Below are 72,089 nucleotides of genomic sequence, written 5' to 3' on the forward strand. Positions count from 1 at the left end.
GAGTTTGATGCCCTAACTTACACTTAGCAAATTCATCCTTCAGGCCAGTTTTGGCCCCCGGGCCACAAGTTTGACACCTGTGGGTTAAAGACCGAATGCTTTAAATGACCTGCAGAAACCCTGAGCTTTAACAGTGGCCTCAGCTGCTGTTCTGAACAGCTTATATCTGCCTTTGGTATTGCATGCGCTCAGTGCATTTTCTGATGTTGTAACAGTTTATGTAAATGAGGAAGCAGTGATTGTTTTTATTCTTTTTATTTTTGTAACAAAAATGTCATTTTGTTTTCACACAATTGAAATAAAGTCGTGTAAGAAAAATCTACACAAGAAGTCCCAACATTATCCCCTCGTCCTGGACAAAACACGGTCCCGACCCACAAAGATCATCAATTCACTGATTTAAAAAGAGAAAAAATATTTTTAGTCACGTCAGGTTGGGTGATGAAGTGTTACTTTGACAAGTCCACATCTTAAAATAGGTGCTTGAGGGTGGATGAAAAAAGGGAGAGGTAACAATGTTTAAAAAGACTTAACAACTGAGATGCCACATTTAGAAACTCCTCCCTCCTCTCCTCAGCTGGCAGCGATCGTATAAATACGCAGCTTTGAACATTCAGCAGGTAAGTGAGGCAGAGTTCACTTCAGGGACACGACGCGCGCCCCCTCCCAATCCTGTGTGACTGACGAAGATGGTGTGAGAAACTACAGGGGTCTCTCTCTGTCGCGTGTCTTTTTTTTTTTCTGGAGTATTTCAGTAACTGCGCGACCCGGCCTTCCCGTTCGTCCACAGGAGAGGGGAGGCGTGTCGTGCAGGACCAGACCGGAGCAGACCTGCGTCGAGCCGGTCTGTGTCGGATCCCGTCCCGTTTGTGCTCATAACTCGTCCCGGTCAAAGTCGACATCCAGGTCTACGTCGCTGAGGTCGTAGTCCTCCTCCACAGGAAGCTGAAGATGACGAGGAGGAGAGTTTTAAAAGATGGAGATGAACACAAGTTTCACTGCAAACCATCTGTCATGTTTAATGTTTAAAACAGGGGTGTCAAACAAGCGGCCCGGGGGCCAAATTCAGCCCATTAACGGGTCCAGTCCGGCCCTTGGGATGAATTTGTGAAATGCAAAAATTACACTAAGATATGAACAATCCTTTTAGTTCAGGTTCCACATTCAGACCAATTCCGTCTCAAGTGGGTCATAGTAACCTACAAATACTCACAACTTCAAATTTTTCCTCTTTGTAAATGTAAATGTTTTCATGTATTTACACTAAAACAAAGTATAATATTGCAAAAATATCTGAATAACCTGAACAAATATGAACAACCTGAAATGTCTTTAAATTACACATTTTTTTCAGTTTGTTCATGTTATTCACATCGTTTAGAAGGATAGTTTGTAGATGTAAACATTTTCATAATGTAATTTTACTTTTTTCACTCTAAAACACAGTGAAAACTTTGGAGTTGACATTATTTATATATTATTACAGGGTGGAGAAGCAAACTTTACAATATTTTGAGGCAGGGATTGAAAGACAGTGTATGACCAATTAGTTTATTGAAAGTCATCAGAATTTATATGCCACAAGAAAATTGACATATTAGAAAATGTTTTTATTCTATGTGTCCTCCTTCTTTCTCAATAACTGCCTTCACACGCTTCCTGAAACTTGCGCAAGTGTTCCTCAAATATTCGGGTGACATCTTCTCCCATTCTTCTTTAATAGTATCTTTAAGAAAGTCGACATTGCTGTGTGATGTTCTATTGGTAGCATGTTCTAAAACGCCCCAAACAGCAGAATCCAGAGGGTTTAGATCTGGGCTAGAAGGCGGCCATAAACATGATTCCCAAAAATTGCTAAAGTTGGATTTGTTGCTGTTGTCAACAAGTGTTTTGGTGTTCTTGTGTAAGATTTTAACTTCAAATCATATTTTACTGCATTTCTAACGGTCTTGTTGTCTACCTCAAGTTCAATTGCCATTTTTCTCATGGATTTGGTTGGATCCTTTAGGATTTTGGATTTGAGAGCTTTAATAAAAACTTTGGTACGTTTTTTGTTGCTTCCTCCACTTCCAGACTTTCTCGTAATAGTTTTGCTTATAGTCATTCTCTTCTTTCCGTTATAAACAGTCTTTATGGACACTCCAACTATTTTTGAAATCTCCTTTGGTTTGACGAGTGCATTCAGCAAATCACACACTCTTTGACGTTTGCTTTCCTGATTACTCATATGGGCAAAAGTTTCTGAAAGGTATGGATAATAGTGTTAGGTATGATTATGACATCAATATATGTTTGGTTTCAAAACAATTGACGTAGTGCCTGCTGAGAAAAAAAACAACTAAATGTTCATTGTAAATTTTGCTTCCCCACCCTGTATATTATAATTTTTCTGGTCCGGCCCACTTCAGATCAAATGTAGCTGAATGTGGCCCCGGAACTAAAATGAGTTTGACACCCCTGCTTTAACCACTGCCTAAATTAATTACACTTTTCTTTCTTTTGTTCAGACAAGGAACAGTTTTTAGATGTTACCTAACTATACTTAAAACTATGTTACCTAAAACTATACCTTGTCTGAACAAAAGAAAGAAAAGAAAAGTATAATTACATAAACAGAAGACAAAAAGAACGTCATTAGCCGCTGCCTAAATTCTTTGTGTGTGCGTGGAAGCAGATCCTAAAACCTGTCTGTGTGAAATAGGAAAATCTCTCCCGTAGAGCCGACTCACCTGGCCATCTTTGCCGTCCCATGCGTCCACAGAGTGAATCTTGGGCATGGTTCCACTTCCCAGCGTGGAGGTGGAGCCGCGGCCCACAGACAGCTCCCTAAAACAGCAGACGCACCGTCATGTTTCAGCTAGGGATGTAACGATTACAGGTATAACAATAAACCGCGGTAAAATCACAGACGGTTAGTATTACCGTTTAAATTCTAGTTATCATTATAACCGTGTTTGATTACCGCACTTTTAGGAGAAAAAATACCTATGTAAAGATCTGCTTTTATGTCAAATATTTGAGTATAGTTTTAATTTATTACAGTTTTAATTGTATATACCTAATATTTGGAACCAATATTCACTTTTAAAGTCTTTGAAAAGGTTCGTTAAGCATCTTTGTGTTATTTATGCAATAAATTACAGACATTTTTCAGATTGGATTTTATGTATTTTTTGTGTTTTTTTGTCCTTCTGTGTTGATATAGTAGGTTAAAGTGAAAAAATAATAGACAGATGATATAGATCAGGGCTGTCAAACTCATTTTAGTTCAGTTCCATATTCAGCTAAATTTGATCTGCAGTGGGCTGGACCAGAAAAATAATAACATAATAACCTATAAATAATGACAACTCCAAATTTTTGTCTTTGTTTTAGTGTAAAAAAACCCCAAAACATTAAATTATGAAAATATTTACTTTTATGAACTATGCCCAAAAAAAAAAAAAAACCCTGAAAAAACTGAAATTTAAATTAAAAAAACATAAGAAAACTTAGTGCAATTTTAACATTATTCCTCAACTTATCATTTCGACATGTGCATTATGGATCAGATCTGCAAAGACACTAAACACTGAGGAACAGGCAGAAAAGATTTCAAATTTGGGCTGAATTTTCTTTAGCCATTTCAGGTTGTTCATATTTGTTCAGGTTATTCACATTTTAGTGTTACAGGATAGTTTGTAAATGTAAATATTTTCATAATTTAATGTTATTTTTTGCAATAAAACAAAGGAAAAAAAATCAAGTTGTTAATTCTAGATTTTTTGGGGCTTAATGCAAGATTTTTTTTAAGTTATTTGAAGATTTTTTTTTACTTAATTGAAGATTTTTTTTTTTTGGCTTAATTCAAGATTTTTTCCTTAATTCAAGCAAATTTTTTTTTGCTTTATTCAATTCAAGACTGTGGAATTTTTGCACTTGGCAAAAACATCCCAGGGGCCGAACTGGACCCTTTGGCGGGCCGCATTTGGCCCCCGGGACGCATGTTTGACACCCCTGACATAGATGAAGCTGTGCTGAAAAAAAAGATCCCAAACATGGGTATAATAAACATTTGTTTATATAGTATATAAAGGCAAAATCAAATGGACTGAAAAACGGCCAAAATAGGCTCAGACCACTAAGGGTTAATACTTGAATGTTTCTGCAACAGAAGGTACATTATGCCTGTTATTTAATTTTTTTTTTTTTTTTTTTTTTCAAAATACAAGTTGGTTAAATTATTTCAGTGTGTGTATTAGTACTTTTTGAACATGTTGAGCGCAATTTCAACAATACCGCGATAGTAATAACTGTGATAATTTTGGTCACAGTAACCGTGATATGAAATGTTCATATTGTTACATTCCTAGTTTCAGCTCAATCTCAGACTTAATATTTTTATTCGATTCGCACACTTAAAATCGCTTCTTGCCTGAGAAACTCGTGGATTCCCGTCTCGCTGAAGGAGCCCCTGAGCAGAGCGAACTTCATCTTGCGCGTGTTGATGGCGGCCATGGCGGGGTAACCGAATCCGCCGATACCCAGAGACGCCTCCAGGTCCATCTGAGCTCCGGCCTCGGTCCACAGCCATCTGACGGGAAGAGAACGGCCCATCATTCCCAGAACACCATCGGCCTCGTCCCCATCATTCAAACCCATAAAGAACAGTGTGTCATTTTTACCCCCACATCTTCTTCTTGTACTTCTCAGCCATGTTCATCATCACCTCCAGATAACTGTTTCTACCAGACGCTCCTATGGAGACACCAGGACAGAGGATGTGAGTGATGACAGTCTGATAACTCTATTTTTAATGTGAAAACAAACCAGACTTTACACTAACTATACACATGTATTACACTTTTCAACACATGCTAGTAAGTTCTCTAGAAGGAATTAATAAGAGAAGATATAAATAGATGAAGTTCAACAGTGATGGCAGGTACATTTACTGTGAGAACGTTTATATTAAACAAACGTGCAAATTCACACTTCTACTCAACCTCTTTAATGTGATACTACTAGGGATGGGTACCGGATTCAGTACTTTTATTGTAGATCACAGGTGTCAAACATGCGGGCCGGGGGTCAAATCCGGCCCGCTAAGGGGTCCAATCCGGCCCACGGGATGAATTTGTGAAATGCAAAAATTACACTTTAGATATTAACAATAAATGGTGTCAAAATCATTTTAATTCAGGTTCCACATACACTTCAATTAGATTTAAAGTGGGTCAGAACCAGTAAAATATTATCATAATAACCTATAAATAATGACAACCCCAAATTCTGTTTTTTTTTTTTTTTGGTGTAAAAAAAGTAAAATTACATGAATATATTTACATTACCAAACCATACTTTTACAAAAAATGTGAATAACCTGAACAAACGGAAATGTCTTAAGAAAAGTAAATGCAGTTTTACCAATATTCTGCCTGTTACGAAATCTTTTGTGCGACTGTAATGCACATGTGTAAATGATAAAGTGATAAATCGAGGCAGAATATTGTTAAAATTGCACTTGTTTTTCTTAAGACAATTCAAGTTGTTCATGTTATTCAGATTTTTAAGGAAACTTTGTAGATGTAAACCTGATCAGAATATAATTTTACTTTCTTCACAGTTATCATTTTACTGGTGCGGCCCACTTGAAATCAAATTGGGCTGAATGTGGAACTGAACTAAACTGAGTTTGACACCCCTGTTGTAGATGAAAAATTGAGTTGGAAATACCATATTGATCTTGTTTGTGAAAAAAAAAAAAAAAAAAATCATGAAGTCAATTGGCATTTTGAGCCGAGTCTGTTTATTGATAAATCATTCCTGTTTCTCGACTTTTTATTATTGCTTAATTTATCCTTACATTATTTATTGCAGTACTGTTTGGGTGGCAACCTGTCCCACGTATCTCAATAAGATTCTCCGAATTCAAAAGAAATTTTTAAGAATGATCAGCTTTTCCAAGAGACTCGACTCATCTGCTCCTCTTGTCAAAAAATTCTAACTTCTCTCAGTTTTTGATGTGAACGTTTACCAGACCTGTATCTTCATGTACAGATATGTTCACTTAACTCTTAAGTTTTCTAGAAATTCATGCACGGAAACGGTGCTGTGATGGCAAGGAGAGGCAGCGGGGGCAATGGTGTTAACACTGATGGCATCATATTTAGATAAATTGTACTTGTTTTCTCTTGTTTTTTGGTTATTTTATTTATTTCTTTACTTGTTTTTTTATTACTTCCCCCCCCCCCCCCCCCATTTTCCTCCGTTCTTTTCCTCCCTCTCCTATTCCTTTCTCTTCTTCTCACTTACTTTCAGTTACCTAATGATTACCTTTGGTCATATCCCTGTTTTTTTTGAGAAGCCCACATCGCAACATTCACATCTTCCACACTTCACACATAAAATATTTACACAACCAAGACAGGATATTGTTTTATACTACCTGGTCAATCATGCATTTTGTTTCTTTTGTACACTACATACCATATATCCTAACCCCCAACCCCCTCCCTACCCCTACAGGGTGGGGAAGCAAAATTTACAATATTTTGAGGCAGGGACTGAAAGACAGTGTATGACCAATTAGTTTATTGAAAGTCACGAGAATTTAAATCTTCAAATCATATTTTACTGCATTTCTAACGGTCTCGTTGTCTACCTCAAGTTCAATTGCCATTTTTCTCATGGATTTGGTTGGATCCTTTAGGATTTTGGATTTGAGAGCTTTAATAAAAGCTTTGGTACGTTTTTTTGTTGCTTCCTCCACTTCCAGACTTTCTCGTAATAGTTTTGCTCATAGTCATTCTCTTCTTTCCATTATAAACAGTCTTTATGGACACTCCAACTATTTTTGAAATCTCCTTTGGTGTGACGAGTGCATTCAGCAAATCACACACTCTTTGACGTTTGCTTTCCTGATTACTCATATGGGCAAAAGTTTCTGAAAAGGTATGGATAATAGTGTTAGGTATGATTATGACATCAATATATGTTTGGTTTCAAAACAATTGACGTAGTGCCTGCTGAGAAAAAACAACTAAATGTTCATTGTAAATTTTGCTTCCCCACCCTGTACATTATGATGATTTAATGTAAATATTATATAAAATTGTACGCAAGTTTCCTTTTCATTTGGTGTCACTGAAATAAAGGTTATGGGGGGAAAAAAAAAGTACTGAAAACAGGTACCATTGTATAACCATGTATCGGTACTGTATTGGTTTAAATGTGAAAGGTACCCATCCCTAGTTACTACACTGGACAGTTTTCTCACATCCTATGCTTTGTGTACTTGGAGGTTCTACTGGATTTTCAGTGTTTCGGTGTTTGGTCTCACCTGTGTCCAGAATGTGTGGCAGTACGGCGATCACACACAACTGACTGTCCTCACAGGTCTTCTTTAAGACGTCTTCATTAAGGATCTGAAAGGAAACCACACAGTTGCTTTAAGTTTTGATTGCGGTTTAATAACTTTTCTTTATTGTTCAATCTTTAGTAATAATCAACCATTGTGTTAATATCAGGGTTCGTACACGTTTTTCAAGGTCAAATTCATGCACTTTAAGGGTCATTTTCAAAGTTTCACAGCACAGCCCCTTATCGCTGGGGTAAAACACATATCTGCAGGAATACATATACTCATGATTAGGGATGCACCGATACCACTTTCTTCCAGACTGAGTACAAGTACTTACATTTGAGTACTTGTCCATACCGAGTACCGATACGAGTACTTAATAATCCCATTCCAGTTCTTAGTTCCTTTTGTAAATGTGCTTTACTGTCGTTGTCATTAGTCTGACTGGAAAAAAGTGCTGCTACTGACATTTAATGTGTTGGAATGAGCGTTTCTCAATTAATCCACCTGGGGGCGCCGCTCTGAATTAACCATACTGGACAAATACCGCGAAGAAGAGTAAAGTTTTTTGAGAAGACGAGGAAGAAAGTCAGTAAAAACAAACATGGAGATGACAGAGGTAACACTAATGTGATACTAATATTGCAGCGTTTTCGCTAGTAAGGCTTAAAAGCTAAGCTTCAGCAGGTAGAGAAAAGGGAAATGAGCGATAAATTTCGTTTTCACTTCCGCTGGCGGCGGTCCGCACTGCTCCGTACTACCTCTGGTATTCTCATTCTGGGTAAACATCCGCCAGCACCTGGAAAACAGATGGAATGTACGCAGAGGACAGACAGAATGCTGCGTCCGTATCTGTCTGTGTCTTTAACGTTACTGTCAGTCAGTGTTACTTTAATCACCGTCACTTATTTTGAAAACTCTCCACACTCCCCACACATTATTCCACCGCTGCATACCTGCTGCACTGAACTGTGAATGTCAAACGGCCATAAGTGGTATCGGTGCATTTGTATCGGATGTCTTTTACAAGTACGAGTACACACACTGAGTATTGGAGCCAATGCCGATACTCGTATCGGTATTGGTGCATCCCTACTCATGATCATCTTTTTTACAATGATGTACATTGTAATTTGCTAAAAACATCTGAAATTATGTTTCATAATTGTCAAAAATTTAGGAATTAAAAAAGAAAACAAAGTTTTATCTAAAAAAAGAGAAGCCACTTGGTGTTCTTCAGACACACTCACACCGAGACAAAGATTAAGATTAAAATGTACCTGGAGTCGACCTGAGAACACCTGCTAATTTCCTTTTTTGACAGTTTTATTTTTCAAAAATGTGTCACCTCTCTGTAAGTAACCTGGCAGTTACTATTATAAAGAAATAAAGAAATAAAAACAGACTTATAATTGCAAGCACTTTCAAACACTTAAAACTAAAAATTTTTCAGACCTTGAAACACACCATTGAAATCCAAGCATTTTCACTGATTTCAAGCACCCGTACGAACCCTGTAATACGCATCTTTCATCAACACTTGTGCTCAAAATACCAATAAAATCCTCAGCAATAAGCATGAAAAATAAAGCATAGGCCTAATATTACAGTTTAGGAACAACAGAGATGCTAAGCCTTAGAATTCTGTGGAATCTACTTCTTCAAGGACAGATCATGAACAATGTACCGACCCAGACTTGGACTCCCCCCACCCCCCCACCCCCCCAAGCACCAGCACTATTAACCTTCACAACTTTGCAAACACACAACTGTACCGACCTCCAGCACTTCAGGAGCAGGGGCGTTGTCAGAGAACAGATCCAACGCCCTCTCGATGATGTCACCGCGGGACCGCCCCCCTTGGTAGTCCTCCGGCTCCTCACCTTTGCGGAACACCTTAATAGTGGGAAATCCACGGATCTGCGCAAAAGGAAACATGTTTGTTTTGTTTTTTTTAAATGAATACAGCATGCATGTCTCGGTTACATAACATTTATATAATCTGCATCTGAAAGACATGATCAGCTGTTAGGAGAAAACAGAAAACCTATCAGTAGTTATGGCAATGAGGGTGTTACATAAATGCATCACCATCATCTTCCATGTGTGAATGATTCACCGTGCACCAAATTTCTCTTGTTTCAAGTCGAACTGTTCCCACTGTTGCAGATTTAATAGAGGTGGCAGCAAGAACGAAAGATTAATAAAACAAAAACAATATTTATCAGCCCAGTTTAACCCTTTAAGATCAGCAGTCTCTTCGGCGCTGCATTTTGCACTTTAACTCCTCAAATGTTTGCACTACCCACAAAATTCAAATGGCATCAGAAAGCTGAGATCCTGAGCTTTCAAACAGTATATCACACTTTATGGCAGCAATGTGGGACTCGGTTACAAGTAGGAAGGAACTGTTTCACAGACTTCCACACAGGCTAAAAAATGCCTGTAAATAACCAAAAATATGAAGCCATAATATGGATACTGAATGTTCAGGACCGAAAAGCATGTTTGAGCAGATGTAAAATAGATGGAAGTTTATTTCTGCAATCTAAAAAAGTTTCATTATGGACATTTACGGTTGTTTCTGATAATAAATATGCTAAAAACTTCAAGTCGTGTTTTTTTTTTTCTTTTTTACTAAAACACACTATTTTAATCCTTTCATGCATGAATTATGAAAGCATGAATCAAGGATTTTTTTCCTGAGTGTTTTTATTCCTCTAGGCATTCCAAAAAACAATGCAATTGAATTTTTTAATGAGCCTATTTTTCATGAAGTCGCAAAAGTGTCCACTCAGCTGGACACCATGCATTTAATTTTTTAAGCAAATAGATGTACTTACTGAGAAAACTATGAAGTAAAAACATTTTTCATGCTGCTAATCTGATGTTTTTTCACATTTTAACTTAATCTAATTCTAGTCATTACTCATTTCATGGAAATAATATGCAAAAAAACCCCAACTTTTTGTGTATAAAAAAAAAAACATTAAAAAAAAAAACCCTGTTAATTACAGTCTAATAATAATAACAAGCAACTGATTTCCACCCAAACATGTCAGTGCAGATCAGGTTTATCAAGAACAGCAAAGTTACTGTAATGGTATGAATGTTGGTGTATTATTGGATGGTACATGAGCATCCACTATGTCAGCTCATATGGAACTAAAACCCATGAACATACAAGAGAGCAGTTGTAGAACAGCTGTCCACTGTAGTGACCACTATGCAAGAAAGGGTTAAGCACTTATTATTTAGAATAATTACACTGGTCAACAACAAATTTATTGTTTAAGTTTTTTGAGCTGATTTAGGATAATTTTGGTGTGCTGAATCCAAAAATCACATTAATTTTGCTCAATCAGGTCAACTTTCTGAACTATGCTACATATTGGCTTTTTAACATTTTTGCTTACATTTATGGGCATTTTCACATCATATGATACAAAATTCTTTCATATTTCTTGCAATAAACGAGTTCTGAAGATTTTACTTTTGCCAATTTATGATTGTTTTTTTTAATATTACAGGTGAATGAAATGGCTTCGACTAGAAGATCTTGCAAAAATAAGCCTGACATATTCTGCTACATCTGCGGTGAATACACCATTGTACCTAACAGGAATCAAGTCACAAGTTTCATAAAGTGTGCTTACCAATCTTATTGTGGTATTAAACTTGGTGACCAAGATAAAGTTTACAAAAATGTAATCAATTTTGTGAGAAGATCAAATTTTTCAAAATCAAATTAGCAAAAAAACCCTGACCTGATTGAGAAAAACAGATGTCATTTTTGGATTTAGCCGTGCAAAATGGTCCTAATTCACTTGAAAAAACCAAGACAACTTGCAAAAAATATTTTTTTGTAACCCAGTGTAATTAATGGCCAGATATTGAAAGTTAAGTTCTTCCTGACAACAAAGGTGCAAAATAATTGGCAAAAAAACACATTTTCTGACACTTTTACTACAAAGAAAACATGACGACACTTAGGCAGCCTGTTGGAAATGGCAGTCTTAAAAAAAAAGGGTTTATCATTTCAGTTGTATGGATAGAAACACTCCACCAAAAGCTGCTGTGATTTGGATACTGTACCAACATCTGCAAAATGTGAAGAATTTAACTTTCACTTTACAGTCACTTAAAATGTTCAATGCTGATGAATGCTAAATTAGTTTGAGGTAAACACTTAAGTCCTACCTTCTTCTTCTACTGACGAATACTACATCCACCCTCTTCTATATGTGCAGCGTACTACATCACTTAACATTCGTACTCACCCCGTAGCGGCTGGACAGACCCTGGTGCACAGTTGCGTCCACAGCTCCGAGGCGTACCTTGCCCTTGGTTTGCTCTTTGACAGCTGTAGCAGCAGCCGCCCACTCAGGCTCCAGGCTGGTGACGATTAAGAAAAACAGACCATGTGAGATGCACTTAAACAGCTATAATTCACAGGACAGAAGGTATCATCTGAAGCATGGGTCGGCAAAGTTTACCATCGAAAGAGCCATTTTAGAACTGAAAAAGAAAAAAAAAACTGGAGCCAAAAGATATCCCTAGACGTTTTACCTTAAAGGATTAGTTCGTATGGAGTATGTCAAGGATCAATCAAAGGTTCTGTGCATTTATAGAACTATACTAAAGAAAACTGACATTTGTCGTTATTGTGTTTGTGCAGAAAAAAAAAACCAAACAAACACAAAATCGACTGGTACATGAAGCCAGGAGTGCTGCTACCAACTGTGGGCCCTTTCATAAAATTCAGTATCTTGTCAGTCTGTCGGAGTGGGGGGGTGTGCACGATTCACATATAACGTCACTTGCGCTAGCATGAAAACAAAACTGAAACTTAACATGCTTTGAACGTCCGATTCCTGACTTCTATGTCTCTCTTATACAGCGGATTTTACAGGACATTCTCACAATTTCTAGCCTGTATCCACCAAGGTTATAATAGTTTTGGATTTTTCATTATAGTTTAGTTTTATTTAGTTTGGACTTTTTTTTTTTTCTCTAATTCAGTTTTTACTACTTTTCATTTTTTTTTCTAAATGCTTAGTTTTAGTATTAATTTTAGTTTTTTCATATCTTTTATGTTCTTTGCCGTCGTATTCACATAAATCCCATACAGGACTCTGCTTTCTCCCAACTTTAGTCTCCATGTTTCCAGGTAGAGTTGGGATGAGAAGACGACTCTAAACCACAAGTGACGAGAAGTGACGGACTGTGAAGTGTAGTATGGTGCCGCTAGAATTACTAGAGCGAAATAAATCACTTTCGTATCAATCCGACATTTACAAAGACGAAAATGAAGGGAAATTTATCCATAATTTTTACATGTTTTAGTTAGTTTTGTAAGCACACAATACAGTTTCAGTTAGTTATCGGTTTTTTTCTTATAATTATATTATCAGTTAACGAAAATGTTTTTTCAATTGTATCTTTCGTCATATTGTTAGTTTTCTCGTTAATGATAATAACCTTGGTATCCACTGGACCCCCTCCTCTGCTCTATGGGCCCCCCACAAATGCTGGGCCCCGTAAATTTGTCATGTTAACCCCCCCCCCCCATCGCACCCCAGTATAAAGTAAATGGAGTAATTGTCGTAATTGTCACATAGTCTACTTTAACTACTACTAATACTATTTTTTTAAATTCAGAATGACTTTCAGGTTACGACAATAACGTGTAATAAATAAATACATACATAAAAGTGTTACACATTTCCATATATTTTTTGACAAAGCCACATGGAGCCACTTGAAAAGGGCCCAAGATCCAAATGTGGCCCTAGAGCCATGGGTTGTTTTTATAGCAGAGAGAAACTTTACTGGAATTATTAAGCTATTTCGGTCATCAGTTATAAACATGTAAAGGCACTGGAATCGGACTTCAAATGCAGGAAACGTTAATGTGATTTATAAGACAGAAACAGGAGTCCAAATGAAAGGTTTACTGCAGCGTTTGGGGATTCTCCTGATTTACAGAGTGCCGTTTTTCTCCAAAGACAAACACTGTCTCAGTTTTTCAAGGCTAAGAGCAGTCGAAACAAAATCCCTTGACCCCTGTTCTACTTTCAAGTTAAGACGGATATGGTGTCTCTCTTTTTGGGACTGAACGGTTAAATAAACGCCTTGGTTTGTGCACTCCATCGGGGGATGGAGTCGACAGCGCCAGACTCACTTCTTGCAGTGTCCACACCACGGGGCGAAGAACTCCACCAACCACACGTCATCACTGTCCAGCACCATCTTGTCAAAGTTGTCATCGGTGAGCTCGACCACATCCTTCTTGCTGCCGCCGCCGCTTCCGCCACTTCCGCCACTTCCACTCTGCCAGGGAGTAGTTTTCTGTTACACATCTTTCTTCATTTCAGAGTTATCTCGTTCATTTTAACCGACAGTGTTCGTCAGTTGCTCTACCTGTTTGCTGTAGCTGGATCCACCGGCCTTCCCGCTGAGCCGGTCTTTTACCAGAGTACGCAAAGCATTCATGGCTCCATCTACAATGGCCTGGCTACTGCGTCCACCTGGAGGGTCAGGAGCATGCACGGGTTAAACACTAGTGAACATAAAGATCAACTAATCTCCTATCGTTTTTAAAAAGCTGAAGTCGAGTGGCAAAATTTATTAAAATGCAGTGTCAGTTTTGTTTTTTGTTTCTCTCTCTCTTCTGTCCAGTTTACTCAGTTCTGGTTGTAGTTACTGTTACCATTATAATTGTCTCCATGGTTGTTACCGCTTGTACTGTTGATACTTTCTTGTGAGGGTCTTCGCCACCTTCTTCTCTCTTGTTCTCTCCCCTTCTTCTACCCCCACACCCCACCCCCCATGTCAGGTCCGGCATCGAAATGTGGTTCAACAAAACTCATAATAAACACAGTAGAATATCAAAGGGCGCTTCATATACTTTATGAAGTTACCCTTGGCAAAGCAAATTTGTTCAGCACCAAAAGGAACCAGACTACCATTCTGCTGTTAGGACGCTGGACAAGACAAATAGAAAAAAAAAAAACAAAAACAAAAAGTAGTGTGAGATACTCCCTGGTAAAATGTCCAAATAAAAGAGGATACACAAGCAAAGGTGTCAGAAAAATGGGCAATGATGACTGGGAGTACAGTTGGTGTCGGCTGCTGCCTTATCGGTACAGACAGCTGCCTGTCAGCCAGCTGAGCCCATAAAAGGAAGAAAAAGAGAAAAAAAAAAAAAGAAAAAAGGAAGAAAAAGAAATAAAAGAGAAAAAAAATGCAGTGTCAGACAGTGGGATAGCATTTCAGTAAAATGTCCGTCTTTCTCAATAAGAAATCTGTCTGGAATTTCCGGCTTGAATCCAAAAATGAAGGCGGGACTAACAGGCACCGAGTAACCAATCACAGATAAGATGGATATGACGTTTTTGTCAAAGAAATTTAAGAATACAGGAGTAATCTGTAATTCCAACCTTATTTTTGAATCAAGTAAACAACTTAACTTGACAACAGTTGTAAAGAGATTTGCAGACTGGAACGGACTTTGATTCGCAATAAAAATAAGTTGTATGACGCACTGCGAAACACCCATCCCACTGACTTGTGATTGATCTGGTAAAAATTAGATCGTGCATATTTCGCAGCGATTAGCCCAATTCCAGACTGTTTTCACAGCAGGCATGTAATGATATGAAAATTTCATATCACGGTTATTGTGACCAAAATTATCACGGTTCCCATTATTATCACGGTATTGTTGAAATGTGCTCAAAATGTTCAAAAAGTACTTACACACACTGAAATAATTTAACCAAGTTGTATTTTTTGAAAAAAAAAAAAAAAAAAATCAAATAAATAATACGCACAATGTACTTTCAGCTGACAGAAATATTCAAATATTAATATGTAAACATTAAACATACAAATGTGTACTAAAAATGGCATATTATGGCCATTGTTTGACCATTTTCCATATCAAGTTTGAGTTGTTTTAGGGTCTCTCTCTCTCTTTTTCTCTCTCTCTCTCTTTCTCTTTCAAAGTGCGGTAATCAAACACGGTTATCATGATAATTAGAATTTAAACGGTAATACTAACCGTCGGGAATTTTACCACGGTTTATCATTATACCGGTAACTGTTACATCCCTCTTTCACAGTATTGGATACACTGCGAAAACCGGATGGCTGGCCGGGCAAACAATTTAAAGGTCCAGTGTGTGTTTGCTCATATGTTGGATCAAGTAACATGAGGAGGTGTACTGTGTAAAAATGCCAAAATGAAAGTTATCACAATTTGTACTCTTTACACTAGTTTGTTTGTTTCATTCAAAAATATATCTCTAAAACTAGACTCAAAATGCAACAATGATCACAACATGACTTTTTTAACCAAATCATAAAGCCAAAAGTTGTTGTAAGCCCATCCATCCAACAGTGACTGACGAGAGTTGGTAAAGTTGAGAAACATTTGTCTCCTCAAACAAATTTTAGTGGTAAATTAGAAAACAACATGGAGGCATATTCAGAACTAGAAGTCGGCAGTTTGATGTAGGGCTGGGCAATATGGACAAAAAAAAAATCATATCGCGATCATTTTTTTCCGTATCAGACGATATCGATATGTATCAAGATGTAAATCAAATCACTATTTTTTTGTCAAGCTTAATTTTTTTAGATGTGAAGAAATGAAAGAGACAGAGAAAAACACATACATCGTGATACTTATGGAGAAGTCCCTTCTTCCGCTCTTAGAATTATCCCCCCCACTTCGCAAAGAAATGCATACTTTTATTTTGGAAGAATGACTCCCCTCCATCTTTTAAGATCTTCCATGATCAACTGTCTTCTTTTTTACCTTTAGAGAAACTGACTTTGGATAAATACAATCGGGGCCATCTCTTTAATGAATTTTGGTTGCCTTTACTTTCTGGTATGGAGAAAGTTTGAGTTTGTAGATCATGAATACTGCCCTATTATTGCTATTTATGTTACAGCATGCATAATTATGCTCATGCTTATGTTGTTACCCTTATTAATGTTATTGTGAGAATGATGATGATGATGATTTTTTTATTTTTTTTTTTAATTATTATTAATATTTTTATTTTATTATAATTTTTTTTCCCTTTAGACATGTATATTTTTGGCCTGTTACTTTTGTGTGTGTTTAGTTGATTTATTTCTTTAGGGATGGGAGGTGGGAAGAATGCACAAAAGAGAACTGTAAAAAGTGAGACGCAGTATGACTATGTTTGTGCTGTATCTGGAAGATTCTCTTGTGTGAAATAAGAAGATATTAAAAAAAAAAAAAAAAAAAAAAAAAAAAGAATTATCCCCCCCTCTGCCATTATGTATTATCCCCCCTGCTTTATTCATCTCCCCCTAGCCCCCCCCATTTTAAGATTTATTGACCCCCATCTTATAAGTGTCTTAAGTTTCAGTTATATGGCTATACGGTTTACATGTATTAGTATTGCAGTAGGCATGGACCCCACCACCACCACCCCAACCCAAAAAAACCCCCCCAAAAAAACACGGACAAATGAATTTTATCGAAATTGTATCAAGCATGTCTCATATTTCTATTTAGGAAAAGTTATATCGCAATATACAGGGTGTCCCATAAGTCTCCATACATAGGAGACATAATACATTCCATACATATATGGTTCTAACATGTATTTCTTTATATTTCTTCTTTATAGTTCTTCAGCAGACACGCATTGAAATGTGTTCCCGACAAAATGGCAGTCATATAGAGCATATTATATAAATAAAAATGGTTGATGTCAAGAAACGGTTATTTTTCCTATGTATGGAGACTTATGGGACACCCTGTATATCGTTATTGTGTTATTGCCCAGCCCTAGTTCTTCTTTGGACTGTACCTTGGTATTCTTCTGGCTTGTTCTTGTTTCCTCCAAAGATCTTGATAGTAGGGAAACCTCTGATGCTGTACTGCCCAGCCAATGACTTGTGCTGGTCGGCATCTATTGCACCGATTTTGACAATACCCTGAAAATTGTAATAAACACATTGTCAGGACTTTTCACATTGCGTTACATCAAGATTAAACAGTAGCTGAATTACATAAGCTTCTGGGGTATCATTTAAGTGCTGCTGTGCATCTCTAAAAGTCATGCATTTGTGATTTATGTGCATAAGTGATGATGTCCGACAACATAAAATTAGAGGTGATGACAGTGAATATGTGGAAAATCATATTAAATCAGATAAGCTTGTTTTTAATCAGCAACAGTATCAGTAACATTTAACAGCCTCATTTCTTCCCACATCTCACACCTCTGTTTGCTGTCATTCCCACTCATGATTGACGTAGCTGTAAGCGGAGCTGGGTAACTGTGACTTGGATTCAATGTCGTCTGTTCTCGGTCTTAAAGGTTAAAAGCAGGAACATGAAACCATTCTTTTTTTTTTTTAAGTTTTGTGAAATGGACAATGGATACCTGTTTCATGGGTCTATAAATATCTAGTGAAAATGCAAAACCAGCCTCTAACAACGAGGAGGTGAACTGACTAAATCAAGAATGATACGTTTGACATTGTCACCTTAAACGGGTACATTTGACTCATAAATAGATGTCAAACTTTTATTTACAGACACTGAACCCATCTGTAGAAACAACCAGTGAGTCAGCAGGATGTACAGTCAAACTTGTACTATTAAACTCTAAAGATGACCACATTTATTCTGTTTACCTTGAGGGCAGTGGCTGCTTTCTTCCACTCTGGTGCAAGGCTCTGACAGTGGCCACACCTGAGAAATTTAAAAAAAAAAAAAAAAAAAAAAGGGGGGGGGGGGGGGAGTTATTACATCGAATTAATAGTTATGTCTAGTTGTAAAAGTTGGCCGTATAATTTTTATGACAGGCATCATAAATTATAACAAGTGACAACAAGAAAGGTGATCGAATAATAATATTCTTATAAAGAAACACCGACTTGTTGACACAGACTCAAAATTGCGAGAATAATGCGAGATGCTCCTGCTGTTCCTCTGATTTTAGGTTTATTTTAGGCCAAATGCATTTCACAGCAAAACATGCATTTATTTAAATACCAAATAGCCAACCAAAGTCCTGAGTGCTAACATTACAATGATAATTCTACAAATTGTTTGTCGTGACATTGTCAAAACATTTTATAAACGTTTTATTGTGTTGTTTGTTTTTTTTCTTAATTTTACTCATCCATATATATCCATTTTTCATATATTTTGTTATACTTTGCACTTTTTATGACACAAACTGAACTGAAAGGGACAAAAAAATGAGGGCAAAGACAGAAACTCATCAAACATTTTATCATTAGAATTGTTTGTATGTATTACATGTTCTGCCTCTAGATTTGTAAACTGTTTTGCTGTTTGGGTGAATGTTTTCTGATCATGCACAGTAGTTTAAAACTAACAACTGTATTGTTTCTTCATCTTTCACTCAGGGCCAAAAATCAGTCTTTAAGCAAATAATAAATCATCATCAAAATGACTGATATTGACTTTTCTGGCCAACCTTTGATGACCTAAAACTATTTTTGTGGCAGCTTCCAAATGAATTTTTCTCTACATTCAACCTTTCATAAGTGATTTATTATTGTTTATTATAATATTATCCACTGCATTTTTCAACGACAGTGACAACTGAAGACAAAGTAATAAATCCTTAATGGAATGTAAAATCAAGTATCTGCAACTGCTGCCATCTGTCAAACTTCATGCGTTTTGTTGGTGACTCAGTGTTGGAGATCATGACTAAAGGTGTGCATTGGCAAGAATCTGGTGATACGATACAAATCACAATACTGGGATCATGATACTGTTAAAAAAAGCAATTTTTGTTTGGTTCTTTTTTTTTTAAGATTATCTCCTGGAAAAACTTGAATTACACCAGAGATATGCACAAATACTAAACACATTTTTATTTGATCAGAACAGGATCTAATGCTATATCACAATTTTTCTAATTCTCCCAGTTTCCAAAGGAACTAACATTTGCCTCTCAGACAGTAAAAAGCGCTTTTAGGATGCTTCAAATAACCAGTATTTAATAAAACAGTGGTTAATTATAATAAATAAAATCTAAACATAAAAGAAAAAGAAAAAACAAAAACGAACCTCTGCCATATCTGCATTTGAATAAATACCTAAAAATATCGATACAGCACTTTTTAATATTGATACAGTATTGTGAAATGAAATATCGCGATATATTGCAGAACTGATATTTTCTAACACCCCTAATCATGTCAGTTTTATGGAGCTTCTGAACACCCAAAAAAGACTAATCTGATGTGGCTGAAAAGCTGAGAAACCGCATTTTAGCAGCTATTTAGATGTACTGATAAGTTTATGAGTTGAAAAGTTATTAAACATTTTAGATCAGTGGATGTTTTTGGATCCATCGGCTGTTTAGGTCTTTGAGAGTTACAGGATGTCAATAAAATATGTTGTTTATGGAGACTTTTAGTTACACAAATAAAAGTATGCACACTAGTATAATTAGTATATAATAGTAGAATAAGTCCTCCCTTAATTGTCCCTACATTGGCTACCAATAAAATTCCGCATCCACTTCAAAATACTCCTAATTACTTTTAAAGCCCTGCACAACCTCGCCCCAGTTACATTTCTGACCTCCTAGTTCCCTACTCACCGTCATGACCACTCTGTTCATTAAACATTAACCTCCTATCCATCCCTCGCTCCAACTTCTCAACAAAAGGCGACCGTGCTTTTGAGATTCTGGCCCCAACCCTCTGGAATAGTCTTCCCCATCACATTAGATCATCAGATTCTATAGACACCTTCAAGCGACTCTTAAAAACTCACTTTTATAAACAAGCATTTCATTAAATCTCTTCTGTTTACGTCTCAGTGAATTCATGTTACTGACTTGACTTCTTCCCTGGAGTCTCTGTGCTTTATCACCTCACAGGTTTTCCCAGGATCATCACCGGTTTTTCTGTGGATCTTCACAGGTTTTCCTAAGATCATCTCTGGACCTGCTGCTGTGGTCCTGCCTCTCTCCACCTTTATCGTCATCACTCACTTACCCATATTGTTACGATAGTGTTTATTATACTGTTCTATAGATGTTCTAGTTCAGTTATCTGTGCATGTGTCTCCCCCTACCCCCCACCTCTCCCCCAGTCTTTCTCTATCTGTATCGCTCTCTCTTTTCTCCTCCTTTACTTTCTCACTCTAACCCCAACTGGTCAAGGCAGACAGCCATCCTTCAGGAGTCTGGGTCTGCTCGAGATTTCTGCTGTTAAAGGGAAGTTTTTCCTCGCCACTGTCACCAGTCATAAGTGTTTGCTCCTGGAGGATTCTGTTGGGTTTCTGTAAATTGGCTTAAAATTTGATTTGATCTATCTCCCCTTTATGTGAAGCACTTTGTAACATGTTGTTTTAAAAAGTGCTATATAAATAAAGCTTTACTTACTTACTTACCCCTGTCATGCACACTGGTCACTACAGTGGACAGCTATTCTACAGCTGTTCTCTTGTATATTAATGGATTTTATCTTTTTAGTTCCATATCAGCCAACACAGTGGATCATCCCATACACTGACATTCATACCATTACTGTAACTTTACTGTTCTCAATAAACCTCATCTGCACTAACATGTTTTAGCGTAAATCAGTTGCTTGCTATTATTATTAGACTGTATTTAACAGGTTTTTTTAAACAAAAAGTTGTTTTTTTGCGTATTATCTCCATAAAGTGATTAATAACTAGTATTAGAGTATGTTAAAATGTGACATCAGAGAACATCAGATTAGCAGCATTTAAAAAAAAATGTTCATAGTTTTCACACAATATGCCAGTAAATACATGTTTCTTTGCTTCAAAAATTAAACGCATGGTGTCCAGCTGAGTGGACATTTTTGCAACTCCATGAAAAATAGGTTCATAAAAAACAATGTTGAATCGCATGTTTTGTTTTTTTTTTCATGTCTAAAGACGAATAAAAAGACTTAGGAAAGGGGGGAGGTTAGGGGCTTAGGAGGTTTTAGTTCCATATCAGCCAACACAGCGGACACTTATGTATCTTCTCATACACTATAATTCATACCATTACTGTAACTTTGTGTTCTTGATAAACATGATCTGCTCTAACATGTTTGAGTGTAAATCACTTGCTAATTGTTATTACTCTGTAATTAACTGTTTTCTTAATCAAAAAGTGTTTTGTTTTGGGTTTTTTTTTGCATATTATCTCCATGAAGTGAGTAATAACTAGCATTAGAGTATGTTACAATGTGACAAAACATCAGATTACAGGGTGGGGAAGCAAAATTTACAATATTTTGAGGCAGGGATTGAAAGACAGTGTATGACCAATTAGTTTATTGAAAGTCATGAGAATCTATTTGCCACAAGAAAATTTACATGATAGAAAATGTTTTATTCTATGTGTCCTCCTCCTTTCTCAATAACTGCCTTAACACGCTTCCTGAAACTTGCGCAAGTGTTCCTCAAATATTCGGGTGACAACTTCTCCCACTCTTCTTTAATAGTATCTTCCAGACTTTCTCGTAATAGTTTTGCTCATAGTCATTCTCTTCTTTCCATTATAAACAGTCTTTATGGACACTCCAACTATTTTTGAAATCTCCTTTGGTGTGACGAGTGCATTCAGCAAATCGCACACTCTTTGACGTTTGCTTTCCTGATTACTCATATGGGCAAAAGTTTCTGAAAAGGTATGGATAATAGTGTTAGGTATGATTATGACATCAATATATGTTTGGTTTCAAAATAATTGATGTAGTGCCTGCTGAGAAGAAACAACTAAATGTTCACTGTAAATTTTGCTTCCCCACCCTGTAGCTGCATGAAAAATACTATAACACTTTCTGATATTGTTTCTTTACTTCAAGAACTAAACGCATAGTGTCCAGCTGAGTGGACATTTTTTGGAACTCCATAAAAAAAAAAAATAGGTTCATTAAAAAATTTCAACCACATTGTGTTGTGAATAAAAACACTCAGGAAAAAAAATCTTGATAAAGGTTCTCATAATTAATGCATGGATGGGTTAATTAAAGTTTATTCAAATCTGGAAGTAACTTTGCATACAAGTCTCTGCACTATTCTCTGTGTCACACTGTTCCTACTTTATTTCCCTTGAGACACTTGTTACCACTGAATGATGACTCCCAGGGTTGTGTGGACTCACCATGGAGCGTAGAACTCCACCAGCCACAGACTGTCACTTTGGATCACCTCCCTGTTGAAGTTGGAGGGGTTCAGCTCAATAACATCATCATTAGAAGAATACAAGGCTTGGACAGATAGGACCAGGGAGCAGCCCAGCACTCCTGAGGACACAAGAACAAACCATTATCAACAATTCAATATGTAGAAAAGTCAAAGAGGCTGCAGTTTTTAGGAGAATCCCTGCAGGTTTATGTAACACAGGCCAAAGTGAGCTTCATTAATTCATTGATTCAACGATAACAGAGGCCTGCGTGTTAACTTAGCTTTTAAGCTAGCAACAAAGTGACGAAAACCAAGCGGATACTTCCATATATTGACACAAAACAGTAATGTACGTTTAAATAAGCTGCAAATCTGTTCGTGTTATCACTCACCAAGTAAAAGCGGTCTCATGGTTTTAGCTGCTGCTCTCTGTAAGTCTCCACACCTAACAACACTACCAGGACAGGCTGCCGGAGCTGAAGCTGCGTCTGCCTCAAAAAGTACAGCCAACAGGCTCACCGTGGCCCACGCTGATTGGTCCGCTGCCGCCGACGCCGCGACGCAGCCAATCAGCGTGCGCCGTGTAGTTTAGTGGACCGGTACAAAGGAAGTAATGTGCAACTGCGAGAAAGAAAGATGCAACAGCCTGCCCTTGTTTTTTTTTTTTTTTTTTTAATGTATTACTTATTTTATTTATGAGCAGTGTTGGGAATAACGTCGTTAAAAATAGCGGCCGTTATTGTTTTCCAGTAACGGGTAATCTAATTAATTACTATTTGAAACGTTACAACGCCGTTACCGTTACTGGCAGTGAAATATGGTGCGTTACTATGCACTGATATCTAACAGCTGTTTTTTTTTTTTTTTTTTTAATTTATTACTCATTTTATTTATGAGCAGTGTTGGGAATAATGGCGTTAAACATAGCGGCGTTACTAATGCCGTTATTGTTTTCCAGTAATTACTATTTGAAATGTTACAACGCCGTTACCGTTACTGGCAGAGAAATATGGTGCGTTACTATGCACTGATATCTAACAGCTGTTTTTTTTTTTTCTTTTTTTTAATTTATTACTCATTTTATTTATGAGCAGTGTAGGGAATAATGGCGTCAAAAATAGCGGCCGTTATTGTTTCCCAGTAACGGGTAATCTAATTAATGACTATTTGAAACGTTGCAACGCCGTTACCGTTACTGGCAGTGAAATATGGTGCGTTACTATGCACTGATATCTAACAGCTGTTTTTTGTTTTTTTTTTCATACTTTATTTACAAAATACCATAGACACATAGACCAGAACATGGCATGGAGAAAAAAAAACATAATACTCGAGGTGAGGCAGGAAGAAATTAAATACAATTACATCAATAAATAAGTCAGTTAAATAAAATAAAAGTAAAGGAATAAACAAGAAGAGAAAAAAATTATAATAATAAAAAAATAAAAAAATAAAATAAAAATAAATAAATTACAACTTAAATTCATCACATAAGGCTTTCGTCGTCACAGTTTTAGGGTTAGTGCAAAAGTTAAGTGTGTCCAGATAGGATTTCAAATAAGATTTAAAGAGCACAAAGCTGGGTTTCTGATTGCATCAGCCAGAGCTATAAAGGCAATGATGTGTCATCTGTATGTTTTTAGCTGACTTTACTAGATAATCATACATGGAAGTGTTAGCATGAGGATTCATAGAAACACTTCAAATGTGTTTACATAAAATGTAAAATCATAACATTATCACTGTATGTTTAGAGTTTATTTTGTTTATTTTAACTCACAGTTTTTGGTTGTTTTACTCATATTTCATTCATGTGCCGTCTGAGGTTAAATATCATGTCTTTATCATAGTTAAACCCACAAATCACCATCTTTTTTTCATTATTTATTCATTTATTTTCATTCAGAGATTAACCTTATTATTATTATTATTTATTTAGTTATTTTTAGCATTCATTTAGGATCAAAACAGGATTTAAACTGTAATGGAGAAAAATGTACATTTTTTTCATGATAATTATCAATGTCAATATCCATCCATCCATCTATCTATCTATCTATCTATCTATCTATCTATCTATCTATCTATCTATCTATCTATCTATCTATCTATCTATCTATCTATCTATCTATCTATCTATCTATCTATCTATCTATCTATCTATCTATGTTATTGGTGTCAAATTATGGAATCTATCTATCTATCTGTCCATCCGTCCATCCGTCCGTCCATCCATCCATCCATCCATCCATCCATCCAGTAATTTAGTTTGTCATTTATTTAGATTTTTTTTTTTTTAACCTATGTATGAGATCAAAACTTTGGCTTCACAAAAATTCACATCACATCACAGAAATTATTCTATTTATTTTTACCATTCATTTAGGATCAAAACACAGGATTTAAACTGTAATGGAGAAAAATGTACAATTTTTTCATGATAATTATCAATGTCAACATCCATCCATCCATCCATCCATCCATCCATCCATCCATCCATCCATCCATCCATCCATCTATCTATCTATCTATCTATCTATCTATCTATCTATCTATCTATCTATCTATCTATCTATCTATCTATCTATCTATCTATCTATCTATCTATCTGTCTGTCTGTCTGTCCGTCCGTCCGTCCGTCCGTCCGTCCGTCCGTCCGTCCATCCAGTAATTTAGTTTGTCATTTATTTAGATTTTTTTTTTTTTTTTTTTTTTTTTTTTTTTTTTTTAACCTTTGTATGAGATCAAAACTTTGGCTTCACAAAAATTCCCATCACATCACAAAAAATATTCTATTTATTTTTACCATTCATTTAGGATCAAAACACAGGATTTAAACTGTAATGGAGAAAAATGTACATTTTTTTCATGATAATTATCAATATCAACATCCATCCATCCATCCATCCATCCATCCATCCATCCATCCATCCATCTATCTATCTATCTATCTATCTATCTATCTATCTATCTATCTATCTATCTATCTATCTATCTGTCTGTCTGTCTGTCTGTCTGTCTGTCTGTCTGTCTGTCTGTCTGTCTGTCTGTCCGTCCGTCCGTCCGTCCGTCCGTCCGTCCGTCCGTCCGTCCGTCCGTCCGTCCGTCCAGTAATTTAGTTTGTCATTTATTTAGATTTTTTTTTTTTTTTTTAACCTTTGTATGAGATCAAAACTTTGGCTTCGCAAAAATTCACATCACATCACAAAAAATATTCTATTTATTTTTACCATTCATTTAGGATCAAAACACAGGATTTAAACTGTAATGGAGAAAAATGTATATTTTTTCATGATAATTATCAATGTCAACATCCATCTATCCATCCATCCAGTAGTTTAGTTTGTCATTTATTTAGATTTTTTTTCTTTTTTTTTTTTTTTTTTTTTTTTTTTTTTTTTACCTTTCGTATAGGATCAAAACCTTGGCTTCACAAAAATTCACATCACATCACAAAAATTATTCTGTAACTGACTAATTTTCCAATTTTACTACTTTCAGCTGTACTTTTATATATTTAGACACTAATACTTTTGAGATTTGACTAAACTGAGGTTTTGAATGTGGGACTTTTACTTATAGTATTGTATTTTTACACATTAAAGCCACTTTTACTTAAGTAAAGGATCTGCGTCCTACCACACACCAAAATGACATCTACATTTATCTGTTCATATGTATTTTATTGACCCCTATTTATCTGATAAATGGAACACACCATTAAAATATGTGCACGTATGCAAATGTCTGAATGTAGGCTAAAGCATAAACCTCCTGTAAGGGGGTCATGACCTCATTGTCTCCAGTGTTACATATGGATCTTGTTACAAACTGGATTTCAGAGAATGATTTCAGGAAGAACTGCACATCACGGTATGATTATTAAAACATTTCTGTTCATTTTACTTGATTATTCATCTATGTATTATATTTTTCAGTGCCACTGCTGTGTGGTAATCCTATTCCAGTTTTACAGAAAAATGAAGACACTGAAGACACTTAACAGAAGTTTGACATGACTTGACGTGTTGCATTGCAGGTCTTTACCTCACGTGCTGTTTTTGATGTAAGTTTTTACAGCAGTCCAGCACAAGCCCTGCATCTGAATCACTTATTCATGGCTCTATCCTCAGCGGTTTGCACCATTACATTGTTTTGTGGAAGAAAAACAGAAGCTTTCAAGATTATGTAGTTTTACTTTTTCACCATTAGGGGGCGACAAACCACAAGGTAAAACAGTTGTGTTTGCTATCAGATGTGTCAGTCATATGGCAGACTTCATTGTAAGATCTAAAAAAAAACAACAAAAAAAACTTAAAACTACCAAATCATTTTTAATTTATTCTTATTTTCATTGTGGGTTTGGTTCTTGTACACCTTGTTAAAAAAAAAAAAAAAAAAAAAAAAAAAGAAAAATGCAAAGTGTGGCTCTGAATTCAGGGTTTTTGTTGTTGTTTTTTTTGTTGTTGGACAGTGATTATTATATTTTTCTGTCAGATTTGCATTGCCTGAATTGTTGAGTTTGTCTTTGTTGTGCCATACTTTTCAATAAAAATATTTATAAACAAACAAACAAATCATACTCTGCAAATCAGGACATTAGAAAAATAATAATAAAAAATGTAATCTTCATGGGACTGACTTTTATGTTTTTCCAAGATAATATAACCTATTGCATTTTCTTGTCTGGATCTCATAGTGATATCCAATAATACACTTAAAATAGATGATGGATAAAGCGCACACTTCGAGATAAATATTTTTGCTACAGCCTACATGAGGATTTTTCTTGCAGCATCGCCTCTTATCGATTCTATTGAACTAATTGTTGCTTCTATGTCGCCGTGAAAGGCCAACAGAGGCTGACTGCGTCCCTGATTTCCCAGTTTGCTACTTCACAATTCATTACATGCCGCGGAGATTTATGTTCCGCTGCGCCTGGCTGCACTGCGTTGCGTAAAGACAACCACAGACAAGTAAGGAACAGCCGGAAAACACGGAAATATGACTGAAAATAAAACCAAGGCAATGCACTGTGTCACCTCTGTTAAAAAAAGTTTAGAAAATGGATGGAGACGCATTGTGGAGGTTCATTATAAAGTTGTATATTGACCTCTTTATTTATCTGAATGAAATAAAATGACTCTGCATGAGCACATGAACGCCTCAACAATGAATACAGACTTTAACCCTTTCATGCATGAATTGTGAGAACCTTAGTCAAGATTTTTTTCTGCAGTGTTTTTATTCCTCCTTAGGCATGAAAAAAAACAAAAAACAATGCAATCGAGTTTTTTTTTTCTTTTAGAGTTACAAAAATATCCATGCATTTAATTTTTGAAGTAAAGAAATATATGTTTAACCCTTTCATGCATAGTGGTCACTACAGTAGACAGTTATTCTGCAGCTGTTTTCTTGTATATTCATTGATTTTGTTGTTTTAGTTCCATATCAGCCAACATATTGGACGCTTATGCATCATCCCATACACTGCAATTAATAACATTACTGTAACTTTGCTGTTCTTGATAAACCTTATCTAACAAGTTTGAGTGTAAATCAGTTCCTTGTTATTGTTATTAGACTGTAATTAACAAAAAAAAAAAAGTTTTTGTTTTCTTTTTTATTATCTCCATGAAGTGAATAATGACTAGTATTAGAGTATGTTCAAATGTGAGAAAACATCACATTAGCTGCATTAAAATGTTTTTATTTCGTAGTTTCCACACAGTACAGGGTGGGGAAGCAAAATTTACAATGAACATTTAGTTGTTTTTTCTCAGCAGGCACTACGTCAATTGTTTTGAAACCAAACATATATTGATGTCATAATCATACCTAACACTATTATCCATACCTTTTCAGAAACTTTTACCCATATGAGTAATCAGGAAAGCAAACGTCAAAGAGTGTGTGATTTGCTGAATGCACTCGTCACACCAAAGGAGATTTCAAAAATAGTTGGAGTGTCCATAAAGACTGTTTAGAATGTAAAGAAGAGAATGACTATGAGCAAAACTATTACGAGAAAGTCTGGAAGATACTATTAAAGAAGAATGGGAGAAGTTGTCACCCGAATATTTGAGGAACACTTGCGCAAGTTTCAGGAAGCGTGTGAAGGCAGTTATTGAGAAAGGAGGAGGACACATAGAATAAAAACATTTTCTATGATGTCAATTTTCTCGTGGCAAATAAATTCTTATGACTTTCAATAAACTAATTGGTCATACACTGTCTTTCAATCCCTGCCTCAAAATATTGTAAATTTTGCTTCCCCACCCTGTATATCAGTAAATACTTGTTTCTTTGCCTCAAAAATTAAACATATGGTGTCTAGCTCAGTGGACATTTTTGCAACTCCATGAAAAATAGCTTAATAAAAAAAAGGTATCGCATTGTTTTTTTTTTAATGCTTAAAGAGGAATAAAATCACTCAAAAAAAAGAAAAAAAAACTTTATTAATGTTCTTGTAATTCATGCATGAAAGGGTTAAAACCCAATATCAGAAAACAATGACATAAAAACATTTTTAATGCTGCCAATCTGATGTCTTCTCACATTTTAACATATTCTAACGCTAGTAATTACTCACTTCATGGAGATAATATGCAAAAAAAAAACAAAAACATCTCGTCTAACAAATAATTGATTTACACTGAAACATGTTAGTGCAGATCCGGTTTATCAAGAACAGAAAAGTTACAGTAATGGTCTGAATGTCAGTGTATGGGATGGTAAGTGTCCATCCACTGTGTTGGCTGATATGGAACTAAAACATCCAAATTAATATACAAGAGAACAGCTGGAGAAGAACTGTCCACTGGAGTGGCCTGTGCATGAAAGGGTTAAAATCAGAATAAAAAAGCAATGTGATAGTATATGTAATAAGTTCTGCATGTTCAGAGATATTTCATTTATTTATAAGCAGCCTTCAGATCAGGGAATTTAACTTGATGGCATACAGTGGTGGATGAAAGTAAGTATTCAAACATTATTTGTTTAACCCTTTATAGTTCGCCCTAGAAATACTCTGAAATTCAAAATTCCAATCTTAGAGTCTTCTCTCTGTGGCACTTTGAGATTCTGCTGAATGAAAAGTGTGTTATAAATGCATTATTATTATTATTATCATTATTATTATTATTATTATTATTATTATTATTATTATTATTAGTCCACATGGAATATGTTGCTAAAAGACCGGAAACTCTCTGACTTGATCTCCCTGAATGCTTTTAAATCCAAACTCAAAGTGCTGGAGAAGAACTCAATGACTTGCAGGTGTTTTTCATAAGTTGAATTGTCCTGTAAATTATTGTTTGTTGTAACTTTATGGGGTAATTATATGTTGTAACTATGTGTGGTGTTTTATGCTGTCTCTTGGCCAGGACTCCCTTGAAAAAGAATTTCTTAGTCTCAATGGGATCCTTTTCCTGGTTAAATAAAGGTTAAATAAAAAAATTAAAATTATTATTATTATTATTATTATTATTATTATTATTATTATTATTATTAGTGTGTGGAGGACATAACAAGACTTTATTCCACTATTTTATTTTATTTTTTAATTTTCATGTAGAAAGTCAAGGTCAGTGAAGTTACCACATTTGGTTTCTCCTCCATAAGTGGCAAAAAAATAAAAATACAAGAGGTATATATATAAAAATACAAGAAAAGCACATGTAAGGTGAAAGGAACATGTCTTTTAGAACATTAGACCAACATAAGTGCTGATCCAGACCCCTGTCCAAATCCACATTATCCCTTTGAACATCATTCCTTACATTAGCACCATTACTTCATGGTACCGAACAAAGCAGGTACATATATTTGTCAGACAGATGGAAAAAGAGTTCATTCTTTTATCTTGACATGTTTCGGCTACAACCTGTACCGTGTCAAGGTAAAAGAACGAACCGTTTTTCCATCAGTCTGACAAATAAGAAAAGGGAATCTGTATAAGTTCTGGTAGACAGTATGAACCTAATTGGATTGTTGCTGTTACTGTCTTGTAATATGTGCAGAAATGACCAAAAATAGTCCCTTGCCTGATAAAGGGTTAAGAGGTTTCATCTGTTTGTTTGTTTTTTAACTAGTCTTTAAAATACTCTTAAAATGAATGAACCCATAAAGTCCCAAACATCCATCACCATCTACTGATCTAAACTGTTTAATACCTGTTGATCCACTAATTCTATCAATACATGTAAATAATTGGTGTAAAATACAGTTTGTCATCTTTTCATGGTCATCAGATACGACCCATTTGGACGTTCAGAGGCTCCATAGTTACCATGGAAACAACATCATCTTCTACAACATTGATTCACCAGTAAAACCCATGGAGTTTAACCCTTTCATGAATTAATTATGTGAACCTTCATCAAGATTTTTTTCCTGAGTGTTTTTATTCCTCTTTAGGCATGAAAAAAACCCCAATATGATTGAAACATTTTTAATGAACCTGTTATTCACGGAGTTACAAAAATGTCCACTCAGCTGGACACAATGTGTTTAATTTTTTGAAGCAAAGAAACATATATTTAAAACGCAATGTCAGAAAGTGATAAACTGTGCGAAAACTATGGAATAAGAACATTTTTAATGCAGCTAATCTGATGTTTTGTCACATATTAACCCTTTCATGTATACTGGTCACTACAGTGGACAGCTATTCTACAGCTGTTTTCTTATATATTCATGGATTTCTTTTTTTTTTTTCTTTTTTTTTTTCTTTTTTTTAAATACACATCTTTATTAAAGTTTTAACACATTCATATCTTTTCTGACATGAATTGGTAACATTGTGTAGATCTCCCCTGAGTATAAATCCCCCAGAATCACAAGCCCCCCATAGTTTTGACGCAATTTATCAGTAAATACATGTTTCTTTGTTTCAAAAATTTATGAACGCATGGTTTTTTTTTGCAACTTTATGAAAAAAAGGTTAATAAGAACATGTTATGTATTATTATTATTATTATTATTATTATTATTATTATTAGTAGTAGTAGTAGTAGTAGTAGTATGTTTTTTATTTTAATTTTTTTAAACTTAATTTTTTTATATTATTTATTTATTTATTTAATATATTTATTTATTTTTTTTTTCATTACAAAATTTTTAATCATATTGTTTTTTTCATGCCTAAAGAGGAATAAAAACATTCAGGAAAAAAAAAAAATCTTGATTAAGGTTCTCATAATTCGTGAATGAAAGGGTTAAAGTACTCTAATACTAGTTATTACTCACTTCATGGAGATAATATGCAAAAAAACAAAAAAACAAAAAAACAAAACTATTAATTACAGTCTAATAACAATTAGCAATTGATTTACTCTCTAACATGTTACTGCAGTCAGATCAGGTTTATTAAGAGCAGGAAAGTTACAGTAATGGTATGAATGTCAGTTTAATGGATGGTGCATGAGCATCCACTGTGTTGGCTGATATGGAACTAAAAATAACAAAACCCATGAATATACAAGAGAACAGCTGGAGAAGAACTGACCACTGAAATGACCACTATGCATGAAAGGGTTAAACTGTAAAATATATCTAAATCATATATTTTTTTTAAAAATCATTTAATACTTTGCTTTAAAATTCATCACCGGAAGTGGCCCAGTTGAATGCTGCGTAACTTGACGTGACGCGCACTTCAACGCCAACTTTCCTAGAGCGCACAGGCGCACTGTACACTGACAAACACGGCTGGGATTGAGAAGACTTGGCGCTGCAGTCACAGTCACCCACCTCACAAGAAAATCTTAGAATTTTGTCAACTGAGCGGAACCCAGAAGAATCAGGAGGTTTTACGCACGGAGCTCCTGGTGACTTCCACTGACCTGAAGAACACACTGTGACATTTTTTTTTTTTTTTTTTATCAGTTGTTGTGTATTTTTTTTTTTTTTTTTTTTGTCCGTGTCGCCGTGATAAGACAATGTGGGGGTTTCAGAGGTCGCGGTATGCAGACTGCAACGGCTCCGAAGCCAGTGAGGAGACGGAGATTGTTGTCAACATTGGCGGAGTCAAACAGGTGCTGTACGGGGACGTGCTGACTCGGTACCCGGACACCCGTTTGGCTGAACTGGTGGACTGTTCGCTCAGGACTTCGGAAGAAATATTATCATTATGCGACGACTATGACCCTGAAACAGAAGAATTTTATTTTGACAGAGACCCCGAAGCTTTTAAGTGTATAATTGAGCTGTATTATTATGGAGAGATCCACATGAAAAGAGGCATCTGTCCGATTTGTTTCATGAAGGAGATGGAGTTCTGGAAAATCGGTCCGGATTTTCTGGATGAATGCTGTAAGGGCCATCTGAAGGAGGTAGAGGATGAACTTGCGGAGATTGCCGAAAAAGTGAGAACTATCCTGGTGGACCGAGAGGGGGATCCGTCTGCAGGAGGCTGGCAGCGCTTCCAGATCTGCCTTTGGAGACTGATGGAGAAGCCGGAGTCCTCCCTGCCTGCGCACATCATTGCTATAGTTTCTTTCATCTTCATCCTCGTCTCTTCTGTGGTCATGTGCGTGGGGACCATCCCCGACCTGCAGGTGGAAGACTCAGAGGGTCACCTGACAGAACACCCCACTCTGGAGGTCATTGAAACGGTGTGCATCGGCTGGTTCACTATTGAATACGTCCTGCGTCTGATCTCCTCTCCTAATAAAATCAAATTCGTTCTGGCTTTTATGAACATCATCGACTTCATGGCGATCATGCCCTTCTTCGTGGTGCTGATTCTGACCTCCTTCGGTGCAGGGGTGATGGAGCTGGCTAATGTGCAGCAGGCAGTACAGGCTTTACGCATAATGCGCATTGCGCGTATTTTCAAGCTGGCACGCCATTCCTCTGGACTCCAGACTCTGACATCTGCCCTGAAAAGCAGCTTCAAAGAACTGGGACTGCTGCTCATGTACATGGGGGTGGGGGTGTTCCTTTTCTCCGCACTGGGCTACACTATGGAGCAGAACCACCCGGACACCCTGTTCACCAGCATCCCCCAGTCCTTCTGGTGGGCTGTGATCACCATGACCACAGTTGGATATGGAGACGTTTACCCCAAAACCACTTTAGGTCGGTGTAACGCTGCCATCAGCTTCTTATGTGGGGTGATCGCTATAGCTCTACCCATACACCCCATCATCAACAATTTTGTCATGTTCTACAACAAGCAACAGGTGCTGGAGACCGCAGCCAAGCATGAGATTGAACTAATGGCGCTGCGCTCTGGTGATGGAGAGCTGAAGGCTGCACCAGACTCACACAAACATGTTTGCGGCGCAGGGGTGTGGGACAACACCATGCGTTCATGTCACAGCGACACTTACATCCCCTTACTGAAGGATCCCAGGGGAGGGGCAGGGATCCAGAGTCCCAGCATGGACACCAGCTTTGAAAGCACAGCCGAGGCCACCGAATATTTTATTTCATGAACACCCAAGACTGTGCGTCATTGGAAAACATCACCCAAAAAAAAAAAAAAAAAAAAAAGACACAAAAACGTACATTTACTCATGATTATAGACTTGTTCAAACTTAATCCGAACAATGCAGGGTTAACTAGAACACAGACTGGGGGACATGACTGTAAATAGTCTCGGAGCGCAGTAATGTTCTCCAAGGACCTGATGCTTTTTTTTTTTTTTTTTTTTTGAGTAATCGCGCCTATTAAAGGGACATGTGTGTTAGATATTGACTTGATGAGCTGCTCCTTTGCGCAGTGAGTCTCTGTAGACTGAGGGCTTCTGTTTGAACAGCCAGTACACACCGATTCCCCCATGGACTGTAGGGTTATTATATAACACCCCCCCTTCCCCATTCACACTCATACTGTAGAAACACTGTAGCTTATTCCTCTGTACAAAAAATATATCATCGCAATGAATGTTTTTATTCTAAAAAAAAAGAAGAAAAAAAAAGATTGTTAGCTCTTTATGGAGCTTTAAGGACAAAAAAAAACAAAAACAAACAAACAAACAAAAAAACTGCAGTCATCCCATAGGACAGGGGTGTCAAACATGCGGCCCAGGGGCCAAATGTGTCCCGCCAAAGGGTCCAGTTCGGTCCCTGGGATGTTTTTGCCAAGTGCAAAAATTCCACATTCTTGAATTGAATTAAGCAAAAAAATTTTTTAGCTTGAATTAAGGAAAAAATCTTGAATTAAGCCAAAAGAAAATCTTCAATTAAGTAAAAAAAAAAAAAAAATCTTCAGTTAAGCCAAAAAAAAAAGTCTCAAATTTAGCAAAAAATCTTGAATTAAACCCAGAAAAAAATCTTCAATTAAGTAAAAAAAAAAAAAAAAAAAAAAAAAAAATCTTGAATTAAGCCAAAAAACAAAAATCTTCAATTAAGTAAAAAAAAAAAAAAAAAAAAAATCTTGAATAAAGCCAAAAAACAAAAACCTTCAATTAAGTAAAAAAAAAAAATAAAAATCTTGAATTAAGCCAAAAAACAAAAACCTTCAATTAAGTAAAAAAAAAAAAAAAAAAAAAAAAATCTTGAATTAAGCCAAAAAACAAAAGTCTTCAGTTAAATTAAAAAAAATTGAATTCAGCAAAAAAAAAAAAAAAACTTCAATTAAGTAAAAAAAATCTTGAATTAACAAGTTATTTTTTTTTTCTTGTTTTAGTGCAAAAAATAATATTAAATTATGAAAATATTTACATTATAAACTATCCTGAAACAATAAAATGTGAATAACCTGAACGAATACGAACAACCTGAAATGTCTGAAGAAAATTAAGCACAATTTTAATAATTTTTCTGCCTGTTCCTTAGTGTTTAGTGTCTTTGTAGATCTGATCCATAATGCACACGTAGAAATGATAAGTTGAGGAATAATATTACTAAAATTGCACTAAATTTTCTTATGTTTTTTAATTTAAATTTAAATTTTTTCAGTTTTTTTTTTGGATAGTTTATAAAAGTAAGTCTTTTCATAATTTAATGTTTATTTTTTTTACACTAAAACTAAGACAAAAATCTGGAGTTGTCATTATTTATAGGTTATTCTGTTATTATTTTTCTGGTTCGGCCCACTTCAGATCAAATTTAGCTGAATATGGAACTGAACTAAAATGAGTTTGACGCCCCTGCTATAGGATAAAAAGAGTTTATAGGCATTACAGCACAGTGGGTGTGTTTAGTTGTGATAAGGAGTTAGAGTGTGATAAATTTGAGTTGAAATACTCCTCAGCACCACAGATCCATTTCAGAGTATGTGGTCGTGCAAACACAACATATCATCCAAACTGTCTGTAGTGTTTCTGTTTCGGTCAGTTCTCTGGCATTAGTGTAAATTCTGTAAATGTAACTGACACTATATGATTGTGAGGTAACATATCAGATAGATCAGAAAAGGGGCTGGAATGTTAAAAGCTGCAGCCGCGACAGTGGGTCGCAGCTCATGTAACCGACAGCCGGACCTCAGCAGCTTCTTTGGCTGCAGGATGTGATTCTGTAATGGGTTTAAATTTTGCAGCAGCTGTCACCACCCTGGTTTCTCCCTGGAGGTGCAGTGGAATACCTTGACCAACAAGCTTTTGGGTAAGAGCAACAGGCTGGAGATCAAACACAAATATACAAAGTGTGTAAAAAAACAACTATACATTTTGAAATATCACCCCCAGTTCTGGATTTGATAATTTTTGGAATTTTCTTTTATGGATGTCAGTAGGTAGGGGATTGGTGGATATTTGTCCAAATTTACAGACCCAGGTTTTCATGCATGAGTGAGCAGAGGCAAACTGCACTGTAAAAAAAATCCTGTTGTTTTTACGGGAAAAAAAACTGGCAGCTGTGGTTTCCAGAACAATACTGTAAAAAACAGATCCAACTGTAAACATATTTACGGAGTAACATGTAGATTTAACATTTTAAACACGTAGATTTAACATTTGAAACATGTAGATTTAACATTTGAAACATGTAGATTTAACAGTTTAAACATGTAGATTTAACAGTTTAAACACGTAGATTTAACATTTGAAACATGAAGATTTAACAGTTTAAACATGTAGATTTAACATTTGAAACATGTAGATTTAACAGTTTAAACATGTAGATTTAACAGTTTAAACATGTAGATTTAACAGTTTAAACACGTAGATTTAACATTTGAAACATGTAGATTTAACATTTGAAACATGAAGATTTAACAGTTTAAACATGTAGATTTAACATTTGAAACATGTAGATTTAACATTTTAAACATGTAGATTTAACATTTGAAACATGTAGATTTAACATTTGAAACATGAAGATTTAACAGTTTAAACATGTAGATTTAACATTTGAAACATGTAGATTTAACAGTTTAAACATGTAGATTTAACATTTTAAACACGTAGATTTAACATTTGAAACATGTAGATTTAACATTTGAAACATGAAGATTTAACAGTTTAAACATGTAGATTTAACATTTGAAACATGTAGATTTAACAGTTTAAACATGTAGATTTAACATTTTAAACACGTAGATTTAACATTTTAAACACGTAGATTTAACAGTTTAAACACGTAGATTTAACAGTTTAAACATGTAGATTTAACATTTTAAACATGTAGCTTTAACATTTTAAACATTTAAATTTAACATTTTAAACACGTAGATTTAACAGTTTAAACATGTAGATTTAACATTTTAAACATGTATATTTAACATTTTAAACATGTAGATTTAACAGTTTAAACACGTAGATTTAACATTTTAAACATGTAGATTTAATATTTTAAACATGTATATTTAACATTTTAAACATTTAAATTTAACATTTTAAACATGTATATTTAACATTTTAAACATGTAGATTTAATATTTTAAACATGTAGATTTAACAGTTTAAACATGTAGATTTAACAGTTTAAACATGTAGATTTAACACTGGATTTAAATGGTAAAAAGACTGCACTTATTTAACACATTTTCTCCACCTTCATGGTGTCCAAAGCACTTTCCAAAACCACCAGGTCCAACTGGGACCAGTTTAGGGTTCAGTGTCTTCCATGGACACTTGGACATATGGACAGTCAGAGCCAGGATTCAAACCAACAACCCTTTGGTTATTGGACGAGCCGCTCTACCAACTCTACCAACCCATTAATGTACAAATTTAAAATGTTACATTGTTAAATGTTTACTTTTTTTTTTTAAATAACTTTTTTATTTAAAAAAAAGCAAATATGCCGTTATTTCAACAATAAAACAATAAAAATCCATCATTTCTACATACAAATCTGGTTTTGTTCACATACTCTTCTAAAAACTACAGCTATATTTGATTCAATCATTAACACAAATTTTTTTTTTCAAATAAGCAACTTTGCATTGTATTGTCACTTACAGTTTTTTTAATGTTGCAATTTTACAACTTTTTGGTGTTAATTCTACAGTCATTTTTTATCCAAGTTAAAACTGGTTTGTGCAAAGTAGCGGTGGGATTTAAATCCAATCAAAGGTCATGGGTCAACTTGTTTAGGCCTGAAAATGTCACTGAGGACAGGCCAAGTTAGGGTTAGGGTGAGGGTACTAAACAACAACCTAAACAAGTTGAATTACCTTTGAAAGGCAGGAACAGCTGCCATGGGGAAAGAAATGAAGCTGACATGGTGGCCAAAGTGTTAATGCTGTAACCTGACAGTTTAGTGGAAAACAAGATGGATGCCCATTGTCCCCTCCCATGACCTTTGATTGGATTTAAATCCCACCGCCATGTCGCACAAACCAGTTTTTACTTGGATTGCACAGTTTTGCCTCTGCTCACTCATGCATGAAAACCTGGGTCTGTAAATTTGGACAAATATCCACCAACCCCCCACCTACTGACGTCCATAAAAGAAAATAACAAAAATCATCAAATGCGGAGCATGGGGTAATTTTTCAAAATGTATAGTTTTTCTTTATACACCCTGTATAACTCCAAAGCTCATGTTAATAAAATATAAAACCTGTCATAAAGTATAGTGGGACTTTCAGTAATTAATCCTGATTTATATATTAACAGAGCTAGAAGTTTATCCAAATAACTCAGAGTACTAATGGGGCTGTGCTTGTAAAACTTGTCTTAATACATAACTGCTCTCACATTTTGATTAAACCTGAAGAGTGAATACATTTGCACAGCAGCCCCGGGTATTAAAAAAAAAACAACAACTCTCTTTTGACCTAATGGATGCTATTTTAAGGTTCGATTTTCGACAACTTGAAAGGTCCTGCAGTTTTAACTCCTACACCGTCAGTTTGAGTGACATAAAACTTTCTGAAGTCCTAGGAAATTATATTCACAGACACAGTGGGGGAACTGGGATTAAAATCTGACATGTTTAATTTGAACGTCATGTCTCGGGCTGATTTTTTTTTTTTTTTTTTTTTTTTTTGCACCCTTTGGGGGGGATTCATGTAAAGACTGATTTGCTATGTCCAGTCTTATTTTGTGAAATGAGCATAATGACTTGAAATACTTTGTGTACAACAGTAACGATGGCTTTTCCACCAAAGACGAGGAACATACAGTATTTAAACACACAGAGGACAGAAGGGCATTAACAGTAGCAGGTAACCTGACAGTGACAGTGACAGTGAAAGCGAGTAGAGGGGACTGAAGGACAGGTGCTGTTATAATAGTTATAATAAAGATTCAACTTCAACTGACTCGACTGGGGGTTACATTTTCATATCGGCTAAAATTTGCTTAGAGGTCTTATTTCTGTCTTTGTGCATAAGAAATCAATATAAGTGAATCCCCAAAGGAACTTTGTGTTGGTAAATGTAAGTTCTGCAAATTGACAGGATTTCAGTTCTGTTCAACATGCTGATGGTCATATGAACTATGTTTTCAGCTCAAAAATGTCCAATTTCATCACAATTAATGCTATATTTTTATGTCACAAATGGCCAAGTTATATTTTAACTGAATTTACCTGAAAAACAAATATTCTGTTCTTTTAGATTCCCCAATTTTTCTTACCGGATTATATCCTACATATCACATGTTTTATTTTTACAGGTTCAATATGGAGTATGGTGCTGATCCATCCTGCTTATGTTACGCAATTACATACATTAAGAATGTCACATGTCAGTTTTTAAATCAACAGTTTTCTAATAATAAGCATTTTTATAAAGAAATAACAATTCTATATTGTTATTTACTCTTTAGTATGATGATAAACTATACAATAAATAATTCTGATCCTAGTTTTTGCACAGGGATCATTTGTGGAAACGGTGACATGGCTGCCGAGCATCAGTATGATGGGATCTGTAACAACCATGTCACATCCGTCCACGGCCACATTTTGTGTTTTTGTGTCAGCTGTTATTGTTTTAGATCCACAATACTAACATTTATGAATAAGAGGAGAATTAGCAATAGTAAGTATATAAGTTTATTACTAATAAAGTACTGGTACTGACCAGAGCATCATGGGTAATGTCACGTCCGTCCACCAGCAAAAGTTTTCACATACACGTGCTATTCAAAATCCAATATTTCTGAAAATAGAGCTTCCACTGTCAAATAATATCAGCAGTCTGTGCACAAATGGATTAGCATTATTTCAACACAGTTCTATGCATTTCTTACAACTTTTTTTTTGCCAAAAATGGCCACTCATTTGACCCTCTAAGTAAATTTTAGCCAACATGTATCTAAAGTTTTCTCCATGATCGAGACTTTTTCTTCAATTTGCCTGAACATCTCTGTCACCGTGACAACAGATGAATGTTTTTGATGCAGACGACGGCAAGTGCATACTTTGTTATAGACTGTACGTATAGGCAAGAATGTAATTTTACATTTTTTTTTCTATTTGACTTGAAAATACAGGTGTTATGTCGGTTCGAATTATGTTAGAATGCTGTATGACCTGATGGGGGAGCTAAAAGTAAATGTCAAAGTCTACAATTTGAGCTACTGTCTTTATTATTATTATTATTATTATTATTATTATTATTGCTGCACATTTGATGGATTTATTTAAGGTGATGCATCTTATTTCTGTATACAGACCGGGTGTTTGCATCATTCCTGCTCTGGTTATTAGTAAGAGGGCAGTGATTCAGTATTTGCTTCCGCCGGTGATGCTTGTTTTTTTTTTTTTGTTTTTTTTTCTATAACTGGGAATAAGTTATGCAGCCTGAAAGAGATATCATGAAGGAGGTCAGTGAGGACTGTGCAGGCTGTCCACCCACATGTGTCCTATACAGGACTGTGCTATCTCTGCCGGCCAGCAGCAGATTCACACATGTCAAAGCCCGGGAGAAAGGCCTTTGTATATGCTGACAGGTGGAACTGGAATGTCAAAGACGTTGCATTGTGTAATGGAACAATGTTCTTCCAGCGGATGCACATGCAAATACACATGCACCTTCACGTTCAAATTTAGCTTTACAAGCGCACACGCTGGCATATACAAACATCGCCCTCCTCTCCGCCGCCTACCTACAAGTACACACAAATAATTGCACACATACACACACACATACAAATACACTCCTTCGTCCATATCCCTGCAGCTTGTGTGATCTACTCTACAGTCACCTGCTGCGTTCCCCTGGCTAATCACCAATTTTTACACCCACATGTTGGTCATCTGTGTCACTCAGTGGGTGTGTAGAATTAGAGGCATTCCTGAACCATTTAGACAAAATTGTTCCCATTATCCTTTCAGTGAAATAGTCACAAACTACTGGGAGGATTTTTTTATGCTATAGCTCAGGGGTGTCAAACTCATTTTAGTTCAGTTCCATATTTGATCTGCAGTGGGCCGGACCAGAAAAATAATAACATAATAACCTATAAATAATGACAACTCTAAATTTTTGTCTTTGTTTTAGTGTAAAAAAAAAAAAAAAAAAAAAGATTAAATTATTAAACTACTTTTCTTTTATAAATTATTAAAAAATAAAAGAAACTGAAAAAACTGAAATTTAAATTAAAAAACGTAAGAGAAGTTCATGCAAATTTAACAATATTATTCCTCAACTTCTCATTTGTCCATGTGCATTATGGATCAGATCTACAAAGACACTAAACACTGAAGAACAAGCAGAAAAATAGTTAAAATTGTGCTGAATTTTCTTTAGACATTTCAGGTTGTTCATATTTGTTCAGATTATTCACATTTTATTGTTACAGGATAGTGTGTAAATTCAAATATTTTCATAATTTAATGTTATTTTTTGCACTAAAACAAAGAAAAAAAAAAGGTTAATTCTAGATTTTTGTTGGCTTAATTCAAGATTTTTTTTTAACTTAATTGAAGAATTTATTATTATTATTATTATTATTATTATTATTATTATTATTATTATTATTATTTTGCTTAATTCGAGATTTTTTTTTACTTGATTGAAGTTTTTTTTTGACTTAATTCAAGAATTTTTTGCTCAATTTGAGATTTTTTTTTTTTTTTTTTTGCTTAATTGAAGTTTTTTTTTATTTAATTGAAGATTTTTTTTTGGCTTAATTCAAGATCTTTTGCTAAATTTGAGATTTTTTTGGCTGAATTCAAGATTTTTTTTGTCTTAATTCAAGATTTTTTCCTTAATTCAAGTTAATTTTTTTTTTTTTTTTTTTTTTGCTTAATTCAGTTCAAGACTGTGGAATTTTTGCACTTGGCAAAAACATCCCAGGGGCCGAACTGGACCCTTCGGGGGGCTGCATTTGGCCCCCATGCCCCCATGTTTGACACCCCTGCTATAGCTAATGGTTAATGCTACCAAGTCTGTGTGTCTGAGTACATGGCGAGCAGATGGGGGATAGCTGTTTACTGGTAGTTTGGACCCTAAATAATTCATATTGAAAGTTTTCTGATGCATATGTGCATGAGTCATTTACAACTCTTTAAATAGACCAGGATTATATATTCAGTGTGTAGGCCCGAGAACATTTCTTTAATATTATTCAGCTCCTTCATATTAAATTGCACTTCAAATTTCTTTTCACAACTAAGAGTAAATATGATAAAGGTGGAAAATATCTAAGAGTAGAAATCCACTGTTTGCTGCTTTCCATTTAGTCCAGGTGTGTCAAACATGCGGCCCAGGGGCCAAATCTGGCCCGCAAAGGGTCCAATCTGGGCCGTGGGATGAATTAGTGAAATGCAAAAATTACACTGAAGATATTAACAATCAAGGATGTCTAAATAATTTTAGGTCAATTCCATCTAAAGTGCGTCAGACCAGTAAAATACTATCATAATAAACTATAAATAATGAAAACTGCACATTTTTCTCTTTGTTTAATGTAAAAAAAAAGTAAAATTACACAAAAATGTTAACATTTACAGACTAGCCTTTTATAAAAAATGTGAAAAACCTGAACAAATATAAACAACCTGAAATGTCTTAAGAGAATCAAGAGTAATTTTACCAATATTCTGCCTCTTACTAAATGTTTTGTGTATTTGTAGATCCACTGTGATCTCTAAGTTGTAATGAACATGTAAAAATGAGAAGCTGACGCCAAATAATGGCATAAACTGTTAAAAATTACACTTTTTTTTCTTATTAAATTTCATTTTGGTCATGGTTGTTCATGTTTTTCCACATTTTTTTAAAGGATAGTTTGTAGGTTTAAAAATTTTCTATAGTATTCTGTACAGTAATTTTACTTTTTTCACTCTAAAACATAGAAATTAGACATACAAATTTTGGAATTGATATTGTTTATATATTATTGTGTTATTATTTTAATCATCCGGCCCATTTCAGGTCATATTGGGCTGTATGTGCCCCTGAACTAACATGAGTTTGACACCCCTGATTTAGTCTGTTCCTCCCTACACGCTGAAATCACACAGAGGCTAAATTACCAGTGGTTTTATACAAAGAAAGATGAGTTTCAAGCAATCGGAGCTGTTTCTGAAAGTCACATGTCCATCCAGCTGACTCCCAACGCTGACTGTTTACCCCTGACGCACTGGTGATCAGTATTGAGTTACACCAAACCATTTTAATGACAGCACGGACACACAGACCCAGTTCACCTCATCCAACTTTACTTTCTCTTGACCTTTAGGAAGGGAATCTTTGTCAACTCGGGTCTAAAAATAAAACCTCTGTATCTGTAAACAAACAAACGCTTATTCTGTTGGGTAAGATTATCCCAGTCTGGTGTAAAGTTCTGAAGTTATTGGTCAATACATGGATATATTTTACAATATTTGGGAAGATTACAACAATGTAGATAGGGATGCACCGATACCACTTTTTTCCAGTACTTACCGATACCGAATACCGATATGAGTACTTTATAATACCATTACAGTTCTTAGTTACTTTTGTAAATGTGCTTTATTGTCGCTGTCATTAGTCTGACTGGAACAAAGTGCTGCTACTGATATTTAATGCTTTGGAATGAGCGTTTTTTTATCAATCCACCAGGGGGCGCCGCTCTTAATTAACCATACTGGCTGAATACCGTGAAGAAAAGTAAAGTTTTTTTGAGAAGAAGAAGAAGAAGAAGAAAGTCAGTAATAATAAACATGGAGACGACAGAGGCAACACTAATGTGGATACTAAGGTTACTATCGTTAACGGAAACTAATGAAATGACGAAAACTAGAATTGTAAAAATATTTTCGTTAACTGAAATAAGTAAAAACTATAATTAAAAGAAAAAAATGATAACGAACTGAAACTGTATTGTGTGATTACAAAACTAAAACGTATTAAAAAAAATTGATAAAATTTCCTTAGTTTTCGTCTTTGTCAATGTCGGATTGATATAAAATTGATTTATTTCCCTCAAGCAACTTTAGCTGTTGGCACCATATGATATTTAACGGTCCGTCACTTCTCGTCACTTCTCGTCACTTCTCGTCACTTCTCGTCACTTCTCGTCACTTGTGGTTTAGAGTTGTCTTCTGGTCCCCACTCTACCTGGAAACATGGAGACTAAAGTTGGGAGAAAGCAGCAGAGTCCTGTCTGGGATTTATTTGAACACGACGGAGAAGAAGAGAAAAGATATAAAAAAAAAACTAAACTAAAACTAAGCATTTAGAAAATAACAAAAACTAATAAAAACTAGCAAACCTGCTCTAAAAACGAATTAAAACTAACTGAATTAGAGAAAAAAAGTCAAAACTAAATAAAACTAAACTATAATGAAAAATCCCAAACTATTATAACCTTGGTAGATACTAATGTTAATATTGATATTGATGAGGGTTATTGTCATAAATCTGTCAGTAGTTTTTCTCTAACTCACAGTCGCTCTTTGAACAGATCCTCTACCTCCACAGTTCCCGGTGGTATTCTCCGTCTGGGTACGCATCCATGAGCACCTGGAAAACAGATGGAATGTACACAGAGGACGGACAGAACACTCCGTCTGTATCCGTCTGTGTCTTTAACGTTACTTCCAGTCAGCGTTACTTTTATCACCATCATTTATTTAGAAAAATCTCCACACTGCTGACATTACTCCTCCTGCTGCACTTAACTGTGAATGTCATGCTGCGGTAAGTGGTATCGGTGCGGTTGTATTGAAGTACTTTTACGAGTACGAGTACAAGTACACACGCTTATGCCGCGTTTCCACTACGTGGAACCAGCTCGACTGGACTCGGCTCGACTCGGTATTCCTGAAGGCTGTTTCCATTACAAGATACTACCCACTTTACAGTACCTGGTCGTCATAGCGATGTGGCATGTTACTTCCGTGTCATCTGTTCAGAGAGTTGCTGATAAACTCGCTCGTTGCGTGTTGTCTCATCTGAATTTTTACGTCGGCCACCAAAGACTGAATCTCCTCGACCGACCATGGTGTAGTTTTGGGCTGTTATCATGTGGATTAATGTACCGCTATATTTACTGTCAACTTCCCCATCTGTTTTTTTTTTAAACGGAGGGTCACAGAGACGACTGTCTGACCAATCAATGGTCTGCAGTGTTTACACGTCACGTTTTAGTATCTGGTCCCCAGTCTTGGAACCTCGGCTGAGGTGATACCAAAAAAGTAGTACCGGGTACCAGATTCCAGGTCCTTTTTCGTAATGGAAACGCAAAAAGGCCGAGCCGAGTCGAGTCAAGTTGAGCCGATACCATGTAGTGGAAATGGGGCATTAGTATCGGACCTGATACCTGATTCTGGTATCTGCATCGGTGCATCCCTAAATGTAGACATATGGTAAGATTTTCCAGACATTCTGACGACAAACACTAGTCGCTTTTCCATTGACCCTCAAATTGCACAAATATAACTTGCGCATAAAAATGTACCTAATGGAAAAACAATTTCACCAAAAGTCTCATTTTTCAATTAAAAGTTTTTGTGCTTGCAAGAGGTGGTTTTTTGGGCGTAGTGCAAGTAGTATGTCACGCCAAACTGCAATGGAAAGACCTTTATTCACAACTAGATTCAGCTGAATTCGTAATGTATTACACTGTCTTGTTCTGTTCTGTACTGCATTTATTCCACTTATTCTTAATTTACACTGTGTTCTCATATATTTTCTTATATTGTATATCTAGCAGTAATTCAGATATAAATTAAATAAACACAGTTTTAGACACTAGAAATATATGTCTTTCAAGCTGAGTGATTAAAAATATTGTTTTAAAGAAACAAAAAAATAACTCGGATGTTTACTTTGCTTGGCCAGACCCATATTGCACATTTAGAAGCAACTGCTTTAAAACGTGTGTGAAATATGTAAAAAAACAATTAATTTAGTTTATTAGTCTATTGTATCATGAACAATCCAAATTAATTAACTGTATCACTAGTTGCCTTTCCATTGACCCTCAAATTGCGCAAATATAACTTGCACATAAAAATGTACCTAATGGAAAATTGACAATTTCGCCAAAAGTCTCATTTTCCAATTAAAAGTTTTTGCGCTGGCAAGAGGTGGTTTTTCAGTCGTAGCGCAAATGGTATATCACGCAAAACTGCAATGGAAAGACCTTTATTCGCAACTAGAGTCAGGTGAATTAAAAAAATGAATGTTGACGGATGTTAGAACAAATGAAGAAGAAGAAGAAACATGTTGCGGTATGTGTGGACACACCAGGAAACCCAGTCATTTTTTAATTTAGTACGAGATAGAGGGGTAATATATAACAATAATGAATATATCTGCAAATCAACACCATATTTACGTTCGTCGCCATGTTTATGGAATGACTTCTTGTGTCATCTCGCGATAATAAATAAACAAATCATCGCATTTGTGATTTAACCCTTTCATGCATAGTGTTCACTCCAGTGGACAGTTCTTCTCCAGCTGTTCTCTTGTATATTCACAGGTTTTGTTGCTTTAGTTGCATAATAAGTCGACACAGTGGACTCTTTTGCACCATCCCATAATACACTGACATTCATACCATTACTGTAACTTTCCTGTTCTTGATAAACCTGATCTGCAGTAATATGTTTGAGTGTAAATCAGTTGTTAATTGTTAGACTGTAATTAATTTTTTTTTAAAAACAAAAGTTTTTTCTTTTTTTGCATATTATCTCTATGAACTAGGAAGATTATGCTAGTAATAATTTAAGAAGAAGGGGTGGGATTTTATAAGTTATGCTTCTTCTCACTCCTCTTGAAATATGTATTATATGTCTTATGTCTTATGTTTAAGTGTTTTGCTTATTTATTTTCTTCTGTTTAGAAATTCATATTCAAAATAAATACATCAATCAATCAAATCAATCAATCCAGTGAGTCATAACTAGTATTAGAGTATGTTAAAATGTGAGGAAAACATCAGATTAGCAGCATTAAAAATGTTTTTAAATGTTTTAATTGTTTTCATATCACTTTCTGATATTGGGTTTTAAATACATGTTTCTATACTTCAAGAATAAAATGCATGATGTAGCCAAGTGGACATTTTTGTAAATCCATGGAAAAAAAAAAAAAAAAAAAAAAAAAAAAAAAAAACTCAATTGCATTGTTTTTTCATGCCTAATGAGGAATAAAAACACTCAAGAAAAGATCTCGACAAAGGTTCTAATAATTCATGCATGAAAGGGTTAATGGAAAAACCGACATTACGCACTTCTGTTTTTTCGACATTTAGTAAATATCGGTAAAGTTTTGCTCAGATGTCCAATGGAAAAGCGACTATTAAGACCTGATATTCAAAGAACTGTTCCAAAAGAAGGAACTAACAGGAAACTGGGACACGAGATGCGAAATCACCTTAAGTGTTCAATTACAGTGCGGATAAATAATTGTTCTCAGAGCCTCACTAAACCCTGATAATGTCTATTCTCAAACAGTACAAATGGGACACCTTTAATGGATTCGTATCCTGCAGGAGATGGTCAAAGACTTTCATTTGAATGAGAATGAAGGTGCATAATGTTATGGCTTAACAGTCCAGCCCTCAAAGGTACTATCACTGAGGGATATTTTCCGCTGTTAGAAAATGGAAAAGGTAATCACCCTGATGTCACATCTGAAAGAAGGGGAAAAACATGTTCCAGGAGTGTTATTGTGCACTGAATGGGTTTCATTTTTTCAAATAACATATTTAAAACTATGTAGAGGAGCATCCTTGAGCACTTCAATACGGGCAGAGAGCTGCAGAAAATTACATGACGGTAATTACATAGATTAAATATGACCTTTTGCAAAATAGCAGAATAAGATGATGCACTGAACCCTCTCTACTCAGCTGCAAAAATGATTCTATATCTTCTCTTTCCCCCATTACCATGTCGCTGAACCGCTTCTCTTTTATCTTGTAGAATGTTCTATTGGAAAAGCGTCACTTGTGGATTTTAAAGTATTAGATGCATCAAATCTAGCGTGAGTAATTGATGGAACCTGTGGAAAATAATGCACTTAATTTGAAAAACAACATTTGGCCAGTCTGCGTATTGTTTTTCCAAATGCGTTAAATGGCATTGAAGCTGACTTTGCAAGATCTCAATGATGTTAACCAGTGAAATCAATACAGTTGTGCCTCTGTGATGTAAACACTGACCAAAGAAGATGAAGGGCACTTTTCTTCACTTTACTGCTACATTAGTCTGGACTCATAAAAAAACAGCTGAAGCAATAGGAGGAAAATGATTTGCCTGTGAAATAGATCTCACTGGTGAGCCTTCTGTCTGAGGGTCACACAGAGCGGTGGATGATGTGGTCGGATGCAAACGCTCATGCTCCCGTGGAGAGCTGAGTGACAGTTTGCATATGGGTGCGTCTGTAAACTGGGTACATTTTGGTACCTGGCACTTTTCCAGCTTTTTAGACCCGATAATAAAAGAGAAATTTAGACATATATCCCTCAGGATGTACCTAATGATGACCTCAGATAAATGCAAAAAAATCATACACTTGCTCTGAGCCATCCCAAAATTAATGAATTTTTAATAAAATATTGGGGCCAAAAATAGGACCAAAATTGGGACATGAAAAGCTACCTATAGGTGTCAGTGCATATGATCTGGAAAACATGGCTGTAAATGGTCTTATATAGCACTATAAATAAAGACACTGTGTTAAATCTGACGATCCTAGTGTTTCTTCTAATCCAGACATGTAGGTTTTTCATGAATCTGTCTCATTCCAGGTTTTGTATGTAACCCATCATGTCCACTTGCGTTACATACGGAACCTGTCCATTAAAATGCAAATAAATCGCAAATGATTTTGCTACAATGGTCATTTTTATGAAACACTCTGCCTTGCATAATTAGTTCAATTCCCAAAATGTACCTGCGAGAGAATAAAGAGATATTCCAAAAAACTAGTAGCGTGTAATTTTTGTGTCCTTTTTACCACGTTACACACAGATTTTTGTATTAAATATAATGTAAAATAATATAAAAATGTGTTTTATCTGAAAAATTCTTTGTCTTTTTATGGAAGAGGATTAGGGCCACTGAAAAAAAGGTCCAATATTTGTTTTCTATTATTATTATTCTAAGAAAAAAAATCTGAATTCTGAGATTAAAGTTAGAATTCTGAGAAAAAAGTAATAATAATAATAATAATAATAATAATAATAATAATAATAATAATAATAATAGTAACAACAACAATAACAATAATAACAAAAAAATATTGGACCTTTTTTATTCAGTGGCCCTAATCCTTTTCTGTGCTCTTTTATCTCAGTATTTATTTTAAAATAGACCCAAAGTGCTTCTAAATTTGCTTCATAACATTAGTCTACATCTAGTTTGAATTTTTAGCCCACATGCCCTGTTTTTAGGGACCAGTTTCATAGAAGCACCCATATGTCAAGTTTCTGCATGAACTCAACGGCAAGAGAATAGTGAATAATAGTTCTCTATCGCATGAGAATATCTCTCCACTACATATAGAATATATGTTATGGGATTTACTGACATCCCCGCAGTTGACGTGAAAACTTCTTTAAGACACACCACGCCTACCGTGGCTTCCCCTGCGCCCTATAAATAGACCCAGCTGCGCAGGGAACAGCTGATTCTCTGATTTTCACTGCAGATCAGACAACGTGAGAGCGTGAAAGACAAAGAGGGAGACGAAGGGTGACTTTTTGTGCGATCCACATACCTTCGGGTAGAGAGCTGGTCTGTGTTAGACTCCTCTCAGGGTGAAAAGTTGCCTTTTTTGCTCCCTTCTATTTTCTTTGGAGAAGTTGAGCTGAGGGTACTGAGCGTACAGCTGGTCTGAGGAAGCGACAAAGTCGCGGGTGCAGCCAGCGTCCTCTCTCATATCTCCTCCTTTTTTCTTTTAGCGTGGGGAAGTTGTCCATTAGGAGGATTGTGCCGTATAGGTGCAGCTGGCCGGAGATGCGACAAGTCGCGGGCACGGCCAGCATTTTCCTCCGGGACGGCTTTCTTGCCATTAAAAAAAAAAAAAAAAAAAGACGCTTCCTTGTATATTGTGTGTTGTGTCGGCAGTGGCACAACAGCGTCCCAAAGAAAAAGCTTCTCTCCATATCCCCATTCCATGAGTCGATTTTTAGAAAAAAAAAAAGGCAGACTCACAGGGAAACAAAGTTAAAGCTAACAAACTTAGCAAACAAAACGCCATAAACTTTTCCGGGTCACGTGACGGTGACGTCACGCAATGACGAGCCGGGAGAGTCCATTGTGCATGGGCTGTGGGGGGAGGATCCCCATAGATGATCCCCATGACTTATGTGTGTATTGCTTGGGAGAGGAACATGCATTGGCAGCAAGGGAGGATCCTGCTGCATGTATGAGTTGCTTTTGCATGTCAGCAAGGCAAAGGGAAGCACGTTGCCGGTTGTTTCAGAGACAAGGCACAATACGGGAGACCCCTACTGTAGGCCTACGGGCTGCCAAGCGGTTCAAGCCTATGGCTGTAGAAACTGGACAGGCTGGCATGGGCTCCAGTACCGCCCCCCTGACTGTGTATACAGTGGGGGGGGTGCGGTCTGTGTCCAGGTCTGGCCCAGCCGGGGTGGTACATTCTCCCCCAGGGCCCTCAGATGAGGAACGCCCCACATCCCCATTTATAGATGTGGAGGGGGATGATGAGGATGTTAACCTGTCTCCTTCGGAAGAGGAAGATAGGGTCGCGGCGGACCAGCAAGAGGAGGGGGAGCTCGATGAGAAGCGGTCTCCCCTCCTTCAAGGTCTTATTAGTAGAGCAGCAGCGGCTCTGGGTGTGGAACTGCCACCTATACAAGGGCTGGGCCCGTCACGTTTTGATGATGATAAAGGGGGCTCTCAACCTTCAACACGCTTCTTGGTGCCCCTCCTCTCAGACTTTGAGGAGGTGGTCAGGAAGCAATTTGGGACCCCACAGGCAATGGGTCACTGGTCCGGGCTCTGTAGGGCCATGACGGCAGTTCACACTCCAGAGAGGTTCGGCTGTGGGCCGCTACCCTCTGTGGATGCACCATTGGGCTCTGGTAGCTCCCTCACAGTCGGTTCTGGGGAAAGGGAAGAGCCAGAGCAAGAACTGCAAGGTGATGGACGGTTTGCTGGAGAAGATGCATGGGGCTATGGCAGTCCAGACAAAACTGGCCAACACGGTGGCCATATTGTCCCTGTATCAGCGGCACTTAGCCCAGCAGCTTTCAGAGGAGTTTGGGAGGCAGCTCATAGAGGAACTGCAACAGGTCTCCTCACTTCTCCCCAAGCTTATGAGAGAGCAAGGGGAGGCTGCTGGCAAGGCCTTGTCAGGTTTCTGGCAAGCACACCGCCATCTGTGGTTGTCGCAGTCCCAGTTGCATCCTGACGACAGGGCATGTCTACTCGGGCTGCCTGTAGAGCCAACGGCCATGTTTGGGCCACAGGCGACGGTGATGATCCACCAAGCGCAGGAGGCTCATCGTGGGGCGAGAGATGTCAAATGCCCTGAGGCAGACCACGGGCTGGCAAGAGGTGCGTCAGCCACAGCAGGTGCACCAACAACAGCATCAAGCTAGTCAGGCCCAGTCAGATCTGAGGGTCCAGCTGGAGGCAGGGCGGCGCAGCAGGAAAGGACGAAGAGGGCATGGGGGCAAAGCTCCCCAGGGCCCCAAGTCTCGGTCCTGATGCCATTTTTCCCCCTTTCCGCCCAAACCCTCAGGGGTCTCAGGTAGTATGGGAGTCCCTGGGGGTGGACCCCTGGGTTGTTTCAACAATGACTCAGGGGTATCGTCTTCAGTTTTTGAGCGCCCCCCCTGTGACTTCAGTACCTGCTTTTACCACCGTGGCAGATCACCAACACAGGGAGATCTTGTGCTCAGAGGTGTCCAGTCTCCTGGCCAAGAGGGCCATCAGAGGAGTGGGGCACGAAGACAGGCGGACAGGGTTCTATTCGCGTATTTTCTGATCCCAAAACGCAATGGGACACTCCGGCCCGTTTTGGACCTCAGGGGCCTGAACAAGTTTCTACGGCCCCTGAAGTGCAAGATGTTGTCCATACCGCGGGTGAAGCAAGCAGTCCTTGTGGGACACTGGTTCGCAACAGTCGACCTCAAGGACGCATATTTCAAAATTCCAATATGGGAGGGCCACAGAAGATTCCTCAGGTTTGCCTTCAACGGCAAAATCTTCGAATTCTGTGTCCTCCCCTTTGGGATATCGCTGGCTCCCCGCTCGTTTACCAGATGCATGGATGCGACCCTAGGCCCTCTGCGGCAGCAGGGTCTCAGACTACTGAATTACCTGGACGATTGGCTTATATGTGCTCAGACAGAGGAGCAGTGTCGTTGCTGTGTCCAGATGTTGTTGATGCACATCCAGTATCCGGGTCTGCGCATCAACGACAAAGAGTGCAATCTGCAGCCATCTCAGGCCACCCAGTTCCTCGGTATGTGGCTAGATACCAGGACTGGGTTGGTGACATTGACTCCGGCCAGACAGGATTCCCTCAGGGAATGTCTGGAGCAGTTTCCGCTGGGGGCCAGGGTCACATGGAAGCTGTGTCTTCGCCTGTTAGGTCTCCTGACCGCTGCTGTCGGGTGGTGCCACAGGCTCTCCTGCACATGCGGCCAGCACCTCTGTGCTGGCCGCATGTGCAGGAGAGCCGCATGTACAGGCAGGGGGGCACAGGCTCTCTGCGCCTGAGCAGGTTGGCACAAAGACGGTGGACATGGGCATACAAGCAATTCCTGTCACTCAGGGCAATGCATGTGCCTGGTGTGGTGAATGTGGTGGCGGACCTCCTTTCCAGGAGGGGACCGCATCCAAGGAACTGGAGGCTCCACCCAGCAGTGGTGGAGGAGATCTGGCACCGCTTTGGAAGAGCGGTGGCTGACCTGTTTGCCTCGAAGGGGAATGCTCACTGCCCACTGTATTACTCCATCGAGAGAGATTTGCCTCCCCTGGGCTGCAATGCCATGGCGCACCAGTGGCCTCAGGGGCTGCTCTATGTTTTTCCCCCGTTCAGCCTCCTGCCGAACCTGCTGCAGAGGATCAGTCAGGAGGAAGTTCAGGTGGTTCTGGTGGCACCGGATTGGCCACACATGACATGGTTCTCATGGGTGACACCGCTGTTGCACGGGACACCATGGAAGCTCCCGGTTCGCCGGGACTTGCTGAGCCAGGCGCAGGGGACGCTGTTCCACCCGTTTCCACAGGGGCTGGATCTATGGGCCTGGCCACTGAGAGGGCCAGCTTATTAGAAATGGGGCTATCTGGTTCAGTGGTTCATACCCTGCAGAATGCTCGGGCTCCATCGACTAGGGCAGCATACTCCTATCGGTGGGAGCTGTTTGTGTCATGGTGCAAGGCCAACCAGGTCGACGCAATGTCATGTTCGGCTCCGGAGGTACTCAAATACCTGCAAGGTCTCCTTGAGTCAGGTAAATCTAGCTCCACCCTGAGGGGTGTAGTAGCAGCCATAAAAGCCTCTCGTGTTGGTGCGGCTAAGCTTACAGCACAGGATGCTAGCCTCGTAGCGCAATTCCTCAAGGGGGCACAGAGGCTGGCGCCACGCCATAGGCCGACCATCCCGACATGGGACCTGAGCAGGGTCCTGTCAGCTTTGGGACAGGTGCCCTTTGAGCCCCTGGGAACTGTGAGCCTTCAGTGGCTGTCACTCAAGCTGGCTTTCCTCCTTGCAATTACATCTGCTAAGAGGATAGGGGAACTGCATGCTCTCTCTGTGCAGGAGAGTTGCTGCCGCTTCCTTCCTGAGGATGCAGGGGTTATCCTCCATCCGAACCCAGCATTCTTACCTAAGGTGCTCACTGATTTTCACATAAGTCAATCAGTGGAACTGCGAGCCCTTAGGCCTTCTCAGGGGGCAGGCAGGGGTCCACAATGGTCAGCGCTGTGCCCGGTTAGGGCCCTCAAGATTTATATTCAATGGACAGCTGCATTCAGGAAAACTGATCAGCTGTTCGTCTGTTTCCAGCCTCAGCGTCGGGGAGAGCCGGTGTCTAAGGCTTGGCTTTCTCACTGGGTGGTGGAGGCTGTCCACTGAGCGTACAGTGAGACAGGTGAGCCGGCGCCAGAGGGAGTGAAAGCGCACTCTACACGAGGCGTATCCACCTCCTGGGCCTTGTGGCAGGGAGCTGCCCTCTCAGACGTGTGCGCAGCAGCCACATGGGCTACGCCAAATGCTTTTGCCAGATTTTATAGTTTGAATGTGGCCACCAGTACCTCCTTTGGGGAGCGTGTGCTGGGGGCCATGTCAACCTAAACATTGATTCACTGTGCCCCTGGCCAGTCGACCTCGGGCCTGGCCAGGGTGATGTCAAGATCCAAGTCAGTGGCCTTGCAGAGTGCGAGCCATCTGAGTGGCCTCTTCCTTGTACCCAGCCCCTGCGTCTGGCAGGGTTGGGTATGCAAGGATCACGTACAGCTGGTGGTGGCACATAGCGTCTTGCGGTGTCGCCACCTTATAGGCGTACGTTCTGTATATAGTTCTGTGGTGATTTTGTACACACTGTAAATAATGTGCACTCGGGGTGGTGACGTCTCATTCGATACTACCTCATGGGGTCGCTATTGGAGCGGTGTCTGCTCTGTCTCCTTGGGACCCTCACGGTGTGTCTTACAGAGCCCATAACATATATTCTATATGTAGTGGAGAGATATTCTCATGCGATAGAGAACGTTGGGTTACGGTGTAACCCTGGTTCTCTGAGAATAGAGAATATCTCTCCACATCGAGGCCGCTCGGGACCTGTTCAAATCAGAGTGAATCAGCTGTTCCCTGCGCAGCTGGGTCTATTTATAGGGCGCAGGGGAAGCCACGGTAGGCGTGGTGTGTCTTAAAGAAGTTTTCACGTCAGCTGCGGGGATGTCAGTAAATCCCATAACATATATTCTATATGTAGTGGAGAGATATTCTCTATTCTCAGAGAACCAGGGTTACACCGTAACCCAACGTTACAAGTGTTGTAATACTGAAGTGTGTTCACAGCCTCCAGTAAATATAAATCAGTCATATATACACACTTCAAAAATGAAAATCTTACCAAGTGTACTTTTCTCATTTCCTGACAAAATATCTCATCACATTTAAAATAAAACATAATCACCTAAAGAGTAACGTTTCAGTGAGATATAAGAACTTATTTTTAGACATTAGATCTAGATAGTCTTATTTCAAAAAATCTTACCAAGATAATTTTCACTTGTTCCATTGGCAATTTTTTTTTTTGCTCGATTCAAGATTTTTGTTTATTTTTTTGCTTATTTTGAGATTTTTTGCCTAATTCAAGATTTTTTTGCTTAATTAAAGATTTTTTTTGCCTGAATTAAGCAAAAAAAAATCTGCCAGTGGAACAAGTGAAAATTATCGTGGTAAGATTTCTTGAAATAAGATTTTCAACATCTATTGTCGAAGAATAAGTTCTTATATCTCACTGTAAAGTTCCTCTTTAGGTGATTCTGTCTTATTTTAAGTGTGATGAGATATTTTGACTAGAAATGAGAAAAATACACTTGCTAAGATTTAGACTTTTGCAGTATATGGTCTGTATCCCATGTCCACCTTAATGTTGTTACTGCATTTATTTTACATAATAAATACATAGCTCTATTTTCTAAATCAAATTAGATAAAACTATATCCTCAATATTGAATTTCTATAATAATGAAATTCGACATCCGCATTCTGCATAAACACAAAATATGCTTTAGAGGTGTTTGTCTAGTCTAAACATGGGCATCTTGTTTGTCTAGCTAGGATTATATTTGCTGTTTTTGGAAAAATCATTACCGGAATGGACATGTTTCGTTATGAAATATGCAGCGAAAATTAAAAACTACAGCCTAGAGCAACCAAATACTGCAATGTTTTATCAAAACAAGCAGTAAGAGGAAATGACCAAACATAGCACCATCCCATCCCATACATACATACATTTTGCTTGAATTAAGCAAGAAAAAATCTTGAATTAAGCAAAAAAATTCTTGGATTAAGCAAAAAAAAAAAAAAAAAATCTTGAATTAAGCAAAAAAAAAAACCTGCCAATGGAACAAGTGAAAATTATCTTGGTAATATTTCTTGAAATAAGATTTTCAACATCTATTGTCGAAGAATAAGTTCTTATATCTCACTGTAAAGTTCCTCTTTAGGTGATTCTGTCTTATTTTAAGTGTGATGAGATATTTTGACTAGAAATGAGAAAAATACACTTCCTAAGATTTAGACTTTTGCAGTATATGGTCTGTATCCCATGTCCACCTTAATGTTGTTACTGCATTTATTTTACATAATAAATACATAGCTCTATTTTCTAAATCAAATTAGATAAAACTATATCCTCAATATTGAATTTCTATAATAATGAAATTCGACATCCGCATTCTGCATAAACACAAAATATGCTTTAGAGGTGTTTGTCTAGTCTAAACATGGGCATCTTGTTTGTCTAGCTAGGATTATATTTGCTGTTTTTGGAAAAATCATTACCGGAATGGACATGTTTCGTTATGAAATATGCAGCGAAAATTAAAAACTACAGCCTAGAGCAACCAAATACTGCAATGTTTATCAAAACAAGCAGTAAGAGGAAATGACCAAACATAGCACCATCCCATCCCATACATACATACATTTTGCTTGAATTAAGCAAGAAAAAATCTTGAATTAAGCAAAAAAATTCTTGGATTAAGCAAAAAAAAAAAAAAAAAATCTTGAATTAAGCAAAAAAAAAAAAACCTGCCAATGGAACAAGTGAAAATTATCTTGGTAATATTTCTTGAAATAAGATTTTCAACATCTATTGTCGAAGAATAAGTTCTTATATCTCACTGTAAAGTTCCTCTTTAGGTGATTCTGTCTTTTTTTAAGTGTGATGAGATATTTTGACTAGAAATGAGAAAAATACACTTCCTAAGATTTAGACTTTTGCAGTATATGGTCTGTATCCCATGTCCACCTTAATGTTGTTACTGCATTTATTTTACATAATAAATACATAGCTCTATTTTCTAAATCAAATTAGATAAAACTATATCCTCAATATTGAATTTCTATAATAATGAAATTCGACATCCGCATTCTGCATAAACACAAAATATGCTTTAGAGGTGTTTGTCTAGTCTAAACATGGGCATCTTGTTTGTCTAGCTAGGATTATATTTGCTGTTCTTGGAAAAATCATTACCGGAATGGACATGTTTCGCTATGAAATATGCAGAGAAAATTAAAAACTACAGCCTAGAGCAACCAAATACTGTGATGTTCTACCAAAACAAGCAGTAAGAGGAAATGACCAAACATAGCACCATCCCATACATACATACATTTTGCTTGAATTAAGCAAAAAAATTCTTGAATTAAGCAAAAAATAAATAAATAAACAAAAATCTTAAATTAAGAAAAAAAATAAATAAATAAAAATCTTGAATTAAGAAAAAAAAAAATCTGCCAATGGAACAAGTGAAAATTATCTTGGTAATATTTCTTGAAATAAGATTTTCAGCATCTATTGTCGAAGAATAAGTTCTCTTATCTCACTGAAAAGTTCCTCTTTAGGTAATTATGTCTTATTTGAAGTGTGATGAGATATTTGGACTAGACATGAGAAAAATACACGTGGTAAGACTTGGATTTTTTCCAGTGTATACACAGTCTCCATTAAATATAAATCAGTCATATATACTTTAATAGATTATAGTTGCAGTTTATTACATCTTATCTCTAAAGAAGGATTTATATTTTTTACCCTTTGATGCAAAATTAAACTGTGATAGATGTTCCCCAAATGTGGCCTCCAGAGACATAATAAGCCTTTAAATCTTCCTCTTGTCAGAAACTGTTCACTTGAAAAGAAGGCTAGAACAAATAGTAGTGTGTATTACAGAGTTAAACACCTCCTCCAGTCTCCCATAAGCTCAGTATCAGGAGATTTGGCAGAAGTTATAGCCTCATTTTTCCAGGTCGTTATCTGGGGAGTTTTTACCGTGCTGTGAAATGGAGACCAAGGGTTGGGCCGTCACGCTTTAATGTTGAGTCTCACAGACGTTATGTGGCCTTAACTCTGCAAAATATCTGGGATGGCTCCTGACCAATGCTCCTCATGACCACCTGCTCTCCGCCAGCGCTTTACTCTGCAACGATCAAAACAAATATTAGTGCAGGAGATCTGAACGCACGGTTACATATGACACCTGTCTGATTAGGCTGATGGGTCATCCTACACCCAGCACATAAACGCTCATTAAATGGGTTGAACTGGTTATAGTCTCTCATTTGTTAGGTTCTGTTTGCTATTTTAGGGGGATCATTACATACAGTAGAAAATCTGGATATAATAATGAGCCATGGAAAAGACCAATGCTTGTTTGTGTTGTTCCCTTTGATTCTTCATTATTAGAACTTAACTGTTACAACAGGCGAGATACTGTTCGGCAGTTGCGATAATAATAATAATAATAATAATAATAATAATAATAATAATAATAATAATAATAATGATCATGATGATGATAATAATGATAATAATAATGATAATAATAATGATAATAATAATAATAATAATAATAATCATCATCATCATCATCATCATCATCATCAGACTAAAATCTCAAAGAACAGCTGCAATTCAACTAAAACAGTGGTTCTTAAACTTTTTACAATGGACTACCCCCTGAAATATACTTTTTTTTTTTTTTGCCAAGTAACCCCAACTCTCACTTCAGCATTTTTGATTGGAAAAAAAATTAGGCAAAATTTGCTCCTGTGCCAAAGGTGTCTGTTTATATTTTTGAAACTTTGTAAGCAAACAACATATACAGGGGTTGGACAAAATAATGGAAACACCTTAAAAAATCAACAAAATATAATTTAATATGGTGTAGGTCCGCCTTTTGCGGCAATTACAGCCTCAATTCTCCGAGGTATTGATTCATACAACTCGTGAATTGTTTCCAAAGGAATTTTAAGCCATTCTTCAGTTAGAATACCCTCCAACTCTTTTAGAGACGATGGCGGTGGAAATCGACGTCTTACTTGATCTCTAAAACTGACCATAAATGCTCAATAATGTTGAGGTCTGGGGACTGTGCCGGCCATACGAGATGCTCAACTTCATTAGAATGTTCCTCATGCCATTCTTTAACAGTTCTAGCTGTATGGATTGGGGCATTATCATCTTGAGGTGAAGGTGTTTCCATTATTTTGTCCAACCCATGTATTTAACTGTAATGTATAAAAACCCCCACATTTTTTAAAGAAAATTTTGTGTGCAAAATATAAACTGAAAAGTGCCCTCTTTCATTGATAAGAAAAATAAATAAATTGGTCATTAATAAACTAATAGATGAACCTTTTATCAACAAAAATAATTACTTAGCTAACTTGTTTTGCATAATATTAAATAGAAATGTTCTTAAAATTTTAACAAGATGACAGACAATAAAACTATTATATGAATGTATTTATATTTCAGCATTAATTCCTATGATTTATTTTGTATTTAGTACACAATGACTTATTTAATGTATTTTTAAAAAAAAAATTTTTTTTTTCAACTACCTCCCAGGCTTCTTCCAAGTACGCCCTGGAGGTACACGTACTCCACTTTGGGAAACCCTGAACTACATGAAAACTCATGTTCAGCTTCATATCAATCATTCTTTATCATGTTTTTTTACCTTTTTAACCCATAAGGACCCAGTGTTACTTTTGTGTCAGTTCCCAAATGAATTTTTATTTATATTTAACTTTCGTTGAGTGATTTATCACCATTTATTGTAAAATTATCTTCTTTATTTTGTGTTTGTTCAGTGTAATTCAGGTATTTTCCCATATTTGATCTATTAAATGTTCATTAAAGCTCAGAATAAAGTTTAGGGTTATTAAATCAAAAACGGAGAAAACTAAAGAAAAAGTGACTTTTTCAGCAAATCATTAACTGAACATCCACTGTCACTGATCCGACTCCACGAGTTTTACTGGTGAATCAATGTTGTAGAAGATGATGGTGTTTCCACGGTAACTACGAAGCCTCTGAACGTCCAAATCGGTAATATCTGATGACCATGAAAAGGTGACAAACTGTATTTTACATCAATTATTTCCCTGTATTGATAGGATTAGTGGATCAACAGGTATTAAACATTTTAGATCAGTAGATAGTTTTGGTCGATGGTAGATGTTTGGGTCTTTATGGGTTAAATAAAGGATTAAAAAAATTCTATAGTAGATTGGAAACGACCTAAAGCTTAATGAGAAGTTTAAAGTCTATACAGCACAGACAATGCAATCATGCAACTCATCAATATAGTGTCTTTTTATATAAAGGAGGAAACTCTTTATTGCATTAGAATTGAATTTCCCTCAGGATCAATAAAGTATCTATCTATCTATCTATCTATCTATCTATCTATCTATCTATCTATCTATCTATCTATCTATCTATCTATCTATCTATCTATCTATCTATCTATCTATCTATCTATCTATCTATCGTTCTATCGTTCTATCGTTCTATCGTTCTATCTATCGTTCTATCTATCGTTCTATCTATCTATCTATCTATCTATCTATCTATAGACGTATTTCACCAGGAGTTCAGAGTCAAAGAGTAGTGTGTTGTCTAGTAAAAAAAAAAACAACAGGATGTAGTGAAATAAGAGACTATGCAGATGCTGCAGAGAAAACACTTCCCAGACGGATGCCTGTCTTCATCCTGATGGTTACAGAGCATATTTTGGAACATTACACTGAAGGAGAGCAACCCTTAATTTCATCGTAACTTGTTTTTTTTTTTTTTTTTTCTTAACAATGACAAATACATAAACAAACTCAACTTGTGCAGACACAGGTATTTCTGTTTGCTTCCAATAATTCTATTAATTGCTTCCTGGCCTCTACTTCAAACTAGATCTTCAGAGACAAGAGTTGTTTGATGTTCTGATCAAAAACCAAATTAAGAAATGCCCTAAAAGAACAAGTCCTTTAAAAGTGGAAAATACCCGGTAACTTTTCTCTCACATATTCACCGCCTGTGTCAAAGTCATATATAAAAACATAAATGCATGAAATACAGCCACAGAACACCATGTATTATTTATGGGTGTGTATGTGAGTTGGGTTTGTTTATTCCTCAAACTATTGGCAATATTTCTCTTAAATTCTGAGTGAAATATTGTCATTTATTAAAAGCTATCAATTGAACTGTACTGTTTTGTTATGTATTACACTGTCTTGTTCTGTTCTGTACTGCACTTATTCCACTTATTCTTAATTTACACTGTGTTCTCATATATTTTCTTATATATCTAGCAGTAATTCAGGTACAAATTAAATAAACACAGTTTTAGACACTAGCAATATATGTCTTTCATGCTGAGTAATTAAAAATATTGTTTTAAAGAAACAAGAAATTGACTCTGATGTTTACTTTCATTTGGCCAGACCCATATTGCACATTTAGAAGTAACTGTTTTAAACGTCTGTGAAATACGTAAAAAAAAAAAAAGTTTAGTTTATTGGTTTATTGTATCGTGGGCAATCACAATTAATTAACTGTATCACTAGTTGCTTTTCCATTGACCCTCAAATTGCGCAAATGTAACTTGCACATAAAAATGTACCTAATGGAAAAACGACAATTTCGCCAAAAGTCTCATTTTTCGATTAAAAGTTTTTGTGCTGGCAAGAGGTGGTTTCTCAGGCGTAGCGCAAGTGGTATATCACACAAAACTGCAATGGAAAGACCTTTATTCACAACTAGATTCAGCTGAATTTGTAATGTATTACACTGTCTTGTTCTGTTCTGTACTGCACTTATTCCACTTATTCTTAATTTACACTGTGTTCTCATATATTTCTTATACTGTATATCTAGCAGTAATTCAGATATAAATTAAATAAACACAGTTTTAGACACTAGAAATATATGTCTTTCAGGCTGAGTAATTAAAAATATTGTTTTAAAGAAACAAAAAAATAACTTTGATGTTTACTTTTGCTTGGCCAGACCCGTGTTGCACATTTAGAAGCAACTGCTTTAAAACGTATATTAATTAACGGTATCACTAGTTGCTTTTCCATTGATCCTCAAATCGTGCAAATGTAACTTGCACATAAAAATTTACCTAATGGAAAAACGACAATTTCGCCAAAAGTCTCATTTTTCGATTAAAAGTTTTTGTGCTGGCAAGAGGTGGTTTTTCGGGCGGAGCGCAAATGGTATATCATGCAAAACTGCAATGGAATGACCTTTTTTCGCAACTAGAGTCAGGTGAATTAAAAAAACCGATGTTGACGGATGTTACAACAAGCGAAGAAGAAGAAGAAACATGTCGCGGTATGTGTGGACACACCAGGAAACCCAATCATTTTTAAATTTAGTACGAGATAGAGGGGTAATAAAGAATAATAATGAATGTACTTGTAAATCCATACATAAACACCATATTTACGTTCGTCGCCGTGTTTATGGAATGACTTCTCATGTCATCTTGCAATAATAAATAAACAAATCATCGCATTTGTGATTTAATGGAAAAACCAACATTATGGACTTCTGTTTTTTCGACATTTAGTAAATATTAGTAAATTTTTGCGCAGATGTCCAATGGAAAAGCAACTACTGTTATTTATTAAGTGGGGACTGCGGATGAAAATTAGCACTGACGCTAACTCCGGCATATTTACATGTTTATACTGAAATGGAATGTATAAATGTGTTCATTAATGTGCACTGTCCCGCCTAAATAAAGATATATAATAATAATAATAATAATAATAATAATAATAATAATAATAATAATAATAATAAGATGGTTTATTAGATGTATATATTATTGGAAGATTTATTAGGTTTTTACTAGGAGTTACTATTACATTTCAAAAAACTTTAAATGATGCAAAACAAAAAAACAAAACAAAAAAAAAACATCCATTTTCAGAATACTTTATTAATCCCAGTGGAAAGTGTGTTTCTGAACTGTTTAATTCTCATGAGGTTTGTGGGGGTTTGGAGCCTGTTCCAGTTACTATCAGGCGAAGGCGGATGGCAAAGAAAACATTCATATTAGTATTTAACAATAATTCACGAATGTTTGAGTCTGAAATCAGTGTTTGGTGGATGTACTCTGATCAGGCTGCAGATTTATTTATTTGTTTTTTAAATTTTTTTTGTTGTTCATTCACCTTGGAATGCTCTCTACCAGACTGTTACCTTCCTGCTTGGTACTTAAAGTCATTTCTGGCACAAAAAACTCAAGCAGCTCAGCTTTTTTAAAATGGAATATCAGAAGTTTTCTACTGTATTCAGGTTTGGAAAGTCAGAGCAGTTCCCGTGGTGTAGTCCAGGGTATGCAGGGGTATATGGAGTATACCTACTTATTTTTCAGTCAGCATCGCATATACCCTCTTCTAAATCCCCTTGATGTGCACCATTCAGTAGTATCTGAGTCAAATTGCCCATGTTTTCCCCTAGGATGGTGAAGCCATGACCCACCCTACCCTGCCTCTAATTGGCTAGTACTTGCTGCCTTCACTGATTAGATTGGTTAACTTTAGACATGAGGACTGATGAGCCAATCAGAGCCAAAGTAGGGCGGGTCATGCCAAGTAAAATATTGCTAACTAGCGCTGGCCACCTCTGGAACCTGATTGGACCCAGTTGATTGACAGGTCACTACATGTCTCATTGAAAGATTATTGGAAATGTGAACAAGAAAGGCAGAATAAACGTCTTTCAAATGAGTGGCACATATCGAGAGAACCTACTTTGATGGAATACATAATTCTGAGGTAAGTTTTAAGGTGGTTTCCAGATGTGTCACTGTTTTAAACTACTGGCCACATGACTGTACATTTAGAGCAGGGCTGTCAAACTCATTTTTGTTCAGGGGCCATATTTAGCCCAATTTGATCTTGAGCGGGCCACACCAGTAAAATAATGACTTAATAGCCTATAAATAATGACAAATCCAAGTTTTTCTTTTTGTTTTAGTACAAAAACAAACAAACAAACAAAAAAAATTAAATTATGACAATATTTACATTTTACAAAAAAAAGATGTGAATAACCTGAAAAACAGACATTTCATTTGAAAAATTAGTGCAATTTTAACAATATTATGCCTGGACTTATTATTTATACATGTACATTATACACAGTGTTACATAGACATTTGGTAACAGGCAGAATATTGTTAAAATTTTGGAGTTTGGAAATAAAATTTGAACAATTTTTACATCTCTTATTATTAACACATTATTAACATTTATATAAATAAAATTTGATTGATTGAGTGATTTAATTGTTTTTCCCCTGTAAGTCGCTTTGGAAAAAAGCATCTGCCAAATGCATAAACATAAACACAACTACAGATCACAGTGGATCCATAAATGCACAAAACATTTAATAACAGGCAGAATATTGTTCAAATTGCACATTTGGGGTTGTTCATCTTTGTTTTTATTTATGTATTTATTTGCATTTTATTATGAAAGAATAGTTTTGTAAATGTAAATATTTTCACAGTGTAATTGTGGTTTTGTTTTTGTTTTTTTCACTTAAAATTTTTTACATAATTTTTCACAAAGAAAATTTGTAGTTGTCATTAATTATGGGTTATTGTGTTGTTATTTTCACTTAAGATCACATTGGTCTGTATGTGGAACCTGAACCAAAATGATTTGGACAACCTGGACTGTTCAGGTTCATTTTTGCACTTTCATCCCGTGGGCCGGAATGGAACCTTCGGCAGGCCAGATTTGGGTCCCGGGCCGCATGTTTGACACCTGTGATTTAGAGGAAAAGAGATTTTGTCACCAATAGTTCAACTGTGTGAGTAGGCTAACGTTATGAAAGGCTAATGTTATGACAGGCTAACATTATGAAAGGCTAATGTTATGACAGGCTAACATTATGAAAGGCTAACTTTATCCTATGTTCGCCTCATGTTGAATCCATTTCCATTCATGCAGCTGCTTGTGTGACCAGTAATACCTACAAACTGCTTTTCTATAATAGTGAGCAAATACTACTGATGGATTTCTGGGTAAACTAAATAGAGTAGTCTGACATGTCGCTGTTTCTAAAACAGGGCGTTTTTCTGGACTACCTATTAAAAAAAAAAAAAAAAAAAAAAAAAGTAGAAATTGAGAGTATACCCACTTCTCCAGGGACCACTACACCACTGGAGCAGTCCCTTTTTTTTCCCAGACCTGCACAGTGGAGATCCATTTATTGACGTCATCTGTCTTTTCTCTCTTATATTTCAGTGTTTACATTGACTTCTATTGGTGCTTGTCTGTTTTGTGTGCCTCTACTATACACATGGCTGTTGTCTGCTGAATACTTTGATCAGGCCGCGACAGTGTGAAATATCACCCCCTTGCATTTCTACTCCCCAGATGAACTTCGGCCTTGAAAACTGTGTCCGCTGACGACTTCACACATTCCGTTCAGCTCGCAAAAGCCACCTGAGTTTATTTAAAAATCTTTCTATCCTTTGCATGACTTTTAAACAGAATGAATTTCAATTAGGAGGTTATAAAAGCAACACATAAAAGACAAAACCACTCTCCTGTGTACCGCTGTCTGCATAATAAGGAGGTACCACTGGGTTTGCTTACTATCTGTTCTTTCTTTCACTTCCAGTCCTTGAGTTCATGCCCTTTGCTGACAGTCCTGACTTCAAAAATGGCTCATAAAGGGCACATTTTACTGCATCAGCCATGTTCTAGTGGCCCTGCGTCACTTATGCTGATAAATGTATGAACATCTAATTAAGGAAATTGGCCTTGAGAGACCAAAGCCACACTGCTGGATCTGACCTGCACCACTGATGTGCTTTCCACAACTGATTATCTCATCTAGAGACAATGATATTTTATGAAGTGGAACATCGTTGCCCCATTGTTCCCTGCTACAATGATTACAATTAATTCAGGGCAGCAGGTCATAAAAATAATATTTAGTGAAGGCTTGGTCAGGTTTATTCCTCCTCGGGGACTTTGAGATTGATCTGTGTCGCAGTATCACCTCCACATGCGTTTTCCATGTGTCACAATGTGACAGCTCGGCACAATTGTGATGGGCAGGTTCGGAGAGTAGCAGGTAAGTTTCATGCCAAATTTATTCCGAGGTTTTTTTTTTCATCCATCTTATGAAAAATGGAGCAGCCTCACACAGAAGACTGATCGATGCTGTGGAAGAAAACCTCATTTTTTAGTTTTGCTAAAGTCATGAGCTGGATGTGGTATTTGTTTCTTAACCCTGTGAAGCTTGAACCATTAAATTATTGACAGAAAATTCCAGTTCTTTGACACTGGAGCCTTTATTGGTCCTCCTAAACAACCAAAAAAAAATTTATTTTTTTTTCAAATATCAATTTCCATGTATGAGATTCAATTTTGTATCATATTTGATACATCAGGTCTCAGTGCTCAAATATTATTATTTTTGAACAAACAAAAACATAATATAACACAAATATGTCTAACAAATTGGTAATTCCTTTTCAAAATTGTCAAAGTTCGGTCTCCTTCCTCATTAATGGGTACGGTTACATGATGTTTTTTAAATCTGATTTATTTTTCCAGAAGAAATTAATTCAGAACTAAAGTATTTTTTCTTCTGTTTACATGGAAATGTTAAACCCAAATACAGGTTTACATGAGGTATTAATGAGGTAGATAAGTGAGCTAAAGGGTTTGCGCTGCAGTGCTAACATTGCCTTGTTCTCGCAGCCCTTCTGTTAGCTTAGCTTAGCATAGTCACTGCATTTCCATGGTCACACGTAGCCAGTTTTTTTTAAAGGTGATTTGTTGTCTTTTGTAAGTGATTTTCAGAAATCTGATTCTCCCTAATTATTTCTTTAGATCTGCGACTTACTGCACTCATACAATCTTGGGACTGTTGTGTTGACGGAAGTTGGAAAATCTTTTTGTTGGAAGGGATGCATGCGCTAAATTAGCTTTGCTTTACCGTTTTAGCTTTGCATTAGTTTTTATTTCCCAAGATTTTATTAGTGCAGTAAGTCACATCGCCATGATTTGAGCCTCAATTTGGGATCATATTGACCCCAGCGAACTAAAGTAATGATTAGGGAGAACTGAATTTCACAAAATCACTCATAAAATACTACAAATCACCTATAAAAGCCTGGCTACGTCTGACCATAGGAATGAAGTGATTATGCTAAGCTAGGCTAAGCTAAGCTAACGGAAGGGCTGCGAAAACAAGGCAATCGGTGCACTGCAGTGCAAACTGATTTGCCCACTTATCGAACTCATTAGTGCATGACAAATAAATGAATAAAAAAACAGGTGATGAACTTTTCCTCCGGGGTTTTCGAGGCTGGTAGATCCCATCAGAATAGCCCACTGGAACGGTTTGGTAAGACTAGACTGCATTGCATATTCTTCCGCCAGCGCAGAACGTGTGCGTCATCGCGACAGGACAAGACAACGAGCAAGTGAAGAATGGCAGGAATAAAGTCCAAATGGAATAAAGGGTTTACATGTCAGAGGAATAATTTAGATCAGAATTAAAAGGGGATTAAACCAGTGACTTTGTTCGGGTTTAAATTTAATCCAAACTATTCTTTTTCAACTGGAATAAGGTGTTTACATGGTCATCTTAAATAGGATCTAACGTTTAATCAGTTTAAACCAGGAATAAAAGTTGTCATGTAAACGCACAGAATGACAGTCTTGTAGCGTCACTGGAAAGGCCTCTGGGGAACAAATTCCTCCCCCTGGTGGATTATCCATGTATTGCATGTATGTAATTGTATACATCAGGTTTTTCAAGAAAAAATATATCACACTGATCATGTAGAGGGCTTCAAAACTCATGTATCAAATATGATACGTTCAGCGTTATAGGGTTAAAATGTGAGAATGTGTGAAACAGCTTAGTTAGTCCTTCATTTATAGGGGTCATATTTTGCTAAACCCACTTTTGTTAGCCTTTGGTACATTTATTTGTGTATTTGTGGACCATAATAGTTTAAAATGTTTGAATTTGAACCCTCCAGGTGCTGCAAAGCTATCTTTATATTCATTTTGATGAAAATCGAGTGAACATTTGCACATATAAGGTCAAGACTTCTGACAAACATTTCTCCGAGCACGCCATAATTGTTTGTCAGCAGCAGCAGTTGTAGTCCATACTGAAAATATGTCCAAACTTCAAACTGATTTCCTAAAATGTTCAGTTGTTGGTTGAAGGGGCGGGGCATGAAGTGGCTCATGTGCATTTAAAGGGCCAGCGCTCAAAACAACCTTTCTGGTGTCATTACTCAGAAATAGGGTTGAAGATGGACCTGTGGAGTTGAATTAATGAAGAATTCAGACCCAAGTATAGCATTTACAGTTTATGTAGACCACAAGGAAATGTTTGAAAATGCATAATTCTATTTAAAAAAAGCAAAATATCACTCCTTTAACTCACAGAAGCACAAGTAAAGTATTTTCACTGACATATAAAGTCATTCGATAAGGCTGAAATGCTTATATGGAGGTATATGTTATCGTATTATCATGATCGGACATAAAATAAGTGTCAACCCGAGGCATAGTCTGTGCAGTTAATGGGTTGTGGCTCAACATTTCGTGCAAGACTTCAGAGAATGGATGTTTTTCACAGCAGACATTTTGACGCGTTAAAACTGCAGCGCCTGATAGTTTTCAGCATAATTGGCCAAAACGTCCATAATTTCCTTTCAGCAGATTGTAATTGTAGAGACAGAGAATTTACCCCTTATTTAGTCTAATCACAGGCATTTTCTGACAGGTGGGAGGGTCATATATGTGATTGACATCTGTAATTACCAGCTGATGATTAAATTACGTCTGCTCTACGCTGTATCTCAACATGGAGCCAATGAAGTGACATCTACTCTATATTTAATGTTTTGACTGAGAGAAGAGAGCTGCAGAAGGAAAGTGTGGATTTTCATTTTATGGATTTTTTTTTTTTTTTTCACCCTGATTTCAGCTCCTGCAGCTTTAAGGCAGAAAACACACGGCTGTCAATGGAATCAGGACTACATCCCATTTAGCTATATCAGTATGAAGCCAGAGAAATGTGCATTCTGGTTCACTAGAATGGCCCCCTAAGGCAACGTAATCTTCCAGCGCTATGGTTAATGACATCAGTAACACCTGTGCTTTGCCTGCTTTACAAGCCAAAAAGCCTATTGTCAGTAAAAAACAATGTTTCTCCGTGTAAAATTACAAAGAATTTCCATGCTTTCACCGCGTACAGTGCATAATATTATGAAAATATTCAGGACGGCTGCAAAAACACTGATGAAGGTGTGATTTCAAGCCTTGAAATGGCGACATGTGAGAAACTGTCATGTTATGAATATACAGTTGTGGAAAAAATTATTAAACCACCTTTATTTTCTTTTTTTTTAAATTTTTTTATTAGTGATAGTTAACAAGATATTGTGGACAGAAAAACAACACATAAACAAAGGGAAAATCAAACAAATAAACAAACCAAAAACAACAATGACAGCATCATATAACAATGGAAAAGATAATAAATGTAGAGAGCAACTAAACAATAATGCTTGGTTAGGGGCGATAGGGAAAAGGGGAAGAGGAGAGTGTTGTAATAATACAAAAATATAATAATAATAATAATAATAATAATAATAATAATAATAATAATAATAATAGTACCAGTAGTCTAATTTGCTAGTATTATCATGGTGGCGGTAGCGGCAGAGGCAGCCACAATGCAACAATGAGTTAAATAATTGAATATTTGCAATAATGTATTTGTATCAATTACTATCTGTTAGAGTTTCTTCAATTTCTTGTTCATTTTAATGCCTGGTACAAATAAAGGTACATTTATTTGGGCAAATATAATGATAACAACAAAAATAGTTCATAGGAGTTTAATTTAAAAGCTGATATCTAGCCATTTTTTGCGGTGGCCCAGAGGTGCAACAGCCCAAAAAATTATCCACTATAAGAAAAAAAAAAAAAAAAAAAAAGAGAAGAGCCCAAAAAAGTATCCACTATAAGAAAAAAAAGAACAGCCCAAAAAATTATCCACTATAAGAAAAAAAAAAAAGAGAATAGCCCAAAAAAGTATCCACCATAAGAAAAAGAGAACAGCCCAAAAAATGTATCCAGTATAAGAAAAAAAGAGAACAGGCCAAAAAATTATCCACTATAAGAAAAAAAAAAGAGAACAGCCCAAAAAATTATCCACTATAAGAAAAAAGAGAACAGCCCAAAAAATTATCCACTATAAGAAAAAAAAGAGAACAGCCCAAAAAATTATCCACTATAAGAAAAAAAGAACAGCCCAAAAAATTATCCACTATAAGAAAAGAAGAGAACAGCCCAAAAAATATCCACTATAAGAAAAAAAGAGAACAGCCAAAAAATGATCCACTATAAAAAAAAAAGAACAGCCCAGAAAAATTATCCATTAAAAGAAAAAAAAAATCCACCCTTTCAATTAAGTGGGTGCTGTTTACCTGAAAGGTTAATAGATAATTTTTTTAGGCTGTTCTCTTTTTTTTTTTTCTTATAGTGGATAATTTTTTGGCCTGTTCTCTTTTTTTTTTTTTTTTTTTTTTTCATAGTGGATAATTTTTTGGTGTGTTCTTTTTTTTTCTTATAGTGGATAATTTTTTGGCCTGTTCTCTTTTTTTCTTATAGTGGATAATTTTTTGGCCTGTTCTCTTTTTTTTTTCTTATAGTGGATAATTTTTGGGGGGTTGTTCTCTTTTTTTCTTATGGTGGATAATTTTTTGGCCTGTTCTCTCTTTTTTTTTTTTTTTTTTTTTTTTTTTATAGTGGATCATTTTTTGACCTGTTCTCTGTTTTTCGTATAGTGGATAATTTTTTGGCCTGTTCTCTTTTGTTTTTTTTTTTTTTTTGTTTTTTTCATAGTGGATAATTTTTTGGCCTGTTCTCTTTTTTTTTCTTATGGTTGGATAATTTTTTGGCCTGTTCTCTTTTTTTTTTCTTATGGTGGATAATTTTTTGGGGTTGTTCTCTTTCTTTTCTTATAGTGGATAATTTTTTGGGCTGTTGCACCTCTGGGCCACCGTACATTTTCCATGTTTTCTTGATAATAACCAAACTCACTTCACTTCATAATTTCTTCCGTGACCATAGTTGGTATTTTTTGCATTTTAGAAACCATTCCAGCTATTCCAGAAATGGGTTTAGAGCGCGTACATGTGCTGAAAATCAAGTGTAAGAACATCTGCTAAAAATCCCTCCATGGAAAGAAACAACACTTTACAAGCAAGAACACAATTTGAATAGTAAAGAATGCAAATTAAATGCACTGTATAATTTCTGCCACTAGGGGTTCAGGTCTCACAGTCCAATGGATAATTAAGACCTTGTACATGAGGTTGTGAAGTAGCTTGGGATCGTGGGAGTTGTTTTACCAGCGCTGCAGTTGAAAATCAGAGCTGAAATAGTGTTTATACAGTAGATGAGATGAGGTTATGTGTTATAATTCTATTTGCAGTACATTTACTAACACATGTACCATGTCTTTTTTTTTGATTTCGTAAAAGGAAATATGACGACCAAATGGATAAAACAGAAGATTTCACTGATGGAGATATTTAAAGTATAAAATTAATATGCTAATCAACAAACGGGGGGGGGGGGGGGGGGGGGGGGGGGGTTGGAAATCTTATATATTATACCTTTTACCTTTTAAACCCTAAGCCTAAAATTACGGTGGCCCAGAGGTGCAACAG

The 72,089-nt window shown here is 36.5% G+C and overlaps 2 protein-coding genes across 2 annotated transcripts; one reads left to right on the plus strand and one right to left on the minus strand.

Moving 5' to 3' along the window:
• Window positions 1-239: 239 nt before the first annotated feature.
• Window positions 240-23,058, minus strand: pdia6 (protein disulfide isomerase family A, member 6). The gene is made up of 13 exons (XM_030128809.1): window positions 22,931-23,058; window positions 22,516-22,657; window positions 18,032-18,089; window positions 17,200-17,326; window positions 13,766-13,872; window positions 13,527-13,675; window positions 11,623-11,737; window positions 9,122-9,262; window positions 7,322-7,406; window positions 4,665-4,737; window positions 4,415-4,573; window positions 2,730-2,826; window positions 240-945 (listed from the first exon to the last, which is right to left on the minus strand). Exons 1-13 carry the CDS (start codon window positions 22,947-22,949, stop codon window positions 874-876), a joined length of 1,344 nt encoding a protein of 447 aa, XP_029984669.1. The 5' UTR covers window positions 22,950-23,058; the 3' UTR covers window positions 240-873.
• A 9,190-nt stretch (window positions 23,059-32,248) lies between these two features.
• Window positions 32,249-34,492, plus strand: LOC115414608 (potassium voltage-gated channel subfamily F member 1-like). Its single transcript, XM_030127820.1, has one exon. It carries the CDS (start codon window positions 32,483-32,485, stop codon window positions 33,980-33,982), a length of 1,500 nt encoding a protein of 499 aa, XP_029983680.1. The 5' UTR covers window positions 32,249-32,482; the 3' UTR covers window positions 33,983-34,492.
• The last annotated feature ends 37,597 nt before the right edge of the window (window positions 34,493-72,089 follow it).

This window comes from Sphaeramia orbicularis, chromosome 24 (assembly GCF_902148855.1).
Source record: "Sphaeramia orbicularis chromosome 24, fSphaOr1.1, whole genome shotgun sequence".
Taxonomy (NCBI): Eukaryota; Metazoa; Chordata; class Actinopteri; order Kurtiformes; family Apogonidae; genus Sphaeramia; species Sphaeramia orbicularis.

Coding starts and splice junctions, on each gene's coding strand:
- pdia6 (XM_030128809.1), bottom strand. Junction 2,827..4,414: donor GGAATCCACGAGTTTCTCAG/GCAAGAAGCGAT, acceptor CTGCTGTTTTAG/GGAGCTGTCTGTGGGCCGCG. Junction 946..2,729: donor GGGACGGCAAAGATGGCCAG/GTGAGTCGGCTC, acceptor CGTCATCTTCAG/CTTCCTGTGGAGGAGGACTA.
- LOC115414608 (XM_030127820.1), top strand. CDS start 32,483: ATGTGGGGGTTTCAGAGGTCGCGGTATGCAGACTGCAACGGCTCCGAA.